Below are 65008 nucleotides of genomic sequence, written 5' to 3' on the forward strand. Positions count from 1 at the left end.
CTCATTTGTAAGTTGCTTTTTGCTAAAAGCGTCTGCTAAATGACTAAATGCAAAGTAAATGTAACAAGGATTTGAACTAATGACTAATTCAAGTTATTTTGCCACACTGACTTGACCTCCAGCTGCAAACAAGTGAATAGTGTCTGTTTTGTTCACAGGTGTAACTTGAGAGACCACAACCTTTCCTTCCTGACCCCGTATTGGATGATTCTCTGGAAAAGAGACAATAGTTATTCTTGGAAACGGATTCACAGTGTATTAACAATGCAGTGGATGTTGAGTGATCACATCTCATACTACACATCTTTGCTTGATCATTTTAAGCATTGCTTATTAGTTTGACACTTAGAGGGTGTCTGTATTTTTTTCTCCTGTCATGAAGAATTATGTTCCTGAAGTGAAGAGTCACAAAGCAAATGAACAGGACACTACAAAACACTGTAAAAGGTCAGTTTATTCCAGTATTTTGACATGTTTTGGCTGGTTTCCTTTTTAAGGAAACATTCTAATGTGTTGAAACATAGACTATACATGATCCAGACATGCATTCCAGTTGTCATACAAAACATTTATACATACAGTACGCAATGCGTAGGATTACTTTTTAATCAAAACATCTTTTTACAAACTGAACAGTTTCTCATCAACATGAACAAGAATCAGAGCTGACGAGTGATTATTTCAAAGCTTTGCCAAGATTGAGCTTGATGGGGAAAGAAAAAAAACAAACACATGAGAATGGCTTTCATTAAAATAGAATACTCCTTTCAATGAAGAGTGCGAATGTGCATACTTGGTATGAGACATTTGCTTGTTTCCTACTTTGCAATAAGTGTCATTAAAAAGTTGAGGCCTAATGGTTAGAGAGTTTGACTCCTTACCCTTAGGTTGTGGGTTCGAGTCTTGGACTGGCAATACCATGACTGAATAGTGCCTTGAGTAAGGCACCGAACCCCCAACTGCTCCCTGGGTGCCACAGAATAAATGGCTGCCAACTGCTCTGGGGGTGTGTGTGTGCGCACTTTGGATGGGTTAAATGCAGAGCACGAATTCTGAGTATGGGTCACCATACTTGGCTGTATGTCACGTCACTGAAATCGGTTTCAGCATTTCATTGGTCAATTTGAGTCGTACGACAATAATTATCTTTACTACAGTTAGATCATTATATTTACATACTGAGTATTATATATTCCAGTATGCGGTCTATATCTTGTAGCAGGCAACCTACTTCAGGAGCACTGCAAGTGATGACAGTTGTAGTGTATGAGTGACAGATGGCTAATTGGGAAATGTTGTCATAAAAATTTAAGCTAAATAGATAGACACAGCTAAACTAGAGGGTGTGACTGAATGAAACTAAAACAATCATTTTGTTAACAGGACCTGTAATCTGTAAACCTTTTTCATTCTTGGCTGAGATGGTGCGTTAAGGAGGCAATAAGCCTGAGGAACTCCTGTCATCAAGCCATCCATCACAAAGCTCTGGCACTGAACCAGATGTAGCCTATCTTGCTATACTGTGTGAAGCATGATAGGGGAAACAGACGTTACTCATAATGCACTGAAACATTCATTCTTGTTTTATGGTGTTTGTCTACTAAAAGTTTTATAGTCTGAAAGACGTAGCTATCATCAGCTGAACAATCAGTATATTGTTAAATGTCCATCAAAACTTGACACAGAGGAGCTGTTAAATAAAGTCGTTACTTTTGTTTACTTGTGTGTGCACAAAAGTATCATCGTAGCTTGCGGTTAAAGTTATGATTGAACCACTGATGCCACATGGACTATTTTAACAATCTTTCTGGGTCTTGAATGTAGTTAATGTCTATGCAGGGACAGAAAGCTCTCGGATTTCATCAAAAATATCTTAATTTGTGTTCTGAAGATGAACAGGTCCTATGGGGTTAGGGTACATTAGGTTAAATAATTAATTAAGTAATTTTCATTTTTGTGTGAATTATTCTTTCAAACAACAGCACAACCCATTGAATGCACTGAAGTTCTATCCCTCAGAGCCTTGTTTTCATTCCTTTTAAAAATTAAATATGACGCTATCCTGACTAGAGTCTAATAAAGTAAAGTAAATGTGTGGAGAGAGCAGTTGCTGATGCACCACATGTACAGTCTGCACTACAGGACATGTAAATGTGAACACCGATTTAACTTCTGTTCTTCTAAAAACTAGGCTTCCTCTCAATAACCGGCTTTCTGGTGTGCATGTAAACGCAGAGTCATACAGAAAGTGATTGCAAGCGAATTCCAAAGCTAAAAACCTGTTAAGATGTCTGCTCCAATTTTGAAAATTATTATGAATTTCAGAATTTATTATGAAGAATTTCTGAACAGTATTGCTAAAATAATTTGACAATACAATTAATGTTTTTCAGAGGCTGATAAAGAAGTAAATAGAACTCAAAGAAATAAATAAAACATACAAAAGTACACAAGGGTAAATAAATAAATTCCCTGATAAAACAAATTAAAACTATTTGTACATATTGAAAAGTTTCTATAAACCTTCTCAGTTTACTATGGTGAATGAACAGCTTTCGCATCAATCCTTTACTAAACATAATTCAGTACAAATATCAAAGACTCTTCTGATTTGCTTTTCCAAGAAAGAGTCTTTAGCGGATTATGAATTTAATCAAACAATCAAATGCCCATGTTTACTCAATGGACTGTTCTTACTCTTTAGGTTTAGAAATGTTTTATGTGACCTATTTTTGGTGCTGAAACTTTACGTCCATGCCCAGACCTGCACAACAAGCTAAATTTCGCACAATGCAATAACACTGGCACGTGTGAAACTTCATGATGTTGTGATTTCCCGGCACACGCAGGCTTTGAGAAGTAAAGCACAAAAAAAAACAACCTGTGAGAAAAACGGTCAAGAAAAACAAACATTTGGCAACACCGGCATGTAATGTAAAAGAACACAAAACAGCCTTTGTCTTGTACGGGCACGTGAGCAGTATCTTCACTATTAAAACCATCCAGGAATGCAGAAAGATATGATTACTTTCTATACCCTGCCAGTGACTCACCTGACTACAACACATCAACATTTATGGCAACACCTTTGTCTGTCTTTTCCAGATGTCATCGGTGCTGGTCTTGTTGTTATTACATGCACATCAATGCTGTCTCTGCCCCTCTTATTTCTTCAAAGAGACAGGAATGCAACAAGATGTTAGACAGCTCTTAGTGACTTCATACAGGAGAGGGCTGAAGTGACATTGATATAAAATCTACCCTCTGGTCCAGAATCAGCCAGAAAGCTGTGGGCTTTTCTCCTGTCCTCGCCCTCTGAGGGCTCACTGGTCCAAGAGAAGAGTGAACATGAGACCGATGAGAAGGAGATACAAATGATAGGAGACAGAGGTGTCCAGCATTGAGACGGGAGAGTCTGCATTCCCAGTTGTGGAATAGACACAGGTATTTCCCCTCAGAATGAAATGGGTGGATTTAGGAATTACAGTTTCCCTCAAATAGCGCACAACATTGGAGCTTTAAAATGTCTAGACCCCTCCATAGAGGCGTATAAGAGGTAGGGGAACCTGGCCTGTTCACCACAGTTGTAAAGATTTAAGGGTCGTGACCTGCCCAGAGTAGGTCAAAGATCAGCATTGAGAGTGAGGATGAGGTGGTAAGGCAGTGTAAAGGGATGCTAGTGGATGTCCCATGACCCAGAAATGCTACATGGTAGAAAGTTGGTTGGGTTTTGATGATGGAAGTTCCAGCAGTGCCTGTACAGTGACACCAACCTTTACCAGACCTCGCTCCTCCAGGATGTGATGCGGCAAACACAACTTGTCCTGTTCATAAACACAGGTAAATGTAAGGATAAATATAGATCAATTTCAGATACACCATTAAAAATATAGTTAAAAGGTGGTAAATGAACATAAATTTGCCATTAGAGCATTATTATACACTACTGTTCAATTGCTTGTGGTCGGTAATATTAATTCATATTTTTGAAAAATGTCTTGTGCTCACCAAGGCTGTATTTATTTCATCAAAAATACAGGGAAAACCGTAATATCAGCAGCAATTATGCCACCACTGATGTCTCATGAACCATTTCACTTATTTTTCTATTTCAATTTTCAGTTGTATTCCTATCTATGCAGGGTCAGAGAGCTCTCGAATTTCATCAAAAATATGTTAATTTGTGTTCTGAAAATGAATGAAGGTCTTACGGGTATGGAATGACTTTAAGGTGAGTAATTAATGAAATAATTTTTGGGTTAACTAACCCTTTAAGAAAAAGCTAGATAATGTTATTGAAAAATATGAATTGGATACTGATTTATCGTCATGCACTTGTACAAGGAAGAAACACTTGTTCCTACCTGTGGCACTCCAAGCTTTTTACATGCATCCAAGAAATTCTCAACATTCCGACGACACTTGGCCATACTCAGCTTTGGCTGTTAGAGGGATTGTGGACATGAAGTGTAACACCAAACAGAACCAAAAAACAACTGTGCCAGTTTTGAATGCTGAATATTTACTAATGAATTTCAATGAAACTGCAGAAAATATGACTATATTTAAAAGGATATCCAAAGGCCTCTGTATGAAACATTAAATGAAACTTACCACAGCAGGGGATGGTACATGAATGCTAGCTACAGAACGAGGACGAATGTGATTAGCCAGATGGCATAAAACAACACCATCCATCAAAGCAGCACCCACATCATCTGGCAACAACACCTTTAGCCTCGACTCGAGGTTCTGCGAACAAACACAAAGACTCGGTTTACTTCATTTGATACCAAATAAAAGAGAGTTATGTCACATGAACCAATAATCATCCATTTGCTAAATGTTGAGAGACAATCACCCGGCTGTCACATGGGTGGCCCTTCAGCACCAAGGACAGCACAGAGCTGAGGTGGAGGTTATGAAATTGGACATGATCCAGTAATTAGCAATGCTAAGCAAGTACTCTAAAACTTCAGCATCAGTAAATCTCACACTCACTTCCTACTTGGAAAGCTAGTCTATAGACATCCTATAGAAGGAACCCTATACAGTAAGTAACCAAACTGAAAGCAGCAGCAACAACTCAGACGGTGTGCCATATAAGTAGCATTCCTCATGTGACATGTGTGAAGTGGTTTCAATCTATATTATAGTGACTTCAACCCATAATTATCATTCCTTTCCTCAAAACTGAGCAGTAAACTTTTGTTCTAATAACACAGTACAATTTTTTTTCTGAAATATATGTTCCCTTTCTGACATCATGACTCAACAGTTAGAAATAACACTGTTGGTATAAGCTCTTAGTGACAAGTAGAAACATAGAGATACTAATATAGAAAGAAAGCAAGAATGCACTGTTATGACATGTGGACTCTGACAACATTAACAATAAATTTAAAAAGAACTTTTACCACTATAAACCTCTGGGATAAAATGATCAGGGTCTGACATACTGAGAAACAGAACTTGTTTATCTAGGTGTTTAATTAGCTTTACTTGGCTTAGCCTAGAGATATAAATCAGGCATTTTCCTTATACTTTGTCAAACATGCCAGATGGGTTACAGATGGGTTACATGGAATTCTGACCTGCCGCAAGAGTCTGATCTGCTCCATCTCCTCCCTGATGTGCTCCATCTTTCTCCTCATGGTGAAGCTTGGGTCTGTGGAGCTTAAGTCTTTTTGATTTCCACGGGAGAAGGCTGAGTAGTAGATACACAGTCAACATTATTACCATGTTCCTCTTCATTGCAAGCTTCCACTAATAAACTAACCTACCTGATGTTAGAGACTGTTAAATTGTTAAATATTTACATTCTTTAAATGTGGTCACTAAGGGCCAGAATTACTAAAGCCCCAGATACTGTACATGATTCTAGCAATCCAATCATATAAGGTCATTGCATGTCACACTGTGTGACATGGATCTAATAAACTTGGTAACTATATGTGTAGAATGTATGATGATCACACAAATTGACTCGTAGTCTCGTACACTGCGGTGCACATTACTATAGAAGAATGAGATAGTGGTAAAAAAAAAAAAAAAAAAAGGGGGCCATGATAAAACACTTTAGCAGTTGTAGGTTTTATGTGTGGTGAAAAAAGTGGAAGTGGCGAAAGAGGAAGGATAAGAGCCTGATGTAAGCAGGTTTACGTTTTAGCGCCACGTCATGTTGATGTCATGTCACATTTTATTGGTTGATCAGTAAATGTGGATCGGACCAGCAAACACACTCTGCAATGATCATGCTGTATCGTAGGCTATCTGGTCGCATTGAACCTTTGAACCTCTCTCACTGTACTGTGATTTACGCTGCTCTTGGTAGATTGCGCTGGTCATTCTAAAAATTATCTGTGTTCTTTGATGTGCGCATTGTCAGTAAATCATCTGCAGGATTTTTCCCTCCCATTGGCGCTTTTATGGCATATCACTCTAACGGTGCGTTTAAACTGGCACGTAACAAGTGCAACAGAGCTTGTGAAGGTAGAAGTTGAGTTTAAATGCTCGCACTGTGTATTATGGGATTGACAGTGGCTGAGAGCATCAAAAAGATTGGGGCATTCCTTGACTTTGCAAATTTGGTGTGCAAAAACCCTGGGCAACAACCAATCTCTGTGAAAGGAAGAAGATGAGACTTAAACAGGGAGTTTTTCAGAGGCGTGCTCTGCCCTAAATTTGGTACGCCCCAAAGCAGTGGCTTTGTAGCGTTTGCCAGTGGCACTGAGCTCAGATTTGATGCTGTAGTGGAAATGTACTCTAAAAAGGCTTACACACTGGATGCGGAAAGTGCAGCACTGGTCTATGAAATGCACATCGCTTTGTATCTCGAGGGCTGCGTTGCACCCATCAGCTAGCACAGCGCATGCAACAAGCGCGTGTGAAAGGGCCATAATGCTGATCTGCCCTGTTTAGTAAATCTGGCCCTAAGTTTTGAGGTCTAACATAATGGCTCTTCAAATATAAACAATAATTCTGAATGATTTATAATAAAATTTACTTTAGAATAGCTCCATAATCAATATTTTTTATTATGTTGTTGTTGCCACACTAGTTAAAGGGGTGCAATTCAACGGCAATTGAAACAGCCATTTTCAATGGCCTACTTATATGGCCATTGAAAAGGCCAAAACAATGACTCTTCTCATTTCCCTTCCTTTTTCAGAGTACTTAATACACTTATTGGTACATGTATGTCTTATTGCTATGAGGCCCTTACATGAACAACAAACACACAGAAGCATGTTTTGTCTTGTTGACACCCTTCTTCTGATAATTATACATTTTAAAAATATGACTGGATTAAGTGATAAAACAGGGCGCATTTGTGAGACTGATAACATTGCAAAACATGTGGATTTATTATTGTGTGCAGCAAAATTCTTATTGTATTTCTGTGAGAGAGGAAGTACTGGCCTTCCTTGTGCTTTCCACTGAACTGCAATGTCATGAGAAAAGTTCAAGACAATATGTGACCCTAGACCTTAAGTCGCTGGGCTATATTTGTAGCAATAGCCAAAGAAAAGCACTGTGTGGGTCAAAATTATTGATTTTTCTTTAATCCCAAAAATCATTAGGATATTGAGTATAGATCATGTTCAATGAAGAGCTTATGTAAATTTCCTACCATATGTATATCTAAACTTTATTTTTGATTAGTAATATACATTGCTAAGAACTTCATTTAGACAGGTGATTTTCTCAGTATTTAGATTTCATTTTGCACCTAATCCTAATAAACCATACATTGATCGAAAGCTTATTTATTCAGCTTTCAGATGATGCAAAAATCTCAATTTTGAAGAAATTGACACTTAAGACTGGTTTTGTGAAATTCCTGTTAAACGAAAGTGATAATGAGTATTTCTGAGTATTTCTGAAATGACGAAGAACATGAGATTTGAATGTAGTCAATATATGATGTCTGTTGAAACAATACTGTTTATGTAGCTGAGAGCTTCAAAGCTGACTTCAGACATGAAGCATGATTGCTAGGGTTTTGTCACATCAATACTACTATCGTCACTCATATACACTGAAAAAAAAAATGCTCTGCCAAGCCTTGGCAATACCATCACAAAGATTAAAGAAAAATGTCAACTAGTGATGAGAGAAAAGGAAGGGATAATACTTTACCTGATCTGGGTTTCAGGCCAAAGACAGTCAGAGTTGAAGTAAAATCATTAGATCGCATTACCTCCTGTAACAACACAAATATGGAAACACTGCAAACAAATCTGAAACATGCTGTATTTGGTAATGGATTCAGTTTCTTCTGACTGAGATGGTCTCTTATATACAGATGTTTCTCTTTCTCATGAATTTAGTGTTATACTTCTCCAAAATACAACAGGGCTATAAAACTTCCCGCAAAGTCTGACCAATAAATTACCAAGATTTTCCAAACCATTTTACAGATTGCATTAACAAAGAGCTGATTTATAGCTGATAAAATACTTGAAGCTAAGCATAGAATTAAAAAAACCCATACAGACCATGTTAAACTTATTGAGATACTAGGAGTATCATTGTTTAAGCACTGCTAATAAAATCAGTACATACCTGCATACATGCAGTGCCATTTAAAACTATATACCAAAAATTAAGCAAATAAGCATGCTTTTCACAGAAAGGGAAAATGAGGATGGAAATTATTATTTTTTTTTTACAAATACTGGACCTGCAAAAAACTTTTGTGTTTTAAAAAAATATATATAAACTGACTTTGGTAAATATTATAAAGAACTTGCATTTCATGTCTCCTTTAATTGTGGAGCTGCTCTAATGTGGTGACGTGACTCTCAGTTGGCCCGTAATAAATATTCATGCAAGAAGAATCTTGCCATTTAGACATTACAAAGCACAAAGTCTCACCTCACAATCATTGTCGTTGCCACAGGAGTTTCTTCGAGCACTTTGGCACTTATACTGTAATGAGAGACACAGGGAGGCAGAGAATTACATTCCTGATATCCATCACATCATCAGATTTTAACATCAGAAATGCATTAAGTAGTCTAGAGCAGTGGTTCTCAACCACATCCCCACTCAACACTTCATATATTATATTGAGAACCTCTCGTGTAGAGATAAAAGGATAAAGTTTGTTCAGATAAAGTCTGACGCACGTGCTGACTCTATCGCCAAGTTAAATCTGTCTGAAACCAGTCTAGTCTTAATCTGGTACATTTAGCAAGATAACCACACATTCATGAGCAGAAGCGCATAATTTGCTTCACTTCTGTTTGTCAGTTTTTCAATTTTCTGATCACAAAATGAATATACCTTTCAACCACTTCTTCAGTGTTTGTGCCATAACAAATATTGCAGTGTAAGTAAAGTAGTCAACATCTGAAGTGGATCAAAACCTTTCATCAAAGTTGTACTAAAATCTAAAACCAAAATGCGTTCTTGTCTTAGGACAATTCTGAATGTGTAAATCATTTATAACATACAGGCTTTATTTAAGAAAGAATATACAAAAAAATTATGAGAAGAGAGTAAGACATATAATAGACAAAACAAGGGAAAAAGCAACATAAATCTAAAATTATCAGTCTGGCATCTCCCTGCTTTTGTCGATATGAAGGAAGGGAAAGAATGTTCTACAGAAAAATAAGGACTAACTTCGTACACAAAATCTCAAGCATCGGACATATGACTAATAATACTGTACATAAACCTGTATCTTCAGGCAAGAGAGTTATTGTGAAGTCTTCTGGGCACAGACTGGGCTTGTCCTCGATTTTGTTCTTTAACAGTTCCATGGAAGAGCAAAACAAATGCACATTTGAAAGCGACAGACAGTTAAGGGAAATTCCCTTAGAAGGAGGTACTTTATATGGATATGTCTGTTTCTGTGTGTCCTGCCAAAATCCTATGGACCATCAATTTTAAACGCATTTTCTTTCCTTGACATTCTTGTGTTCACACAAGACATCCTCCACCAATGTTTCCTGTGACTGTGGACCAGATAAGATCTCATGGTCATGAGTTTTGAACAATTGCTTTTCACTAAATTATCAGATGTCTTTCTGCTGTGAATGGCTCTCTTGAGGTAGGACCGAAGCATCTCAGTCAAACTGAGGTCAGAATGTGCCGTTCCAGATTGCGTAATTTCCTGTCATTCTACTTCTGTGCTTTAAGCTATTGTCTTTTTTCAACACTGCTGCAGCCTATCCCAATAAACTTCTGTTTATCTGTCATGGCAGAAAGCTGTCCAGGCCCTGAGGCAGAACAGCAGCCCAAAACTAACTTCTCAGCTGGATGTGGCTTTGATGTTGATGTACCGTTTTTTCACTCCACGTGTGCTGTCGTATGTTTTAAGAGCTTCGGTTTCATCTGTTTACATAGTGTTTAATCACAGACATGTCAACAAAGATGTAAACTTTCTTGTTGGTGTGTTATCTGCATAAGCAGAATGTTTATCCATATATTGTGCTGTAATAGTTACAATTTAAGGCCAATTTAAACAAATCCTGTCATTCTATAAACTACTAATACACAGCGAATACCAGCAAGGCACCTGGAATAAGATACATATAATTTTTTTCACATGCAAAACTCCCCTCTACAATATAAAACAATTACAGCCAACTTTAAGAAAGATCACAATATATTATTTTAACATTATATGGACAGGATTAGAAACCAATGCTAATCATGCAGAGTCTTTTAAAAGCACCTCAAAAAGAATAAACTCCTCACATCTTGAATTTCCATGATTTACAAAGATAAGGACAGAAGTACATTAAGGAATCAGTCCGGGGCTGCGGTATCTGAGGCTGTTGACAAAATATCATGGGCTGAGACTAGAGGTTTCAAAGTACTGATTTACAAGTCTCATGTTGCATGAAGTAGTTACATATTTGTTTGTGTGTGTGTGTGTGTGTATGTATGTGTGTGTCTTCAACAAAACTAAAGAGGAAGGCATAAAAGTTGTATAAACGAGCAAACAAAATATGTGCGTGAGAAAAACCAAGAACATGTGGGTAATTGGGTGTATACCTTCAGGTAATCTTTTCTCAGGTACTTGTTTCTTCTCCGATCCTCATTCTGGTTGAGCACAGGTGGGACCTCCGGCCATCTTGGCTCTGAGTCACTGCTCTCTGATTTTAAACTTCCATCAAACGAGCAAGATGAAGAAGGCTGAGGGACAAATCACAAAATTATAGTGAATGCCAAGGCTCAAGATGGATTTCATGGGTCCCTAAATTAAATCCTAGCTATTCTGTGGAACTGTAAACAAACAAGTTGTCATGGTCTCATGTGGAAATCATTTCCCTCCACATAAATGGTAAATTAACATTGTGATAAATATTGATATGATTTGAAAATAATATTGTGATAATACTTTTGGCCATACTACCCAGCCCTAAGATGAGTTGTTGAAAGAGGGAGAAAAACACACACAAAAACACACACATACACACACACACACACACACGCACGCGCGCGCGAATGTACAAATGCATGGAAGCATCAGTAAAAAATTTACTGAAAACTACAAACCGATTAGCAATGAGTCCAGCACAAGTATGCTTATGAATTAATGGAGTTACATTTTAGTTGCATAATCTTTAGCTTGCAATGAATAAAATGTTGTGGGGAAAAAAAAACACGTAATGAAAACAATACACTACCATTCAAATGTGTGAAGTTGATAAGATTTTTTCAAAATGCTTTTAAAAGAAGTCTTATTCAATGAAATAACAGTTAAAACAGCAAATATATTCCTGTAAATTTTCAGCAGCCATTACTTCAGTCTTGAGTGTCACATGATCCTTCAGACATCATTCTGATATGCTGATTTGGTGTGGAATATAAATCACTATTACATACTATTATTAAAGTTGAAAACAGTTGTTTAATTTTGTTTAAAGCTATGATGATTCTGGGCCCTATTTTAATGATCTAAACGCAAAGTGTAAAGCGCACGGCGCAGGTGCACTCAGGGCGTGTCCAAATCCACTTTTGCTATTTTAACGACGAAAAAAACCCCCAAAAAACAGTCCGTGCACCGGGCACATTTCTGGAATGGGTTGTCCCTATTCTCTTAATGAGTAACGGGCGCAACGTTCAATAAACCAACCAGAGTGTCATCTTCCATTCCCACATTAAGAGCGAGATGCGTTTGCGCCATGGCGGATCGCTATTTACATGGCGGAATTTGTTGGCGGAAAAGCTGAGTGCTTCTCAAGCGAAAAAAAAAAACTAAATAATCTGCTCGTGCACAAAGTTAAAGCACGCGAGCAGATCATCTACGGGATAAGCAGGAATCCACCAAAGCTCTGCGCGATGAGTCAGTTAATATATATGTGTGTGTATTGGCACGATTGTTCGATTAATTAGCCAGTTTAATTTATCATTATAAGTAGTAATAGGCTGAATTGCAAACAGGTAGCCTTATTCTAATACATGCAATGATGGGTAGTCTAAAAAAAAGAAAAGCTAGATATTTTTATATCTATGTAGCCTACACAATAATATTATTTTACAATGTAATCCTTTTGTTTTTAATATTTGCCATGTTTGTGTGATGTGCATCCCTGTGTGTAATAAGCAAAGTCAACGAGCACTGTGGACCCTGCCAGAGGCGCATTTTCTACCAACTTGCTCTTTAAATAACAAAACAATATTGCCTTTATTGAAATCAATTAAAATATAGACTTTAGACCAGGTTTGAGTTGGTCTATGGCACGGTCTATTTTCAGCTCCTTAAAATAGAAATGCGCCAGCAATGCGCCTGAACACACCTCTTTTTTAGACCAGCACGCCCATGGGCGCACAAATGGGCGCAAATGCTTTTTTCTAATTAAACGACGTTACGCTGGACAGGAAAATGCGAACGGCACCGGACTGAAGCTGCACTGGTGCTGCACCTTGATGATAGGGTCCTCTATCTTTATTGTCACTTAAAACAATTGAATCCATCTTTGTTAAAATGAAAATATTAATTTCTTTCAAAAAAATCTTATCGACCCAAACTTTTGAAGAGTGACTTGAGAAGCTTTACTGTAAGGATAGAAATGAAGGAGGACTGTGATGGACTGAGTGACCTCAGAGAAAGCTGCATCTTCACCAGTGAGATCAGTTTCCTTAAAAAATACACACACACACACACACACACACAAAGAAAACAAAAACTTAGAATGAGGGAGAATCGAATGGAATTCATAAACACAATGATAAAGCAGAACCAGATGAAATCTATAACACATCTCCACCCACCCACATGTTTCTACATATCTTCTTTAACGTTCAGCTGAAGAAATCAATTTATACAGTTTTTGGAACAACTTGAGGGTGATTAAATGATCACTCAAATGATCATTTTTCGTTTCTGGGTGAACTAAAGTAGTGTTTGTTTCACACATAAACTAAAGTTTCTTCCCCGTTGTGATGTATATATTGTACAAGGGAAGAGGTTATTTTCCCGCCCCCACATTAGTGAACCTCATCAAAGACATGTTATTGCAAGGGTGAGGGCTCATGAGTTTAAAAAAATATGATGTATGATGCAAGTTCAACTTCTGGGTGTAGACTTAAACAACAGTCAACACACTGAGAAATGGATGAAAGAACAGTTTAAAGTATAAAAGAATAGAAAAGTTTTACACCGACTGTTAAAAGTCTGCAATCGGTTATTCATTTCACAGTACATTTCCAATGTAAGTTAGCCTGCATTTCTTACTAGGTGTGGCAAAATGAGGTGAGACATGCATTACTGCATATGATGCAGGCATGCTTATGACTTTTTGTGCAACTCTGCATGACACATACTGGTACCTGTCCACTGAAGGCGGAGGCTGAGCTGCTTCCTTCATCTAATGAAGCACTGTAAAGAAAAACAGAAATGCGCAGACATGAACCTTCTAAGCATACAATTGGTTAAATTCAATAACACGTGCTTATGTGTACAGATATGGGCATGTGTGTGCACGCTCAAGTGTATAAGGCCTGATTTGTTGTCAGGTTGTTAATCTCACTGTGCAGGATGAAAGGGATGCAAGGCTCTATGCTATTTCTTTCACTGTGCACAGTTAATGTGATCAAGTGGCCATGCATGAAGACCTACAGTTGACTGATCGAAATTCCAGTGACTAATGGTTTACATTAACCTTGACAAATTTGATGTCTGTAGCTGTAGCACTAAGAGTGAGATTGCTTTCTGCAGACAATGGCAGGCATGTCACAAATACAATTTGTATCGGTCAATTTCAACACTTCAAAGATTGATCAAATCAAAACTGTGTACAGAAAGTTCAGTATCAAATAGCATTCCCAAAATCAAACTCACAGACTATTCTAGACCTCAGTGTCACATGAATCCTTCACAAATCCGTATATTCTGATTTGCTGCTCAAGACACATTTCTTATTATTATCAATGTTAAAAACAATTGTGCTGCTTAATATTTTAGTGGAAACTGTGATACATTTTAAGAACTTCAAAAGAACATATTTACTTTACATAATCATCTAATGTCTTCCTTTTTCTGATCTTGTTTAATTTCTTGGCATTTCAGTTAGCAATTTTGTGAATTTTCTGTATTTGAGAAAATTGATCAAATTATTCTGGCTTGCACTGGTGAGCGGCATTTTTCTCGATTAGCTTACTGAGCCAGCGGTCAAATTCTAGACTGAAGCTGGCATGAGTTCACAATGAGAATGTGCTAGAAAATGATCAGTTGTACCAGAACTGCAAAATAAGCTTTGTAGAAACATTTTGGCACATTAGCATGAGCAACTAATGGCCTGGTGCACTGGTTAAGTCATATCGTTGAGCATTTGTCAGCTCAGTTTTTGCAGTGTATTCAACACAGTCAGAAATATCCGGACACTTTCTGTGGTTTCTTGACCCATTGAGCAGTTGGTGTGAAAATATCTGAGACTTTAACAAAGTTATTCCAAGGATCACATCTGAATTTAATATGGTTACAAGATGACAAAAGAAGACGTACACAATAACGCCATAAGTTTGGAGGGGGGAAAAAATATTTCCAGGTCTATATAGCCTATACCTGTCTTTGCCTGTTCACCTGTCAAATTATAAAGATTCTCCACCCTCTCATCTCCTCCTAGTCTTTTTATTGAATAAAAAAAGGGTGTTTCCAAAATCAACAAAGATATCTTCGAGATTTAATTCCTGAGCATTTTCCACCCTACAAATGCTCATTGTTTTATTTTATTTAATTAGTTGACAGGGACATTTTATATTAATAAAACATTCCTGTAAATGTAGAAGAATTAGCCAAAGGCTATTTTTCATCAGTAGTCCCTGAACAAGATGTTACAAGCCACCCTAAAGGACAATTTAATTAAAAATAATACAAAATGTAATAATTACAAAATACAAATCATACAGTAGTCAATAGGATCAAATAAAGACAACGATGCCAAAAACAAAGTGCAGCTACTTTAATGCAGTTTGTCTTTATAAATACTGAATGGTCTACTATCACTTTAAAATGAATAGCATTCATTAGCAATATATATATATATATATATATATATATATATATATATATATATATATATATATATATATATATAATGCTGTAAAAAGTACATTTTAGCTTAAGTAACTTAATGTATTACCTAATGTTAACAAATTCCATGTTATTTTAAAGTGTTTCAACTGTTAAAATTAGCAAAATTATTATTTATTTTTTTTACATCGTTTATCTTTATCTATTCGATTCTCATTTCTACCTTAGCTTCTATGCATACATTTTTCAAACATTAAAGATTAGGTAATGCATTATAAACTAACATTAAGCAGCAGTGAATATAGTATTTATAAATATCTATGAATGTTGTTTACTGTTAGTTTATGTTATCCAGGGGTGCTGCTAGGGTTTCTGTGGCTCGGTGCTCTTGTGCATTACACAACTTTTCAATAGGAGGAACTGAGACAAGTCTGCCTTGTCTATAAACTATGTTTCAGAACCAAACATGCACACGAACTGATGTGGGGAATAAAGTAAGGCCATGTCAGAGAGACATAAGAGAATGGATTTATTCCGGTCAAAAACGGTAGCCCGTTAAAAGCCTGCTATCCAAGTTGTATGCACACTGATTTGCAGTGAAAAATTAAAAAACAAGAATATGAAGGAGCTGGTTTCTTGCTGTTGTTCTGTTTCAAGTCTTTTATGGCTCTTCTACCTGAACCTTTCCTTGCCGTGTCGATTTCCAGTGAAACATTTCACACGGTAAGACTGTGAATTGTCGATAAATATCTCACGGGCATCAGCAAAACATCGGTACTTCTGTCAGATCGTGGCTCTGATAACACACACTACACGATTGTCATACACTTGAACAAGCAAGAGACTCAGATTTCAGGAATTTGTTACCGATTTCAACAAACTGTTGGCGAGCGAAAATCAGGGCTAAAATCATGCACTGTGTGCCCACCACTTGTTGAAATCATGTTTCTTGTGGTTGGTCCCTGGCCCCTTCTAATGTCTAACATCAGTAAAAACTTACTGTAATGTTTAACATTTAACATGCATTAACCTATTATCTGTTAGGAAATACATAATGTTGCAGGTTATTATTAATTAAAGTAGACTATTATAAGAAATAAGAATGTGCGTGGAGGTGTTTGTGCGTGCATCATAATACCTTCTAACAGTCTGAGATGGAGTTCTTTGTTTGGTGCTGCTTCCTGAGTGGCTGAGGAACCTGAAAGATCGGAAAATCCATTACTGCATGTTTTTGAATTCAGTCTCTGTTCGACATGCATCAGCGGGAAAAAAATCTTAAATCGTTGCATGGGAAAAAACAGAAACCATATACACAGGTGACAAAAACAGATTTTTTGGAACGTCAGATTGAATTTTTAAAATGGAATTATTAACTGTCAGTGCTAAACATGGGATTTGAAAAACAAACAGAATTTGTGTGAAGCGATTTGCTAGGTTAGAGAAGCTTCTGTGTGTCATAATATGTATCCAGTGACCTGTAAAGCAACCTATGCTTAGGATTCAAAACAATCTTTCAAAATGCATATAGTTTTTTTTTACATGGGAACTGAACCAAAACAGAAAATTCAAAAGAAAGGTGTCCATTTGTACATCTACAATTTTGGCCAAAAGGAAGTGTCAAAGTTTCAACTTCGTTTCCCACATGCAACACACTGTTATCAGCATATCATCTCGAAAACTGATATAAAATTGCAACATGCTTAAACACTTGACTGCTTGACATCATTAAACCTGGACATGCACATACTTGCTAATACACAACACCCACATAAACGCACATGACCAGATGAAATGGATGTGTGCTATACACCATCTTCTAATAACACACATCCATCATTTGAGACAAACAAACATAAAAAAAACACGCATCTCTCCTTCTACCTGTGAGCTCTCCCCGTGACTCTTCTACGGTGTATTAGACTCTCTGCCCTACAAATTAGGGATCGCCTCCTGAGAGTCAAATGTCATGTGTGCACCAATCAGATCCCAGGATTAGGTGGAGATGCAGAAAGTGATGGAGAAAGAGTTGAAAGGAGAAAGAGGAGGAATATGGTGATTCACTTGTTAGTAAGCAGAGAGGGTCCGATCCCATCGCTTCAAAACAACTGACAGCCATCCTCTCATTCAGAAGCAGCAGACTGCAAGCATGTGCATATCGAAAAAGGAACGGACAAAGTCTGCATTCATTCGTGAATCTCTCATAAATGTAAATTTAAATAAAAGAGAGCAGAGAAGGCTGAGGTATCAGAATAAGGCCCATGTGAAAGAAAGACTTAGAAAAAGTGAGTGCAGTGGAGAGGAGGATATATTATATAGGGCCGTCAATTTCCTGTGCTAATACAACTGAAATAATTTTGATGATAAAACTTAAAGCAAACAAACTCACAATACTATACTAGTTACCAGGCCTCGAAGGAAAATGGGGCTTAAAATTAAAATGCGGTCATGATTTACTCAACCTCATGTCATTTTAAACCCATAAGACTATGGTTAAAGGGACAATAAGTAACTTTTTAGGTATTTTATTATCTAAAATCAATATTTTTATTCATGAATATGCCCTCAATGGTGTGCAAATACCTATGCCAATGTTTAAACTAATCCTCGTAAATGAAGAATTTATTATCTTTTTATACATGGGACGGGTAGGTCGACGAAGGCTTCCATGTAGTTCCGCCATCTTGCAAAACTATAATAGCAGAGAGGGACAAAAAGTACTAAGCTAACGCATTTCCACAACGCGTTTTCGGTCAGAGCTAGAAACGCAGGTGCAGAGCAGTGAGAGGCGCTTGAAACTGCACCGGCACAGGAGAAGAAAACATCGTCGCCAAAACAGTCAAAAATAGAACGTAAAAGGAAATGTGACCGTAGATTACAGAAAACAAGAGTTAATGTCGGGGAAGCTTTTTCTAGGTGGAAAGAGCTAATGCTTGATAAAGATTTCAAAAGAGACGCTGAAGTGGCCTGTTTTCTTCTCGACAGGTAAGTCAGTGTTTGATGATGATATCTAACAATGCACATAATTCAGAAAATATAACGAATAAAGAAGACATAACTACTAATTACAATATTTTATGTTTTCCACAGTCCGTAATTGATACTGTAACATTCGTTTGTTAGTTGTCATGTTGCAGTTTGTTTGAAATAACACACCTGTTCACCTGAAGGAAAACTCGACGAAGTGCTATTAGAAGACATCCCGTCAAAGCTTTTTGGTACATATCGCCTACCGTAGATGCAACGCGCATTTGAAAAAGCGAGGCGCTGGAGAGCAAAATTAGTTTGAATGCAAAATACAATTTCACCACTAGATGGGAGTAATTCCTACTTACAGTCCCTTTAATTAATCTTCAAGCTTAGGTTTCCTGGACTTTCAGTAGAGGGACAGAAACTTTCATTAGCATGGCCATAACTCCCACCGAGGTTGCTTGAACTAACGGAGCTTTGATGCTCATACAAAATGCTCATATTTGCTTATGTTTATGTACTGTTTGAGACATTTCTGAAATTTAAGGGTGAAATATAATTTTACTACATTTCTCATTAATGTCTTGGTTAAAAACCTGTTCCTGCAGATTTTTATGTTTCTTATGAATCTGCTTGACAAATAATTTATGCAACTTAACCAGTTGAAGTGGCTTTAAAGCTACTGTTACTGTATGCAAGTTTTGGGACTTCAGACATCCTTAAATGCTCATTTGTAGATTATGGAAATCAAGCTTAATTTTGGTCCTGCTGTATTTCAGTATTTATTAAACTCTGCATACAAGGCCGAGTCAATCCTAATTTGTGTTGTGTTGGAAAGACATGAGAGTGAGTAAATGATATGAGAATTTTCACTTTCGCGTTCCCAAATTTCACTCCAAGCTCCAGATGGTTTTTGTAAAGCCCTGAATGTTTTTTTTTTGTTACTTTCTCTCTCTTAAGTTTTTATGCCAGGTAATGTTTTGTCATGAGTAAAACCATTCAGAGCTACAATTGCATTACACAAAATCTTACGTAAATTGGTGTATTATATAAAGCATATTACATTCCATGTAATTAATGTGCAGTGACTCAAATATCCAATCCAGAACAGCCACATTACATAAACAAATTTTTCTTACACAGTCAGTTCATTCACATTAATAACTTTTTTTTTTTTTTTCGATTGACAGCCCTAATATTACAAAGTAGGCGGGGATTCTGATGGAGATACTGTGTGCATGTTTGATGGGCTCTGAATGTTGCATGACCATGCACGATTTCTCATGAAAGATCACCTGTTCTGTTGCTCTTGTTGAAGCAGCTGTACTGCGATCTTCCTCAGATCCAACACTTCCTTTAAGTCATCCTCGTCTTCTTCGGCTAACTGCTCTTTCTCTGAGCTGAAGTTGACAAGAGAGGGACAAAGGGACATTGTTGCTGAATTCTGAAATACAACTAAGTCACACAGTTAAATTCTTGTATTGCGTTATTTGCAATGTGATTGCAAAGTCATCAGTAAAGCAAGTAAATAAGTAATGTTTATTTCTATAGCACCTTTTAAGAGCAAATGTCACAAAGTGCTTTACATCAAGATAAAAAATAAAGACTTGACAATTAAAAGAACAGATTGGACAAAAGCAAGTTTAAACATGACAATTAAAAGAACAGATTAGACAAAAGCTAGTTTAAATTAGTGAGATTTCAGCTTGTTTTTTTTAAAAATGTCCACAGAGTCCACAGATCTCAGTTTCAGAGGAAGAGCATTCCACAGCTTGTGATCAACTACTTCAAAGGCACAGTCTACTTTTGTCCTCAATCTTGGAACAACTACTGTAGCAGGAGGATCTCAGGAGGACTTGAGGATATCAGATTCCTATTGGAGTCATAGGGTTCCAACATCTCTTTCATATACACAGGGGCTTGACCATGCAATGCTCTAAACATCATCACAAGAATTTTAAATGAATTATAAATTTGACAGGGAGCCATTGTACAGAAATGAAAATAGCGGTTATGTGAGATCTCTTTGATGACTTGGTTAAAAGCCTAGCAGCAGCATTTTGAACCACTTGTAAACGTTTCAGGGATGACATTTCATGAGGCTTAAAATAAATATATAGTTGAATATCATCTGCATAGCAATGATAGCGAATGCCTTCATAATTACTTATCAGTTTCCCCAGAGGCAGAAAATACAAAGCAAAAAGCAATGGAGCCAAAATGGAACCCTGGGGAACACCAAAGCACACAGGTGCTGTTGATGAGGTATACTTTTGAACTCTTACTGAGATAGACCTGTCTAATAAGAATGATGAAAACCAATTCAAGGCTCTTCCAGAGATAAAAACCTGCGGTCTAAGCCTCTCAACTAATATACAGTGATCAACTGTATCAAAAGCAGCAGTAAGATCTAGTATGGAGCATTCTCTTGCATCACCTTGTATTAACAAATCATTTAAAACTCTAAGAAGAGCAGTTTTTAGTTGAGTGCATACAACGAAAGCTAGACTGAAATTTATCAAACACATTATAACCATCTAAAACAGCTTTGAGTTGATTTACAACAACTTTTTCCAGGACCTTAGCCATAAAAGGTAACTTAGAAGTAGGTCTATAATTTTTGGGTTACGATGGATCAAGATTTGTTTTCTTAAGAATAGTCTGAACAACAGCTTGTTACAAACTAAATTGAATGAAATGCAATTATGATCTGAAATAAAAATATCCTCAGACAAAACAGAACCGATATTTAAACCACAGCTGAAAACAAGATTTAGAGTATGGCCTCTCATATGAGTAGGACCGGTAACATATTGATGAGATTAAAAAGACTATAAAAATCTGTAAAATCAGTAGCAAATTTATCAGAAACATCATCAATATGAATGCTGAAGTCACCAACAAACACAATTCTAGTGAGCTTAAGAGATGATTAAAAAAAAATGTCACTAAAATAATCTAAGAAGCAGCTGTTTGGGCCAGGAGGACATTAAATTCAAATACAATAAAATGGATCTGCAATAAAATTTCAATAAAACTTTGCTGGATATTTTGCAGGAAAGAGTGCAGAGTTGACAGGGAAGCGAAAACTCTGTTCACCATTGGGAAAACGGTCTCCACAGACATTGTCTGACATTGTCAGCCTTAGCCACGGGAAACTCCAAATATACCGGGACAGAATATACCGGGGCTGAAGAGATCGATGCTATTTTCTGATGACTCCTCACTTCCAGGACAACCTCAGCTTCGCCCGAAGCCTGGCCATTCTTCATGGCTTCCTACGATGTCTTCGGTAAAGAACGATATATATATATATATATATATATATATATATATATATATATATATATATATATATATATATATATATATATATATATATATATATATCAATATTCCATTTTGGGAATCGATACAGTATTGCCAAACATCAATATTTTCTTACACCCATAATAGTAATGGTCATGACCTCTGATTAGATATAGTTTTATTTAAATTAAGTGTATCCTGATCTATGGGGACCTATAAATATATTCTGGAATGAGAAAAGTAAGGCACGGGCCGTATAGAATTATTAGTCAATCATTTAAACAATGTCTTTTTCCTATAGCAATATAGAAAATGTTTATCAAGAGCACAGTGTACAATAAAAACAATGACTCAAATGCCACAAACCAAAACTTTGAACTGCAAAGCAGTAATAAAAGAGCCCCATCCACCTCTATGGCAACTGCTCTTAACATAATTTCAAGTGGTATTTAGATGTAAAGTCAGCAGAGATGTAAATGTTTTCAGAATTTTATAAAAAAGTCTTACAAAATGTTATATACTACTACTACAAATGATAATAATAATAATAAAGATTTGGGGGGAAGAAAAGTAAATTTATTGACTGGGAATCTGTCCCAAAATACACTAAACAAAACAAAAAAATAGTTTGACTCCACCCCTTTCCTTTTACCATACAAGGAATTCTTCTCATTCAGGGACTGGATGTACTCGTACACCCACTCAAGCGGATACACTATTGTAACAGCGAAAAATTTGAATTTATGGCTACTAACTCGGAATTTACCTAATGACTCAAGCATTTGTTTGTTACTTTTGCATACTTGGATACTACAGAACCTGGTAATTCTCCGGAAAAAATATGACTTGGCAACCTTAAAAGGCACAAGACGACAATGATATAAATTTCATACGAACCTACTGTACAATCTGCGAACAAACGGTTTTGTTTTTTATATATATTTAGTGTGACTCATCAAATTCACTGCAAAAAAGGGCTCCACCCATTAAATTGGAAATCTGGGATCTTTCCATAATACTGGATGTAAATGAGATTTTCCGGCTCATCCGACGATCTGGGACAGTGTTTTACATACAGGGGTGTGTACATAAATCTACATTTGAATTAACACCAGAGTGGAGACAAAAATATTTTTTTTCTGTTTGGTGCTTAAATCAATGCCAGGAAACTTTCTGTTAATATGATCCTACTCATGTTAACACTTATGGAACACCAAGGTAAAGTAAATCAAACATGTGACTTCTGGCAATGAAAGGACATTAGTGTATCATTTGGGGTAAAATATCAAAACAATAATCAATAGACAAAAAACTCCGTTAACACTGGCAGAGCCCTGCTATTTCAATTCTTCTTCATTGTACTGGTGCCAAAACAAATTTTTAGAGAGGGAAGTGTACATTGTGCGTCATGACAGAGTCACATACTGTATTTATCTGTGTATTGTTGTGCATCCCATTCTTTTGCAAACTTTTTCCCCTAGTTTTTTTTATATTGACACTTACACAAAACAAAGTGTATATGCTTACTGTTTTCCTCTGATCAAATTAATAAATGTATAGAAAATATATTAGACACTTGATCTAAACCAGAGTTCGACTGCTCCCACTGCCCCCGCTGGTTTGCCTTCATAATGTGTTTCTTTGGTTCTGGATCATGGTACGTTTGCATTATCAAAATGGTAGCTGTTTCCCCCATTATTAGGTAATGACTGTACAGAAGACGACAGAATGAAAGGATGTTTGCTAGCTTTGTTCTTGAATTTCAGATTTAGAACATTTTGACTCTCCCCCAAAGCACCAACACAGAACGGCACATGCATCTCTGCAAGCAGGATGCTGCAACACATCAGTCACAGTGATCAGAAAAGTGACTAAGTAAATGCATAAATACACACTTTGATCAGTTCATACGTCATCAGTACTGGTTCACTTCTGCGATTTTGTACGACTGCCTTCACATCAGAAGCAAACTATACAGGAGTTTGCATGGACCATACCCCAGTCCACTCTGTTTAGTCGGACTTGGGAAAGCCCCATAAATAAATCAATCAATGAATAAATAAGCAAGCAAACAAACCTTCACTTCCTGATTCTATGTTTAACATTGCTAGTCTAGATCTAAATGAGATCTAATCGTTGTGGGTGGATGGTCTTTAGGTGAGGCATGCCGAAAGATGTTGGTTTCGTTTTTCTGTAGTTTTTAAGTAAATTCACCAGAACGCAAGGGAATTTTTTGGTACACAATATTGCATCACTTCTTTGGAATATCAAGATAAAAACAGCCCAGGGCTGCGTTTCCTGAAACCTACTTAATGTTACGTTGTTCTTAAAGGGGTCATCGGATACTCATGCACTTTTAATTTTTTTTTACTGAAATGGGTGCTGGCAGTGTGTGTACACAACTACCCTATCATTATAAAAATATTTTTTTTAAGCTGGTTAAATAATTTCCCTTCTCAAATCGAGCCGATCTCAGATGCCTGTTTGTGTGATGTGTTTGGGGTGCTTTGTTGTTGGATGTTATAAGGAACATTAAGCAGAGCTCATTTGCATTTGAAGAAAAATGCTACAAAACGGCTTTCTCTTAAAATAGTTGTTTTTGACAGTAGCACCTCACTGCAGAACACAAGATCTTGGGGGTGTGGTTGCACCACATCTAGGGGGTGGAGATTGATAGGTTTAAGAGTGGAGACAGGTAGGTTTAGGTATATCTAAGGTGGAAGGAGTTGGATCTGGATCCGACCATGCCCCCTGGATCTTGTGTTTTGCAGTGATAACCATTTTGTTTTTGGCAGGGTAAAAATTGAGTTGTTTTACACTACCATTGAGAAATTTTAACCAAACTATGTTACAGAATTTTTTATTAAGACTCTAAAGAATCATATCAACTTGTGGAAAATGGGCATCTGATGACCCCTTTAAGCTGTACCTTAACCATGCGTGTAGCCCCAGCTATGAGGTCACCGAGGTCCGGACCTCTTCAATTTTCAGAGATGTACTTCTTTGAAATAATTGCCTAATATAGTTTTAACTCTTCCTTCATGCTGCAAAGATTTTGCACAGCACTGAGATTAAATTTAAGCCTCCACATCTGAGCTGCATCAGCCCTCTGTCACAGTGACAATCACCGCTCATCAAATATTTGACATGACCAAACAAATCAAAGTAGGGGGGGCATTATGTTCACAGAAGCTAGGCAAATTTCAAGGCTACGCTTCAGTTAGTGGCTATATAGTGCAGGGACTATATAAGTGCGGGATATAAGTAGCCAAACATTTCATATCTGACAACTGTTTTATGATATAAATGTTAAACGACTGACATAAATAATCAGGAATGCAAACTAATAAACTTGTCTAATTTCACCATTTTTATCTGATGTGATTTATGTAATGTGATTTGTAATGGTCAATGTGAGGAGACAAGAAACAAATTGACTAATAATATACCGCCCAGTGACAGTTTTAAATTGTTATCCAAATGTCTGGCCTTCAATTACTGTATTTCTTCTTAAAATTAGAATTTTATTCTATTATTAATATTATTTTGCTATTATTATTAGTAGCATTTTATATTAAAAGCATTCGAGTTAGTTTCAGATTTAAAAGTAAATTTCAGTTGGGAGAAAAAGCTTTTGTCTCTTGTAGCTACAAGAGCGTGCAATGAATTTGAATACAGTTTTTGCATTTTAATGTGGGTTTTTATTTTAATTTAGATGAATATTCAGAATTTTTAATTTAATTGGTTCACATGCAGCTCAGTGAATTTTTTCGTTTTATCAATCATCAATCAGTGTCATCTCCCATTCCCTTTAAGAGCGAAATATGCTTGCGCCAAAGAGGATTGCTATTTACATGGCTGAATTTGTTGGCAGAAAAGCTGAATGCTTCTCAAGCGAAGAAACTGATCATCTACGGGACAAGCAGGAATCCACCAATGCTCCATGCCATGAGTCAGTTAATATATATGTGTGTGTATTGGCACGATTGTTCAATTAATTCTGCAATTTCATTCATCATTATGAGTAGTAATAGGCAAATAGGTAGCCTTATTCTAATACATGCAATGACTAACCACATTAAATTTTTATATTTATGTAGCCTACACAATAATATTATTTTACACTGTAATCCTAAAATTTGGCATATTTGTGTGATGCGCATCCCTGTGTGTAATAAGCAAAGTCAGCTCACACTGTGGACTGTGGAGGCGCATTTTCTACGAACGCACTCTTTAAATGACAAAAAAGACTTTAGACCAGGTTTGAGTTTGTCTATGGCACAGTCTATTTTCAGCACCTTAAAATAGCAATGTGCCAGCAATGCACCAGAACACACCTCTTTTTTAGACCAGCATGCCCATGGATGCACAACTGGGCGCAAATGCATTTGCCAATTAAACAACGTGGCACTGGATGGGAAAATGCGAACAGTTCCGGACTGAAACTAGCAAACACACTTGCGCTGCGCCTTGCGTCGCATTGCGCCGGGTGTATGATAGGGCCCACAGTGTCTTAACGACATGGCGGCAGCGCCAACAACAATACTACAATGAGAATGAGGCCGGTGACACACTGGCTGCGTGGCAGAAGCGTGGTGGCTGCTTCGCGTTTTCTGTGTCTCACGCAGGCAGTCTGCATGCTCTAACCTGTTAACATGGGAGCCGAATTAAAAACAGACACGCCACGCAGCTGAGATGCTTGCGCCACACATCCAGTGTGTCGCTGGCCTGAAAGTTACACCTTCTTTCTGTGTGTGAACATCTGGGCAGCGTTATGCAAATCTTACCACATTGTGACGTAGACATGTGGGGGGCGTGTTGGAACGAGCAATATTATGAGTGTGTGGACGAGTCTTAACTTTTATAAAAAAATATTTCTTTGGATTTGTGACTATAGTCTTTGCAACTCTACAGATCTTCTTCATGCACCAAGAGCTCCAAACACTCCAAAGAGAAAGGAAAATTTTAATCGCAACATATGACTCCTTTAAGTAAACATTCTGTAAGTCATACTTTCATAAGGTTGGCCTGGACCAACCTTAGCTAACCCTTATCACTTTTGACAGTTCACTGTTTTTTTTTTGTACATCTATATGAATCTAAGATGGTTCTGTCCGTGGAGCCATAAAGTCAGAGTTACAGATAAGATTTTTTCATATGAGAAGCGGGAGAATTGGTATGGTCCTCACACGGTACATGGTGTGACCCATCAAATATAACTATAAAAATAAATTAAAAACAGTGATAATATTATTGCACTTTATTTTTTATATAAAATGATAAACTAAATAATAAAGTGTGATAATACTATTTTATTTTAAAATATAAGGGAACATTAAATACAAATACAATAATTTTATAGTAAACTTAAAAATAAAATGCTAATATTTTATTATTATTATTATTTTAATTTGAAACTTAATTATTATTTTACATTTTAATTATTACATTTTTTCATTTTCAAACTTAAAAGTCAGTGTAGAGCATCAGTGAATGCAATGTCACAGTTTTTCATTGTGCTTTGAAATGTTAGCAGGTAGCATAGATTTATAATCTTTAAAGATCATAAAGATTTATGTTTTCAGTTTGAATAAAAAATCTTATACAGTATAGTCAATTTCTAAAATGGTAATTGTGCATTAACAGCTGTCAACCTTGCCGCTACGCAAACACATGCTCCGAACTAATTTACACAGTGCATTTCTTATTTTGGTCATGCATGCGGACCTGTGGACCACTTATGAGCACCCCTGCATATAGTGTACTAAAACTATGGAAAAAATTCATAAATATAATATAATATACAGATATACAGATAGACAGATAGATAGATAGATAGATAGATAGATAGATAGATAGATAGATAGATAGATAGATAGATAGATAGATAGATAGATAGATAGATAGATAGATAGATAGATTTAAAAAAAACATTTGCCGGTATGGCAGCAAATTAGCATGATATTAAAGTAACATATTAACTTTTTTGTTGTTAGACTATGTTGAACCCTAACTATCCTAACTTATACTTCACATAGAATTTACTCTATACCAACAGACATTGTTTAAGTAATATACCAGGAATGTACATTTACAAGTCAACACAAGTACATAAGTTCGGTTGTTGCAGTCACCTCATTTCTGGTGCCCCGATTCAGAGTTATCAGATTCCCATAGTCAGTACTTTTACAGGACAGTTTCAATAATTATGCAATATCTATGCAAAGCACATAAAATAGTTAGGGAAAACAGCTGAGTAGTGAGACAAATATCACAAATTTAAAAACACACATTACACAAGCAGACATGTTGACCCTCTTATCCATAAGGCCCTTCCTTAAAGAAACCAGACTGATCACAAAGCATCAAAACTGCTATTTTAATGAAAAATGAACTTCTACTGATGTTAGTACTGAATAATGACATTTGAGACTAAACAAAAACCCTGATTACAATAGAATGCCTTGTCAAAGAACATTGCATAATAAGAGACAGTAGTGGTTTGTTGGCCATGAAAGACATGGTGATGCAAGCATAAAGAAATGTGACACACCTATTCCAAGTAATTGAAAAAAAAAAAACAACAACAATGAGAACAAATGAGTCACCTGCTTTGACAAAACATGGGTGTTTGTCACAGTGTTTTACAGGTCAGAAATGTAAGCCAAATACAACAAACAAAATGGAAAACCACAATGACATTTAGACATTTGTGTCTGTCAATGCGGCCATTCACAAAGAACACATTTCTGCATTCCATTGCACTGCTTTTCCACTGCTAAAGAGACATGTTTTGTGTCTTTTGACGTGTCATTTTATAAACACAGTGCTCAAATTTGAAGTGTAACTTTTAAAAATTGGAACTTTAGATGTCCCGCTTTATATTTCATTCCACTGTCCAGCATCTCACATTTTTTAAACACAAATATGCATTCTGTGTGAATGCCCCCCAAATGTTTAAGAGCAATACACTACGGCTGCTACTTCTTACAGACTTTTTTTGGAACACAGTGCCAATATAAAATCCATAAGCAGTTTGAAAGTTTAAATAGTTTCCATATTTTCCTAATCCATTCATTTTACTTATTTGTCTTTTTGCTCCTAAAGAGGCTTCATCTGCTATGACATGTTCATGTGTCACCCCAAACATTTTCCCTTTTTGTCAGCAGCTTAGATCTTTAATTATTAGCGTGCAACAACAGCGTGTATAGCAATAACGTGTTAGAATTTGATGTGCCTGTATTCAGTAACGCGATATATCATGATAATGAATAGCCTATACATGATATAGTTATTGTGGGCACTTAAAAATACAGAGAATAATTATTTACAGTCTGGAAAATATTTATTCGATACTCGGCTGAAGTTTGCCCACTTACAAAAAAAAAATAAAGGGTCTGTAATTTGTATAGTAAGTTTATTTTAACCTATACCAAAGAAATCCAGGAAAACACATTATATATAAAGGTTACAAATTTACTTAGAAATGTACTTGCATTTTCAGGGAGTGAAATAAGTATTTGATCCCTAAGCAGAACATGATTTAGTACTTGGTGCAGAAACCCTTGTTGGCAAGTAAAGAGGTAAGATGTTTTTTTGTAGTTGGTCACCAGGTTTGTACACACATCAGGAGGGATTTTGATTCCCTACTCTTTACAGATACCAGTACTTGGCTGTCATCTGACTACTTCCAAGTTTCAGCTCCCTCCCCGTCCATTTGCCCCTCAAAGTCATCCTGTACCCTTAGCAGAAAAACAGCCCCAAAGGATAATGTTTCCAAATCCGTACTTGACTGTAGGGATGGTGTTCTTGGGGTCATAATCAGCATTTCTCAAGTTAATGCCAAAGAGCTCAATGTTGATCTCATCTGACCACAGCACTTTCTCCCAAGCCTTCTCTGAATCATTATATGTTCTTTGGCAAACTTCAAACTTTAAACAATCTTAGTCAATCTTGTCTCTGACCAACTTTGACAGCTGTTTGGTCTTGCCCATAGGGGTGGGAGAGGTTGGAATGGTAGAGTACAGATTGTCTGGACAGGTTTCTTATACACGAGACGAGCTGACATTAGGATTCATTTCTTAAAGTGTGTTCAACAAGGGCACATAACCAATCTGAGGGAGCCAGAATTCTTGCTGGTTGGTAGGGGATCAAATACTTATTTCACTCCCTGAAATACAAATAAATTTCTAACCTTTATATAATGTGCTTTTTATATAATATGTGCTTTATATAATGGATTTTTGGTTGATATTCTATCAATTAAAATAAACCTACCATAAAAATTACAGATTCTTCATTACTTTGCAAGTGGGCAAACTTACAAAATCAGCAGGGGATCAAATAAATATTTTCTCCACTTTATTACTGATCCAGATTTTGAATGCAGTTACCCTGGAAACCCTGGACACAAAGCTGCACTGCTTTCTGTTTCAGAAAACATGTTTAAATGATTTAAATAACCATTCAGATTTCTTTACTCACAATGGTGTTCATCACAACACCAAATACTTCAATATTTAGACTTAATAGGCTATTTATAAAAAAAAAAATACATAAAAATACATCTTACATTTGGACTACAACATGCCCTATTGTTTGAAATTATTTTGATTCTTAATTGTACGGTCACACGGACATTAGTTAATTCATTAGTTAACATAAATTGCCAGTTGTATTTTTTAACAAAGATTTTACTTCTTTAGCAAAAATGCAGCTATTGCTCATTGTGAACGATAATGCAGTAACTAAGTTTAACTTATGAGATCTTATTGTTACCTGTTATACTGTATTATGAAAACAACTACATTTCAACATCGTGATAATACCGTACGTGTATACCATGATAAAAACATTAGCAATTAATCTCAGCATGACAATTTGATACCAGCATGACCCTATGCTTACAAGCTACATTTCAAATGCTTGGGGCGTTAGAAAGAAATAACAGTTTTATTAAATAATGAGGAATAGTAAAGACTTTTATATAGATACATATGATTTCTGTTTGTAATGATGCTCTTATGAGCTTTGTTTATTTAAGAATCCTGAAAAAATTAATTATGGTTTTCACAAAAAAATATTACGCAGCACAACTGTATTTGACATGGATAATGGTAAGAAATATTGCTTGAGTACCAAATAAGAATACTGCAAAAATTTCTGAAGGATCATGTGACGCTGAAGACTAGAATAATGGCTTCTGGAAATCGCATTAATAAATTACATTTAAAAATATCCTAAAATAACTGTTTTCTATTTACATAATATTTCACAACATTACTGTCTTGCTGTATTTTTATAGAATAAATGAAGCCTTGGTGACTATAAGAGATTTTTTCCCAACCCCAAACTTTTGAGTGGTAGTGTACGTATGAATAAATGCATAACAATAATGAATAAATTAAATTACTTAAAGGGTTAGTTCACCCAAATATTAAAATTATGTCATTAATGACTCACCCTCATGTTGTTCCAAACCAGTAAGACCTCCTTTTATCTTCAGAACACAGTTTAAGATATTTTAGATTTAGTCCGAGAGCTCTCAGTCCCTCCATTGAAGCTGTGTGTACGGTATACTGTCCATGTCCAGAAAGGTAAGAAAAACATCATCAAAGTAGTCCATGTGACATCAGAGGGTCAGTTAGAATTTGTTGAAGCATCAAAAATATATTTTGAAAATACAATCTTTCGTTATCATTATCTGGCTCGGCTCGGTGTTCATCTTCAGTTCTCTCTTCACAGCAGTTTAGTCAGTCTACTGTTTGAGTAAATGAATTACTGTACTCCGGGATATTGGTTTGTTTTAACTCAGAGGGAGTGTCAGCCACATTAAAAAAAGTTAACAGCTTAAGTCATTTGTGGATTAATGTGTCACAGTTTACGCTGCCTGAAGGAATACGGAGTCGAGGATAAACGGAATAAGGCTTTTAATATATACCATTCATGGAGCACAGCGATAGACACACGTAAGTGAGTGATTTAGTCACAAGTGAGGATACCCGACAAAACAGAACTGAAAGGACAAGGCTTATGTACAAAAGGATAATTGGGGAAACACAGGTGGATGGCATAACTAAATTAACAGGGACATGGAACACATGAGGAAGATAATAGACACACCTGGGAACTAATCAAACTAAACACCGAAGACACAAACTGGGTCACGGGCAAAAACACACTAAATGAGTCCAGGTGTGACAGTACTCCCCCCTCCCGGCAGGTGCGTCCTCGCACCGTAGAAACAACCGAGGGAGGCGTGGGTGGGAACTTGGGAGGAGGTTCCGGTGGAGGACGGACTCCCAGGAGGGGGCCAGCAGACAGGGACCACGGAGGAAGGAGCCAGGGAGGAGACAGGAGCAGGAGGAGCCAGATGGTCCACCAGAGACCAGCCAGGACGGAGATCCAAGGTGGAGTCGACGGCGGGAGGAGCCATGGTGAAGGAGGGGTCGACGACACCAGGGGGCCGACAGACGGAGACTGCACCGGTGGGTGTGGAGCCCAAGATGGAGCAGCACAGCCGCAGAGCCAGGGGGACGTCGAGGCTCCGGAGGGCCTAGGTGGAGCAGAAGGCTCAGGCGACCAAGGCGGAGGCGGGGTCCTGGCAGACCGCTGTGGAGCCGGAGCGACCGAGGATGGAGGTGGAACCGGAGGGAAGGAGGAGCCTGACAGAGCCGGAGGGATGGAGAGACGAGGTGGAACCGGAGGAGTGGAGTCCCGAGGCGGCGGATGGTCGACGACTGACCAAGGTGGAGCCGGAGGGACGAGGGAGCCCGGTGGAGCAGGTGGGATGACAGGCCACGGTGGAGACGAGGGAGCTAAGAGCCAAGGCGGAGCCGCTGGGTCGAAGGACCGAGGAGGAGTCCAGGGCTCGGAGGCTGGAGGCGGAGACAGGGCCTTAACACGCCAAGGCGGAGCTGGAGACTGGCAGTCCAGCGGCGAACCACCGCGCCCCGATGGCGCGGACTGAGGGTGAGCTGGGGACTGACTGGCACCAGCAGGGATGACGAGGAACTGGCTGGTCTAGGAGGAGGAGAGAGGAGAAGGATGGGAGGAAGGACAGGAGGATCAGGGCTGGACGGAACCAGCAAAAGTGGAGCAGAGGGACCAGCAGGTCCTGGAGGAGGTGGGAGAGGGAGGCCGGGAGGGAACACAGGAGATACAGAAGATTCAGAGCTGGGCGGAACCAGCGGACACACAGAAGATTCAGGGCTGGGCAGAACCAGCGGAGACACAGAAGATTCAGAGCTGGGCGGAACCAGCGGAGAGACAGAAGATTCAGGGCTGGGCGGAACCAGCGGAGAGACAGAAGATTCAGGGCTGGGCGGAACCAGCGGAGACACAGAAGATTCAGAGCTGGGCAGAACCAGAGGAGACACAGAAGATTCAGAGCTGGGCGGAACCAGCGGAGACACAGAAAATTCAGAGCTGGGCGGAACCAGCGGAGAAACAGAAGATTCAGGGCTGGGCGGAACCAGCGGAGAAACAGAAGATTCAGGGCTGGGCGGAACCAGCGGAGAGACAGAAGATTCAGGGCTGGGCGGAACCAGCAGAGAGACAGAAGATTCAGGGCTGGGCGGAACCAGCAGAGAGACAGAAGATTCAGGGCTGGGCGGAACCAGCGGAGAGACAGAAGATTCAGGGCTGGGCGGAACCAGCGGAGAAACGGAAAATTCAGGGCTGGGCGGAACCAGCGGAGAAACAGAAAATTCATGGCTGAATGGAACCAGCGGAAATGGAGCAGAGGAAATGACTGGAGGAGGTAGGAGTGGGAGACTGAGAGGGTATACAGGGGAGTCAGGGCTGGACGGAACCAGAGGAGAAACAGGAATATTAGGGATTATTAGGGAATATTACCTCCATAGACCAGTCCATCAGATCCAGAACTTGCTCCATATGACTTTCAGAGACTGCATACAGCTCACCCTCAGTCGCAGGAGTGTGGGCAGGGCTTTCCTCCACGCCCTCGATCTCCACGAGGACTCCCACGATGCACGGTGTTGCCGGCTCACACACCTGGTCAGTCGCGCTCTCGAGTTCCGGCTCCCTGTCGGTGAATGGCTCGGGCTCTGCGGCTGCGGTGGGCTCTGGCTCCGTGTAGCGAGATGGTGGCTGGCTGGTCTCTGGGTCGGGAGTGGGACTGGCGAGATCCTCAATGGGGCAGACGGTGAAAGGTGAGCCATTTCTCGCCAGAGTCCACTCCACGAATGTGGCGAAATCCTCCCGAGGACCATCTTCGGACGACAACGCTCTGCATTTGGAGTTCAGGCTGGTGTTGTAGAAGGTGCAGAGCGCGTCGTCCGGGTAGCTGGTGGCATTAGCTAATAGAAGAAACTGTCTGGTATGGTCCTCGAGAGAACGTCCTTCCTGCTTCAGCAGGAGGATGAGGAATTCGGGACGATAGAGGGGATCCATAGAATCTACGAAAAGAAAAGACTGAAAAAACGAAAGCAAAACGGAGGGAAAAACACGCAGTTTTAAACTTTCTTTTTTTTTGGGTCGGGTCTTCTGTCACAGTTTACGCTGCCTGAAGGAATACGGAGTCGAGGATAAACGGAATAAGGCTTTTAATATATACCATTCATGGAGCACAGCGATAGACACACGTAAGTGAGTGATTTAGTCACAAGTGAGGATACCCGACAAAACAGAACTGAAAGGACAAGGCTTATGTACAAAAGGATAATTGGGGAAACACAGGTGGATGGCATAACTAAATTAACAGGGACATGGAACACATGAGGAAGATAATAGACACACCTGGGAACTAATCAAACTAAACACCGAAGACACAAACTGGGTCACGGGCAAAAACACACTAAATGAGTCCAGGTGTGACATAATGTTTATTGGAGACGCGAACCATTTCAAACGATTCAGTTCGATTTGGTGAACTGGTTCAAAAAGATCCGGTTACTTCGAATGATTCGTTCGTGAACCGGATATCCAGACTGCTTTGATTTGAACTCTCTCTCACAACAGACACGGAAGAGAAGACAATGCTGAATAAAGTCGTAGATTTTGCTATTTTTGGACCAAAATGTATTTTCAATGCTTCAAAATATTCTAACTGACCCTCTAATGTCACATGGACTACTTTGAAGATGTTTTACTTACCTTTCTGGACATGGACAGTATACCGTACACACAGCTTCAATGGAGGGACTGAGAGCTCTTGGACTAAATCTAAAACATCTTAAACTGTGTTCTGAAGATAAAAGGAGGTCTTACTGGTTTGGAACGACATGAGGGTGAGTCATTAATGACATAATTTTAATATTTGGGTGAACTAACCCTTTAATACTAAAAGTGGCCTCTCAATTACAGTTCATTTAGTATTCATTATAATCCAAAATCCAAAAAACAAAGAGACACTACTATGTAAATGTTCATACTTTAGAAATTGCTATAAAATAAAATAAAAATAGTACAGCAAAACAAACAATATATTATGTATAAATTCATGTTGAGTTTTTTATATTCAATTAGTGAATAGTATAGCTTCTGTGGGTGGGAATGACAGCTAGAGACTCTGAGGGTTGTAATTCATGGCAGCTTTACATCAGGAGCAGAACTGAATGGGTAATTGACCATGAAAACACACACTCCTAAGAAGAAAAAGTCCAGGTGAGGGATGTTTTTGAAAGAGATTATTTGCTTTTATAGGCAGGAAGGGTTTCAGGCACTATTTATGATAATGGAAGCTGTGCAGGAAATTTGAATTACAAATACATGAATGTTAGCTGGATAACATCTCCCACAAAACACCAGACAGACTTACCCTGACTCCTCTTTCCAATTGTCTTTGTCTTTGCTTTGATGCGTTTTCAGAACTCGCTCCAGCTCCTGAACACAAAAGAGGGGAAGCTCTTTCACAGTCTGTGGTTTATGTGTACATTTACTGGGGTGTGTGATGTCTTTGTTTGATAGGTAAGGATTAACGAAGAATGTACAAACGGGTCTGTGTGAAGGTTTAAACATACAGTACCTTTATACATGACACATAGGGTGCATTGTGCTGTAGATCTCCCTCAGACAGAGTGGCCTCTTCATCTGGATTTGGGTCAATAAAGTCGTATGGGTCCTGATCTGCACATAATGAGAACATTTACATTACATTTATGCATTTAGCAGACGCTTTTTCCAAAGCAACTTACAGTGTATTAAGGTTAAACATTTTTTTGCAGTGTGTGTGCTCTCTAGGAATTGAACCCACAACCTTTTGCGCTGCTGACACAATGCTCTGCCACTGAGCCACAGGAACTTAGAAAAATAAGGTGTTACACTTTCTTTTGGTGAAATGATGTTATATTCAACAACTAACACTTAACACACACACAGATAAGCCTTATTTGTTATTTTTGTGAGATCACTTGGGCATGAGATTTGTATTTAAGTATGTTTTGATTGTGATCAAGCTGTAGTGGCACAATTACCCAACATAGTTACGGAATAAAAGGCATGCGTCAAATCTCTTTGAAAAAATTCCCAGCTTTCCAGTTTAGGGCAGTCTATTTCTTTGAACTGTTAAATTAATAACTGACAATTACTGTCTTTTATAACACTATTTAGTTACAAAGAGAACAGGAAATTGTCTCCGGGTATAATAGGTGTCTGACAACTATCTGTGGATAGAAGTTCATGGATTAGTAAGGCTTTGTAGAGAGAGATGACAAAATTTTTTTACTGTTTCTAACTTAGTTGCTTGTTTGAAAAATTTACATTTATTTTATTTTATTTTTTACAAAAACCTAACCTGTGGTAAATATGTGGTTTGTAATAAGCTAATTAAAATTAGGTTTCTGAAAATTAGTTTAAAGTAATTTAGGATTTGGTGTGTAGGTTACATCTGAATTCACTTGTTGTTTATGCACTGGTCTTAAAATTATATCTGACACACACATTACTGTGCATGCATTAAGATTTAATAATGGTTTTGAAAGAAGCTACCACTTATTTTGGTAAACATGAACCGTGAGTGAAGGGGCAAGTGGTTGCAGACACAATCTATGCATGAATTTCTAAATAGATTTCTATTTAGAAATCAAAAAGTTTTGTCATGACAATGGATATGCTTATGTATTTGTACTTGGCCTAGGTAAGCAGGGGTACTTTTTTTTTTTTTTTTTACATCCTCAGCTAAACAGTGAGTAGTGCTTACTCAATATTAATATGACTAATAAAACATAGCTATATTATTACTAATGCTGGAAGCACACCTTTGTTTGAGTCCGACTTTGTGAGAAGTATGTTTGCGTCAGCCCGCACCGTCTCAGACACTTGAGAGTGGAGACTCATGGTGTCATCATCAGATGGCTGGGGAACAAGAGAGGGAGATATGTCAGATGATAACAAAAGAAAAAAAATCACTTTTTTTTGTGAGAGACACCCTCCGACAAACTGTCCTTGAGGTTTTCTAACTGCTACTTGTGTTACATAATAGAACTCATCAATTATCCTGCCAGATCATTTTAAACATCCAGGTAAGGCCAGGCTGCACAAGTGGGCCCGACCTGCTCCACCCCAATTTGTTGTTTGGTTGCCTGGTAGAATTGTCAAAACATTTTTTTTCCATTATCTCACGTGGAAAATAGCCTTTCTGAGCGTGTATGACTATTGTTCATATATATGTGTCTTCACCTCTGTAGCCGACAGTCTTTTGTCACCGTTGTCACTGCCAATACCTGAGTCAGGGCCATGGTTTTTACTGGGATAGAAATCTTCCATACTAAACAAACAAACAAAGACACAAAGACACACAACTGACAAGATGAAGTAATATCACACTTGGAAGTTTTAACACTTAACAGGCAAATATGTAAATAAGTTAGGGGGAAAAAATCAAGGAGTTTTCTGAAGACACTATTCTGAGTGAAATGACTTTCTTTCTGCACACGGAGACAGAAAATGTCTCTTTAAAGTAATGTAAAATTGGGGTTTCATTCAGACTTTAAAAATCGCTCTTCTCAAGATTGAGGGCAAACAGTAGGCCAAAAATAAATAAAAATGCTATGAATTGGCAAAGAGGACAACTTTCAATTAAATATTATACATTTTCTAGCCAATTATGTACAATGTAAGTGCTATATTATCTATCTCTAAAATGCCAGTTATAACATTTTCTTGGAAAACCCTAAATAAAGACGATAAAGGATTGGGGTCAATTGCTGTGTTAAAAACGACAAAGAAGCAGCAGTGTTGTGCATTTATACAACAACTCATGTTACAGCTGTCTTGCCATGCATCTTCAAGCAACACACAGCAGAGGGTTTCATTCCTGAATGAACTGATGTTTCTTAACAAATGCTTTTGATTTATAATTCAATGATTCACTCGTGAGGACAGTGTGTGAGTCACTGAATGAATAAGTGCTTTTGAACAAATCATTTGAATGAATAATTCTCTGTGACTCACTCTTATGTTTCTTTTTTGAATCAATCTATGTCTTTTCCCTAAATGTTTGGGTGAACACAAAGACATTCAGCTGTTGCCACCTACTGGCAAACACTGTAAAATCCTCAGCACTAATGCATAGACTGACAGTCAAACACACACAAGAGGAGTGTAAGAAACAGGGCTGATGCTCTGTATTTTAGCACTTTTGTCCAGATAAACTGGATAAATACAAAATACCGACATGCTGTTGTATGTTTTATGTGACTCATCTGTGCAGCTTGAAACACCTGATCACTTACAGATATTGACAATATGATTCATGGGACTCTGAAAGTGCTGTCACTCATAGTTGTTAAAATAAAAGTGTGCTTATTAATGTAGCAGAGACATGAGAAATGAGGATGAAAGGCAAGGCCGCAGGTACCTGTCTGTCAGCTGCTGAGGCAAGCAGCGTTTTCCCAGAGAAGGCAGGTCAAGTGTGTCTGTTTTTTTATCCAAGCGGCATGCCTGCAGGTTTAAATACTTAAAGATGTGGATCTTTCCCTTTAGGCAGATCTGAAAGCAAAGAAGGGAATTCATCTCAAAACAGACAAGATGGGACAAAACAAATCAGCGGAGAAATTAAAGCCTCTATAAAATATATCACTTATACGTATATACAGACACACTATCGTTTAGACTTTTATAAAGAAATTAATACTTTTATTCAGCGAGGACGCATTAAATTGATTAAAAGTGACAGTAAAGACAGTTGATATAAGAGTTTTATTTTAATATAAATGCTGCTCTTTTATTTCCATAATAGTTTTCAACATTGATAAGAAGAAAAAAAAAGTTTCTTAAGTATCAAATCAACACATAAGATTTCTCAAAGGGGTCATGTGAAGTGATTTCAATTTTTCCTTTCTCTTTGGAGCGTTACAAGCTCTTGGTGCATAAAGAAGATCTGTAAAGTTGCAAAGACTAAAGTCTCAAACCCAAAGAGATATTCTTTATAAAAGTTTAGAATCAACCAACGGCTCATTCTAAATTGCTCCCACATGTCTATCTCCCAATTTGGGAAATTTAAAAATGCTGCGCAAATGTTTGTGCAAAGAAAGAAGGCTCAACTTTGATTTTTGCTGTTTCTGCCGGCACCATGCTGTGTAGATACTGTTTCGTTAAAGGCCGAAGCCTTCCAGAGGAGAACACAACTAGAAATCAGTGCTTAAGTTGTATTTACAACACTGTTCCAGAACAGTTCAACCCAAATATTCAGATATGTGCTGCACATTTTATGGATGACAAGAACTGATTCCTGTGATCCTGTGAATTATGTCCTCACTGGATGTAAACTCAAATGCCTTGTTTGTAATGGGTTTTATTGGTTTTGTCTCATTGTGCTGGCATCCTGACATTTTATCCTACCCTTAATATCACGTATCACAGGCATTTCCATGTTAAGGGGCATAACATTTCCGTCACACGGTTGAGGTATTCAGCCAATCAAAATGCTGGATAGCTGGCTTATCAGCATTCACCTCGCTTTTTTGATTACGATGAATTTTTTACAAATTGGCATGTTTCAGAAAGGCTGGGAATAGACAAGAAACAATAATATACAGTATGTGGAAAATGTTTTTAAACTTAAACCACATAAACATGCATTGCATTACACAAAATAATGTTCTTTTTAGCACCATCATATGACCCCTTTAAGGATCATGTGAAACTGAAGACTGGTGCAATGGCTGTGAAATTCAGCTTTACAATTACAGAAATTAAAAAGCATTTTAAAATATATTAACAAAAGAAAACTGTTATTTTAAATTGTAATAATATTCCTGGATTTTTGATCAAATAAATTAGCCTTGGTGAGCATAAGAGACTTCTTTCAAAAGCATAAAAAATAAACATAAAAAACACACAAAACCCAAGATTTTAAACAGTAGTGCATATGTATACAGAAACGTGCATATAAACATACATTATAGCAAGCCAATTTCCATTCACATGTAAATATTTACACTCCTTCCAATGCAACCAATTATGTAAGAAAGGATCCATGACCATTTTGCCAAGGAATCTGTTTAGCTTGTATTTAAAAAATAACCATATAAATAAGATAAAATATATGTTCAAAATTTCTTAATGATACATGATAAAACACCACTGACATAACTGTCTTTCTTTAAAAAAATAAATTCACTTGAGTGGTGTCTACTTGTACATGCACATACTCTCTCTCTCTGGGGGGATTGCTAAGAAATTTCCCAGGAAAACTACACATAGCCAACTGCAGATCATTTCAGTCACAGGAAGGACTGGCTGTCCTCCAAATCTGCCTGTCGCAGCAAGATGAGCCATAGTAAAAGATCTTGTTTTGTTATCAACCGAACGAAAAAACATCTTGATCAGTATCCTACGTCATTGTTTAGCAAAAACATTTCACTAAAATGAAAAGGAGGAAGGAAAAACCCATCTGAGCTGTTGATTCTTTAACCATAAGGACAACATGCTCTGATGAGATTAAATCTGCATGGTCAGACCATTGTGCTTTGATAACACAACACAGTCCGGCACATTTGTTTTACACAGGAACCATGTGCACAGGAACCATGCACCTTTCACACCAGAGCAACACTGGAACAACTTGGACTAAGTGCATTGCTGAAGGGCACAGTGTGATGACTCAGTGATTGAGAACATAGCACCTAGGCAATGTGGTTTGGTGATTAGTTTTCAACAGAAAAATAAACAAAAATAATGGCAAATAGACATGACTACAAGGAGAAAATTAAGTAGTCCTGAGGATATTGTGATATTAAAAATACAGGGACATTCACTTTCAAGTAATCATTCTGGAATGATTGAGGTAGGTAACCTACATTTTGAAATTATATATATATATATATATATATATATATGCAAAATGAGAAATATACACAAATAAAAAGAAATTTAAACAATAAATCATCAAGCTTTTTAGCAGGGTTTTTCTGCCACTTTGAAACCACAGCACATTATTCATTTAATTAAATCACAACCTTTGTGAATGATTAATCAAACTAAGCCATACTGTGATATTGATTTCAATTCATCTTCCAAATAAATTATAAATTACAAAAACAGAAAGGGTAACACTGATATGTAATACTGTTTCCCAGTAAAAGCTTCAAAGACCACAGTTGTGTTTTTTTTTTTTTTAAGGCTATAGGTAGAAGTTAGGCTATACTTGGCTCACATGGCACATTAGGTGAGAGAAAAAAAAACACATTGCTGCATGAACACGCCTGACACTCAGCCACTGGATGGCGCCAACCGAAAAAAAATAAACACCAGACAGTCACAAAGAATAATCTACAGCTTGAGCTCCATACATGTGAAGAGATAGACAGTAACAGATGAGTACAAACACACCTGGGCAGGAGGAGACTGCATGGGGTTGTTGTCAAGAACAATGTGCTGTAACTGCTTAAGTTTGCGATAAGATATGGGAATCTCAGTGATTTTATTACAGGAGAAATCCAACCTAATCAGTGGCAGATCGGACAACTCTGTGAGAAAAACACAGAGAAAGATATAATAAGAATTTATTTTCTAATTCATAATATTATTAGTAATATTATTAGTAGTTTTATGCTTTGTATGTATGTTTCTATACCATCTGGTAACACTTGTAGACAGTTTCTTCGTATGTTGAGTTCACGTAACGAGAGGAGTTTCCCCATTTGAGTAGGAAGCACCTGGATCTCATTACAGCTGATGTCCTGAACAGAGAAAACACACATACTGTACATAAACAACAGAAACACACACATTATATACAACAATCACACATTTATTTCCAAACACTGACCAGTTCCATGAGGTCTTTGGCCTTTCCGATCTCCTCTGGAATAGACAAAAGTTTATTGTTGCTGACCACCAGCACTTTCAGAGGAAGATTGAAGAGAAACTTGGGCAGAACGGACAGCTGATTTCGACTGAAAACACAAGGATTGGTTTTAATAAATAACATTTCAACCTCTATTGCTTTCACTAATTACAGAACCCAAAAGAAAAACTGAAATCAATTTAACCTCTTACCTCCCATTCAAAGGTTTTGGATCTGTAACATTTTGAGAATCTTGTGTGATTTATGCTCACCAAGGCTGCATTTTATATTTATATTTGGTCAAAAATCAAAATAATGATCCTTCAGAAATCTAATTCTAAAGGCCCGTTCACACCAAGAACGATAACTATAAAGATAACTATAAAGATAACGATATTAGCGTCCACACCAGCGAACGATATTGTCTGTGTATTCTAAGCAGACGCGCGTCTGCTGCTTTAAATTCTCGAGCTCATTACAGCAGGATTGATTCTGATTGGTTGGCAATGTTTTTATCGTTCAACAGAAAAAAAAAATTGTTCTGAAAGTGATTCCAAAGATATCGTTTCTCTGTGCCTTTGTCGTTATAGTTGTGGTGTGGACTCCGCTATTCTTTAATACTGAGAACGATTTTTAGAACTATATCTTTATCGTTATCTTTATCGTTATCTTTATAGTTATCGTGCTTGGTGTGAACGGACCTTAATGCTGATTTGCTGTTCAAGAAACATTTCTTTCTGCAATCATTGCTACAAAAACATTTAACATTTTTGTGGAAACTATGATCCATTTCTTTCAGGATTACTTGATTAATAGAAAGTTCCCCCCAAAAATCTGCTTTTATTTTAAATAGAAATCTTTTTTAATGTTATATAATGTATTTGTTGTCACTTTTGATTGATTGAATGCATTCTAGCTGAATAAAAGTTTTTTTGTAAAAAATTGAATTGCATTAATTTCACAATATTATTGTTTTTATTGTAACAATAGTGTATTCCTAACCAAATTCAATCAGGATTTACCGCTACTGCATTAGAAGTCGATTCAAATTAATTTCTGTGGGTCTATGATATATTTATATACAGTTTCATTCAAAAGACACCACCATTTTTACTGATCCCAAGGTAGACTGACAAACAGATCAGTTATAGCGAGTTAACAGACCATGATATCATGGTGTGGGTGTTACCTGATGTTCAGGTAGGTGAGCATCTGTAGGTTGATAATGGCCTCTGGAACAACCTTTATGCAGTTGTGGTAGAGGTTTAATGATTCCAGCGGCGAAAACATACAAACTTCTGGAGGGACTTCACCAAAACGGTTTTTCGACAAGTCTGTACAGAAAAAAGATCATAAGTCAGGTCAACACACCCGATGAGATCAACACGACATTTTCCAATAGAAAGATATACAGAGACAGACTTATATTTATAACTAATAATGCATGCTAGTGTACCCCACATCCAAGCAAAAGGTTTGACACCCCTGTTACTCAGGAGGACTACTGTCTACAAGAGAATTAATAATTGATTTATTGAATAATTAACTGGTTGATTAGTCTGATCAACAGGAAGGGTTTCACCTTATCAGACATTGTCAAAGCAGAGGTGTGTAATACACACTCACACAGAACACAAGAGAGAAAGAGCGAATGAGGGAGAATTATTGATTTGTCAAGCAGTACATATAAATCAAACGCAGCGAGAGGAGCTCTGTCACTAACTTTGCTCATGTGATGTGACACCACAATAAAACAGCTGAGATTGACTACAGTGAAATCACATGAATATACACAGAATGTGACCCCAGCACTTTTAATAAAAACAATTGTCAATTAATAAATGTCAGTAAAATGTGCATATGTTGTGCTTTACATCAAGAAAATGTGTATTTAAATGCTACTACACAACAGTTAGTGAATCTGATACCTACAGCACTAGGAGGTTTATTTCTTTGTGTCACTGTACTTGACTATGTTTGCGGGTTTAAGACTGATTGTCAGTCTGGGGTTTTTCTAGTGGCTCTTTCTGCAGTCCTTATTATGCCAGTAGGTGGCATCAAGTGCCTTGAATTATTCTCAACTGATTAGTTCAAAAACCAATGTGTGTGACTCAGTGGTTGATCTTGCTTTGGCTTCGCTTGGGACCATTGCAACTGTTAGAGAAATAGACTAAAATGTCAGCCCTCATCTTCAACAACCATCACAACAATCTCAAGCTTAAACCAAAATCACTCAGAATTACATCAAATTCAACCAATCAGATCAGAGTTATTACCATAGTGTTGCCATGGGAGCAGACATGTATGCAGATTGCAGAAGAAAAGTCATGTCAGCTTCCTCTATTATTCATATCGTCTTTGAAAAGACAAAGATTGTATGTGAGAGAAATATAAAAGACTGTAACTATATCAAAGAAAAATAGTAAGACAAACAGAAAGAGAATTATATCATTTTTAGACCTCTTGAGCACATTAGAGATCACATCTTTCATGAGCTTGAGGCCAGTTGCCAGCAAACAAGTTTTATCTTACACTTTATTCGAGTCTCAGCGAATAAGATTTGAGCAGAGAAAACACACACACACACACACACACACACACACACAGCTGACGTTGCCAACCAGAAGCTGTGCTGCTTGGCAACTATTACAGACTAAAGCAGTGTTGCCTGGCAACTGTTACCAACCCAAACTGTGCTGACTCCACCTCAGACATTCCCCCTGAACAACCTTCAGCTGGCGGATAAGAGAGCAGAGCACGCTCATGTTAGTTCAGCAGCCAGGCTTCAGTACTGCACATCAACAACAAGGTCATTGACTTTAGGAAAATTCTGTCAATTTGTGTCACAGCCTAAACTTGATCGACTTACTTCCTCTGGAACATTAAAATCATTTTATGGGTTGATGTTTTATGTTCATACAATGGAAGTCAAAGGTCCACAACTGTAAATATCTTATTTTGCGTTTCACAGAAGAAATGACACCATACAGGTTTGAAACAGCATAAGGGTACATTTCCGTTTTTGGATGAACTAGGTCTATCCCTTTTACACAAAGGCACACATTGGTCTGTTTCCGTGTGTGAGGACTTTAAAGTTTACAGCTATCTATAAATGTCTCTCAGATCCTGAGGACACAGACCCAGTCAACTGAACTGGAAAAGAGCTGAGCAAACTCATTACACACACACACAGTGAGAAAGATACTGTATGAGGAAATAAGTGTGTTATTGCCATAGACAGACACACACACACAGTGACTGAGTGAAGAGAAACTTGGAGCGAGACAGCATGACTGTAAGGAACTGTGTGTGTGTGTGTGTGTGTGTGTGTGTGTGTGTGTGTGCGTGCTGTGGACAGAGAGAGGAGGAGTGTGAGAGAGGAAGTGATAGAGGGATGAACTGATGGGAATTCCTTGAGACAGTGACATTTTTAATATCACCTCCGCATCTCCAGCAGGAGCTGTGTGTGTGTGTGTGTGTGTGTGTGTGTGTGTGTGTGTGTGTGTCTTTTGGCACAAAACAAGTGAAAGAGAGCTGACTGAAGGGAAATGATTCTCGTCTTTTTTTGCTGTTATCTCTGTATATAATATCAGATACTGATTTGATAGCTATCTGCTACGATCACTTTATTTGTTCGTCTTTCTCTCACCTTTCTTTTTGAAATCTACCTCCTTTATACTCAAACAATACTTAGACTGAGGCACAGCTGTTTAGCAGAAGGGACCCGCCCCCCACCGCTCATGCGCACACACACACACACACACACACACAAATGAGAAATCAATGTGCTTTTAATGCATGGACTTAAGGCCAGTTGAGAGGATCCTTAATGTCTTCATGAGAGGGTACGGCTCATGTTTCTGTCTCTCTCATCAATGAATACGATAATAGGCTGTATCAGCATGTTTTATCTGTCTGTTTTATTATGCTCTTTAAAACAACAGATTCTTCAAAACATCCAGTGGAAACACATAAATGATAGTGAGGATATACAAACACATAAAAAAAAAACAGATAAATGACATTCAATTCAGCAAGATCATAAATCTGCGATGTTGCTGTATAGAGCTGGTCAGGATGCTTAAACAATCGAGTAATGTTTAAATAGCAACATAGACTCACTTGAAATCCACCTACAAATGGTTTATTAAAAGGAAGTATCTGCATATAAATAAGCTGTGTATCCAGAAAATCAAAGCAACTAACACCAAGATAACACCTGCTTAGAAATCCTCCTCCCACATACAGTAGTCTCAGCACGTTTACAGTGAGGTGTTCGTTTTAATTGACCCATCATCCTTCAATTACCATGGAAACCAGCAGTAGATACTCAGAGTGACAGGTTCATTTACATGAGTGGATCGGTTTGTTAACACATACGCACAACTTTAACACCATCCACATACTCACACTAACAGATGGCAAAATACAGATTCATCAAAATGTTGGTCCCATTCAAATGGTACATAAACAGCTGATTGCCTGATTCTTCTATATGTCCTTCCTTCTCACAAACATCTTATATTACACTACAGTTACTGTAATGTCTAAGAGGAGAACTGATAAATGAGATTTGGTCAAATTGACATCTTTGACTGACCAAAGTCATCTTGCTGGTAAGTGTTGTGATATCAGCACTGTACACCCCATACTTTTGACTAGCATCTAAAACACAATATATACTGGTAACCAGTAGTGCTGCTTGTCAGCAGGGTAGAGAACATTCAAATAAAAGAGGTTACAACAAATCATTCTCTGCATGGATTTCATTTTCCTTCTCTGGACTGGACTTCTTAAATCTCTCTGTCTCTATCTCTCGCTCTCTCTCGCTCTCTGTGTCTCCTTTTAGTTGCTTTGAATGAATGTTATATAATAGTCAATCTATCCAATTATGTTCAAACTGAGGACAGAGAGTGTTTAAGGGAGAGAGAGAGAGAGAGAGAGTGAAAAGATTCTCAAATGAAGGAAATCAACTGAAAGCATCTCACTGTATAAATGTTTTAAACCAAGGACTTTACAGAGATGTCACATGATGCTGTATTTCCCTTAAGACACATACAATATACTTTTGTTTATTCATTTTTTAACCCACAAAAATCATTTACACAGATTTAGTAATTTTACATCCGGTATGAAGGTCATCTTAAAATTCATCACTAGTTACAAATTTACTATATCTTATTAACAAAAAAAAGAGGCATTTTTATTTACCGTTTTGTTGTTTCTGGTCATCAGTGAAACACTGGGGCCCTTTAGAATAAGGACAAGACTGTCTGGGCCTAAATGTGGATATAAACTAATAAACTAACTGACTTAATAGATTTAAACTAATCATAAAATAAGCATAGCTATATGATGTGACTTACACCAGTTTGTCAAGAGAGTTTGCGAATGGTGTGTATCAAAACAACATGAACCTAACTCTGAAATTTGACCACTTGTACAAACAGTGCAGTCGATAGTCAAAGATGAAAACGTCAGTTTGACGAGTGGTGCAGGGCCGAGAGCCGTGACTGGTGGAGTAAATGATAATGAGGGACATCTAGGGGTGGGAAATATGAGCTAAAATTCACGTTTGTTTACACGGTCCAGGCGATATCAATATTATATTGCAATATGAAAAGAAAGAAAATGACAGGCACAATATTTTGACCTTATATATCTAGTAAGGGATTGGACTTAATGTTTTATCGTGTCATTGTTTTTCTCAAAAAGTGCAAACGTGCAACATGAGGTAGGCCTGTATGAATTAAATTAAATTAGGCCAGTGTTTCCTAAAGGTTTTTTTTTTCCAGGCCCCCACTTTTGTAATTAAAAATAGGCAACCCCTCTCTCTCTCTCTCTCTCTCATATGCTCACCAAAGTTAATTTTTTTTTAAACACTGTAATATTATAAAATATTGTCAATTTGAATGATCTATTTGAATGTTTAACATACAGGCTACTGTATTCCTGTGATCAAAGCTGGATTTTCAGTATCACTACTCCAGTCTTCAGTGTCACATGATCCTTCAGAAACTATTCTAATATGCTGATTTGCTGCTCAATAACCATTTCTGATTATTATCAATGTCGAAAACATTTGTGCTGCTTAATACTTTTGAGGAAACTAATTTTTCATGATTCTCTTATGAATATTTGAAATTGTTCACTGTGTCAGAGCGCTGGAGTTCATCAGAAGTAGAACGGGGCATCAGTTTACTGTCATCGATTTGTCGTGTCAGGATGCATTGCGCCCAAGTGGCAACCTCCCGCTCTCTCTCGTGAAGCCAACAAGGAAGTGACTAAAACTGCAATTCATCGACTGGCCGCTTGATGCTGGCTCCAAAAGGGAGTCAATCCCATAGACTCCCCATGTTAAAATGCCCAACTTTACAGCAGAAAGATAATGTTTACAACCTGGTACAAACATTTATTTTGGTCTAAATATATTATCCAAGAGTGACTTAAAACGCTTGGACAGAGCATTTTGATTGGACGAACATTTCTTGGTCCTACACCTTCCACAGTATATATAAATTCAGATAAATACATTTAGATCACTTAACTTAATGACTGCTATTGGGATGTGAAGAGACTTTTAACCAGCATAACAACAAAACAATTCTGAACCTATTGCACCTTTAACATGTTGCGTTAAATTATTTACTTATCAGGCAAGTGGCTGCATGATAAGCTGGAAAATTATTCAGTGTAGTCTATCACCTCTGCAGAGGTTTCTTTTGCTAAATAAACTGCTGACTGTAAACTCAGTCCCTAAACTCATCCCTCAGTTTGGGAACCACTGGAGTAGGTTATTTGCGCACTATAAATTTGATCTATTACGATGCTCTGTGTGTTTGATTACTAATGCCTGTGTAGTATGGCACTGCACACAGAGGACAAAAACGTTCAGCCTCGACCCTTTATCATCATTTGTGTTAAAATGTGCTTTTATTTAACTACAAACTTTGTCATCAATATCCCAGGAGACTTTCTCATAAACCAAAATGAAAGTAGTGTGGGGAAAAGGACGAAAAAAATGGGAAGGCTCGTCTCGGTTCACGTTTATATCATGACATATTACCAAAATGGTAAACATAAAGAGGAGCTTGAGAGGTACACGCAATATTTTATATATTCATGTATATTCTGTCATTTACACCCAAAACTGCTGACTCAGTCACTCATTCACTATATACTACTAGATGAATTTCACACAGAAGAAAAAGTGAGTGAAAATGAATGTATTGAGCACTGCTCCACTTTGTCTGATACTATGAATGTACTGAAAATGGAAAATCGGATCTGACTATTCACATCTGAATCTGAATTGCTATAAAATAAATATAGATTTTTTATAAGTGGTCGTGAGTCATGACAAAAAACGAGGTGTACGCTGATTGGCCAGCTATCCAGTGCATTGTGATTGTCTGAATGCCTCAAGCATGTGATAGAAATGTTACGTCCCTTGCCATTCTGTGATGCATACTGAGAAAAGCTCAGAAAACTCATGACTTAGATGTGTACTCTCCAGTCATAGCAGCAAATCACCACTCCAGATTAATGCATATAGCCTACTTCACTTTTCTTGACATTGGTTCAACTTTGCTTTTAAAACCGAAAGAACAAAATTGCTCCAAAAATAAATAGAAAATAGCCACTTTCCCCAAGATAATAGGCATAATGAGTGCTATTGATGTTTTCACTGATGTGAAACCTGTTCATACATGTTAACATCTCAAAAAATGACTGATTTCATAATGCTTTCTTTGGAAATGTCAGTTTTATTTGGATTATGCTTTCAAAACAGTTGATACTGGTTCCAATCCAATGACATCGGCCAATTCCTGAGAAGCCTTAAAGGACACCCACCTTAAAAACAGCCTCTTTCTGATCACATTCAGAACAAGATCAGAATGAGGGTTAAAAATAATCATTTTTCCTAATTATTATTTTGTGTGTGTGTGTGTATGTGTGTAAAAGAAAACTTTATTAACATTATAGAGATATTAGAACATTATATTAACATTATATTAAAACATATTTAAAAGAAAATGTCATGTCATGTCCTGTCATGACCCCTTTAAATAAATTCTTTGTTTATAATGAGGATGACATTTTAAGCAATGAAACTTTCAGGATGTTTTCAAGGTACAAAGAGCTCTTAAGGCAAATTTGATTTCTCATGTCATGACCCCTTTAACATTATAAAAAGCTCAGGCCTCAAGCTCAGAATGATTGTTTAATTAATCTAGCAGACTTCAGAAAATGAGAAGAGCTGACTCATACTTCATCAGTTTCACTTCAGTTTAAACCCTGAATTAGCCTAATGTTAGTTTCTAAATCAGTTATGTTTATAAATGTATTTCTCATGTCAAATGTTTGACTGCACCATCACTCTTTATTGATCTTGTCTGTTAGTTTATCAACATTTGAATCCATATGTAAAGCTTTTTTCTCTCAGTGCTGCAAAACAGTGATGCTCTAAACAAACTACAAAGACCATGATGCTCAGCACCAGGGTTTGAAGTTGATACCCTACAGATGGGACCAGCATGTCAGATCATGTGTAATTACCTCAGTCTCTGGAGTGTGCTCGGTCTGTGTGTGTGTGTGTGTGTGTGTGTGCTCATCTGTGAAGGGCAGAGAGGTCTCCTGCCTACAGCTGAGGCCTGCATGCCTGTCACAAAATCTCAAGACTAGAGCGTGCATCACAGGAAGACACACGAGGAGCTCAAACAACACCAGCAAAATGAAGTCAAGTAGTTCATCTCAAAATAATGCTTATAGAAGTGCCTATAGAGCCAGTACTATCACTTGCCTATGAACACTGTTTTCAGTAATTCTTCTGATTTAAATGTCACAATGTTGACATTATCTACTTGGATAATCTGAACTACTGAGAGGGGGGAAAAAGTTAATTAGATTTGCAGATTAGATTTATTTAGATTTCTTTCAGTGTACACAGCCATCAAATGTAATAAAATCTTTTTTTTTTTTTTACAAAAACAATTCATCAACAAAAGTAATTCATTCAGGCACAATGACAAGTGATTTAAAAATATTATGAATGTAGTTCCTGGAAACACTTTCCGTCTGTTTCACATCAAATAAACCACACTGACCTGTGTTTGCAAAACTTAACCTGTTGTGGACATTATCTAAGTAATCTCAAAATACTCACTGTGCAACGAAATTTCATGAGTCATAGTCATCATCGTCCTGAACTTTCGGACCTTTACGTGTTTCTGGCCATTCAACAGCTGAGATGGTTTCTTGAAAATAAACCACTCTTTTTCTTGTTGCTTTTAAGAGATACTGATCTAAAAAGGACGTACAGTGTTCCTACTTACCCTAAAGAGAGCAATTAATGAAACATTCGGTTACACTGCCACAAGTATAAAAAGCCCTGGAACTTCCTGTTACTTTGTACACAAATATATAGCCTTTGTGACATAACGTATTTGATTTAGCAGTCAACACTTCTGTGAGGTTTACAGCATCGCTAAATCTTCTTTCCTATTTGAAACACATAAATACAGTAGACCTTAGGAAGGGTAGTGCTATGATTAATCTTTGACAGCAATGAAAATGAGGATGTGGAATAGAAACAGTGTTTAATGGACTGTACTGATGAAACATCTTTCCAAAAATAAAAAGACTGTAAGCCTATCACAGCAGTTTTCATCTGTGTTAAATTCAATATGGCGTCTAAACTGACTAAAGTCTATTCTTGGATTCAATCACAACAACATTTTTAACTTTTTAAATTTTTCCAACCCTACATTATACTGATATTTAATTTGATATTGCTATGTATCAAAAACCTGCTGTTTTGTTATTTTTGCTATTTTACCTTTATATGTCAGCTGCACAGTTTAACTTAGCATCCCTTATTTCTACATTCTAAATCCAGAAATGTGAAAATGATTCAACTTTAATCTTATGACCACTTTTTCAAAAGCACTATGATGTCATGAGCCCAAGGGTTCTGTCTAGAGACAGAGAGGATTCTGTGTCTGTCAATAGAGCAACAAGACATTAAATGTACTTGACATATGACAGCATCTAAAGTAATGCAACACCAAAATTAAAATTCAGTCATCAATAAATTCCTTCTGTGGAACTCAAAAGAAGAAATTTGGAGAAATGCCTCTGTGTTTTATGTCTATGGAATGGAACTCGAACCTTCTTCAAAAAATCTAAATCTGAAATGCATACTGGTGTGGGACAACATGAGGGCTGGAACAGTTAAGGACAACTTTCTCTCACTGGTATATAGTTATATAGTTAACTTCGTAAATTAGCCTACTAAAACTAAAATAAATGAAAGCAATAGGAATATTAAAGGAAATTACAAAAGCACATAAAGTTTACTAAAACAACTATATAAAAAATGAATTAAAAATATTTATAAATACTATAATAGGATATAAATAGGCTAATACTACAATTACTAACTCTTACACAGAATAAGATAGTCAAATATCAATATATTGCTAATCTTTTTTTTTTTTACAAGATTGGATTAGTACTTAGTTCATATTTTAATTCATAAAATGTCCTAAATAGGTTTAACTAATGAAGAAGCAAGTAATACAAATAAGTCTAAACACTGAAACTTTATATATAGCACAATACACACACTATTGGTCAATATTGTAAACTGCATAAGAGGAACTACAACAGATCCAAATACAATGTACTGAATTGGGACACATGTATCATTTGGGGAGGTAGCAGCTGATATCCAGTCCTGAAATGAATAAATAAATAAATATATTAGGGCTGTCAAAATTGCTCAAAAATGACGTTCGAATATTCCCTCTAAAAAATACACTAATATTCGAACTATTCGAACATCTGGTTGCGCATGTTGTCAATGACTTGCATTACGTCAATAACAGGCCAAAATAATACAAAGAGACATAACTACTTGTACAGATAGACTATTTAAGTTTAAACATATCTGACAACGTTTTACCTACACAAAAACAAGGAAATCAACTAATGTCCAAGACTGCAGACCTCACGCTCTCTCACCCTCACGTTCTCTGCGCATAACGGTTTTAATTAACAAACAAATTTTTGTGCAAGCAATTTAAGGTTGCAACTGTTGTCCCAAATATAGCAGGCTTCATTCAGTGATTGAAAAAAAATATTATTCATATTAATTGAAGTTTTACAGCATATAGAACTGACATTGAATGCTCCGAGCGAGCTGTGCTGTGGAAAACATGGAACTTTTCCTTGACATGAAACGATAAATAATCAAATCTCGGATCCATTGCTTGACAGAACTCCCCGAAGCGTGCCCCATCCGCGATACTGATCGGTCTCATGTCCTTACAAATGAACAAAATTATTTTATCCGTTATGGCCTCTTGTTGTGTTGCAGACAAAGAGCTTGCAGCGGGCGATGCAAAGTAACGTTAAGTGTTAAGACGTGACACGTCCACACATTATGCAAGTTTTTGAGATTTGACCTCATGTTGCTAGACTTGCTGACATCTTCCATGAAGACGTGTCAATTTTCAGCAGTGATGCTGTGCCAGACAGTGCGACTAATATATATATATATATATATATATATATATATACACACACATACATAGACCGTTTACAGAAATGGAGACCAGTTTATCAAAGAAGACCCATTATGATGACAATGCTAGTATACACAACAAACCACGCTGACTCTTGTTATTAACACGCATAATAAACGATAAAAACATAGAAAAATGGTGGGGGAAAAGAAAGCAAGAAAGACAAGACAAAGAGAGGAAGTTGTTAAACTTTGTCACAGTTTTAGATTTGGGGGTGTCTTTATACCCCAGTGTTGAGTTTGTGGCCAAACACAGCCAATAATAGCAAGGACTGCCAAGTGGGTCACTTGAGCCATGGGAACATACCCACACCACACACATGCTATCTATACTCAAGCCTAGTCAGACTGTCAAACACACACAAAATCTAACACGCACACAAGAAATCTCATTCTCACAAATGTGCACACAGATTGCAAGTTGAGGGATCTTTTCTCTTAATGGAGAAACACAGTCATGCATCTCCAGTTGAATCAGCAACAAAGTCACTTCCTCTTAACGGCGACAGTCTGGTGAACAGTCAACTAGTTCCTCTTTCATATACATACACATGCACACAAACAAAAGAGAAAATACAAGCAGCCTTATACTATCAACAAATGCCATCTGTATGCCAACGACCCTGACAGAAACTGCGATACCAGTGAACGTCCAGCATTATCTACAACAACCACAGGCTTCTTTCAGCGAACAAGCCGTCTGAGAGAATCTTGATATAAACAATGAAGCCTTCATACAGCTAAAATAGTTGTAAGACATAGCTAAAATATTCACAAAAAAGCCTATTCACTAGTGTAACTCAATACAGTTGAATGGGAGTGTAGGTAAGGTGTGCATGAATGAATGGATTAGTGTCCCTCCTCCCACTGTCTGCTTCACATCTGAATGGCAAGACTACCATAACGGACCACAGATACTTCCGAAAGAGATGCAGCCATTTCATTTCTAACCACAGCACCGAAAAGCATCCACTTTATGCTACAGTATTCATAATAGTGCGGCTCACTTGTGCAAACTGTGATTTGCCCGGCCAAATATTATTTAGACAAACACTAGCTTTTAATACCATTACACATATCTAAATTGCGATACTAAATATTAGTAAAATGCGTGTTTGTATTAAATCCAGGGCTGCTTGCAAATTGACATCTACTGAGAGGATGAAGAAAAGGCGCGTGACAGACCAAAGGCAGCATCTTTTGTCTGGCACTACAGCCTCTATCTGCATTCATCGTCCGTTTAAAACTGCTTGCACCATCGTTTAACACCCTATCCACTAAATAAACTGTTCCCGTGATGATAAATTAAACGGCTATGTCAAATATACAAAGGGAGCGTTCTAGTTCGTCGCGCGCTCGTAGTATAGACACGGTGCAATGTGGTTTCTACGGGTTTGCATGTTAAAACCTGCTGAATTACTGGAGCAAAGGTTATGAAGATTGTCTCCTGTCGTTTCAGCTGGAGTGCTCTCTTCAGTTTTGTTCATATAAGAAATATGATTTGGGAAAGTGAGATGTGAAACCAAAACAACCAGGGATGCCAGTTCCTTTTAGACTGTATTTCTAATGGCAACTATATTTGGGTTTGTCACACCAGCTGGACACGATAAACACAAGAGATAAAGCGCGATACTAACGGTTTTCCTCATACATGCACCATGTGCACTGTCCATTGTAACCAACACACAAACACCGATTGACACACCAAGCAAATGCACCAAAAGGGCACCCACTCCCTTCGCTTTATGGGTCTTTTTGTTGTCCTCACAAACCAGGAAACGCGAGAAGCGGGTCAGTGGAGCACGCAGAGAGATTAGCCCACATCTGTGGGACCCACCTGCTTGTGTAGTATCGGTCAGATCGTAGTTGAGCCCCGGATAGTCGCGCAGTTTTCTTCCGCTGATATTGAGCATCCCGGAGCAGACGGCATCTTCCAGCGCTCGTTCCAGACTGCGGGCGGTGTGCAGCGGGTGTAGCTGCTGCTGCTGCATCACGCCTGGGTTCCAGTGCGCGACATTAAGATAATGCTGGCCCTGGAGAGCCGTCGCAGGTCCAACAGCTCCCTGACTCGCCGCCATTTTCATAAGTGAAATTATTACAAATAATAATAGGGGGCTGCCTGGCGTGCCGCGCATGCGCAGACGACGCAGACGGAGGCAGGGAGGGGAAGGGCTACTATTGGAAAGGGGCGGGGATTGGCTCAACGCTAAGTACGGCAGGTATCTTGTAAAGTTAAACCAACAGAATTCCTTTATGTTTTGCCTTTTATTTTAATATAGGTAAACCACTATATTTTTATTTGTCATAGGGAATTTTTATGTGAAGAGCGAAGAATGGATAGCGATTTTAAACACTTTAAAAATCTATTGAAAGTCATACTTGAGGCGTTTTTTATTTTTTATTTTTATTTTAAGATGGTTGTTGAGTGATACAGGTTAGAAAGAAGGTTTCATGACTTTCCTTTTAGGGCGTGTCTTTTCTTCTTTCATGTGGCGCCCGACCGGGTTTTCAGTAGTGGTTGGTGTGGCACAGAAAAACGGGCCATGTGCCCTGAACTCAGTGGCGAACCCTGGGGGATGAATGGGGAAAAATTAACATTTACATTTTATCCAAAGCAGCTTACAAATTAGGACAATGGAAGCAATCAACATCAGCAAAAGAGCAATGATATACAAGTGCTATTACAAGTCTCAGTTAGCTTAACGCAGTACTCATAGCAAGTTTATATTTTTATTTTTTATTATATTATAAAAAAAACAGAATAGAAAACGAATACAGCAAGCTAGTGTTGAGGCCTTTTTTGCTTTTGTTAATTGCATAATAAAAAATAAAAAAATAAAACTAAATACTTTTTTTTAAGAAAATAATCAGTAAATTAATAAAGTGTAATCTGAAATTGACTTTTTTTAAAGAATAGAATTAGATTAGAGAGTGCTAGAGTTAGAGGGTCAAAAAAGATGGAAGAGATGTGTTTTTAGCCGATTCTTGAAGATGGTTGAGGATTTAGCTGCTCGGATTGAGTTGGGCGGGTCATTCCATCAGGAGGGAACATTTAATTTAAAGTCTGTGAAAGTGATTTTGTGCCTCTTTTGGGATGGCACAATAAAGTGACATTCACTTGCAGAATGCAAGCTTCTAAGAGGGCACATAAGTATGAAGTAATGCATTTAGGTAAAGGAGTGCAGAGCCAGTGCTGGTTTTGTAGGCAAACATTAATTAATGGAATGAGAGGTAGAGTTGAGTGTCATCAGCACAGCAGGGATATGAAAAGCCATGTTTCTGAATGACAGAATCTAGTGATGCCATGTAGACAGAGAAGAGAAGTGGTCCAAGAACTGAGCCCTGAGGCACCCCAGTAGTTAGATTTTGCGACTTGGACACCTTATATATCTCCAAGATTCCTTGAAAGACCTGTCTGAGAGGTAAGACTCAAACCACTGGAGTGTGGTTCCTGAGATGCCCTTTGCCAATAGGGTTGACAGGAGGATCTAGTGGTTAACCATGTCAAAAGCAGCATACAGGTCCAGCAAGATAAGTATTGAAGATTTGGAATGGTCTAAGTGCTTCAACAACTTCAACAACAGCAAGGCAGTCTTGGTTGAATTTCCACTTCTGAAAACAGACTGATTGCTGTCGAGGAGGTTGTTCTGTGTGAGAAAGGCAGAGATTTGGTTGAAAACAGCTCGTTCAAGTGTTTTTGCAATGAATGGCAAAACCGGTCTGTAGTTCTCTAAAAGAGATGGGTTAAGGGTAGGTTTCTTAAGTAATGGGGTTATATAATGGGGTCACCAGTGTGAAGGGATGAGTTTATGATGTGAGTGCAGGTACAACTGCAGGAGAAATGGCTTGAAGGAGATGAGATGGAATAGGATCAAGCAGACAAGTAGTAGGATGATTTTGAATGGATGAGTTTGGAGACTTCTGCCTTAGAGAGTGAAGAGAAGGATAAGAACCGGTGTATTGTACTTGTTCAAATAATATAGAAATACTCGCTACTAATAATAATAATCCTCGTCAAGGGTCAGTGGAGAGTTGATACCCTTCCTAATTGAAGCTTAAAACCCATCGCTGGATGCCAAAATAAAATGTTGGGTGTCTTAAAAAGTATGCACACTAGGAAGCTATAAATAATAGGTATTTTATATATATATCAGTTGGTTAACAATAAATACTGAGCTACTGTTCAAACTGAGTATTTCTAGTTGTGTTTATGTTTTAGAGTATTGTATGAATGGAAAAACTCTAATGAACTTTTTAATAAAACATAAAACTGAAGAAAAGCCATTGTTTTTTTTAACCCTCAGGCCTCAAGCATCCTTCGCAGCTCTTTGTTTCTCATTCGAGGTCAAATTTGTGCGTGATGGTCTCAGTTTTGATCCTTTGTTTTGTTTTGTTTTTGTTTTGTTTTTAATAAATGTCATATCAGTCTTCGATAAAGTAAAAACTATTTCACTATTTTAATAATTTATGTAGTTTTTTTGTGATTTTTGGTGTTTTTTATTTATTTATTTGCCTCTACAAGTACCATATTTTATGTAAAATATGCTTATTTTATGTTGCATTTAATAATTAAAATATAAATATCAATTATATAACAATTCCTGTAAGCCAAAATAAAAAACAATTGGTTACTTTGGTGACATCTGGTGGCTCACTATGGTTTAAAAATATACAAATATCAATAGTAGTTTTCAATGGCTTTGTGTGCATAAGAGAGAGAGAGAGAGTTTTATGTGTGTTTGATCTGCATTGTGCTGGATTTATTGGACAAATAAAAATTTTTAAAAAGCTTTGTATGTTAGTATTTCCCATTTATTTCCTATGGGAGAAATTAAGGAGTTAAAAAAAGATCAACCACTTAACTTTGTTTGTCCTCTGTTTTATACATTTTAAATATAGTGTGTTCAGGTGGCAAACTTAAGGAAAAATTAAGGAAACAATAAAAAAAGAAAGAGTTTGTCCAAATTTGTCCAGAAGGATTTTTATGTAGCCTAAAATATGCTTTGTTTTATGTTATATTTAAAATTCATTTTACTTCAGTAAAAATATCATTGCAATAAGTTCAGACAGCCAAAACCTAAAAATATGGTGACTTTGGTGCCATCTGGTGCCATCTGATGGAATAAAAATATAAAAATGTCAAACATTTTAATGTCTTAGTAGTACTCAATGGCTTTTTTGTGGGTTTGTGTGGGGGGTTGTTTTACACATTCAGAATGTTGTATAGGCTCAAACCTTTATTTATGTGTGTTTGATCTGCATTGGACAAACAATAATAATAATAATTCTTTCAAGTATTCACCATTCATTTTTTATGACAAATTAAGGAGGTTTTTTTTTTTCAACCACTTAACTTTGTTGAATCGAGTCCTCTTTTTGTGTGTGTACAGGTTGCAAACTTACAAAACTTACGTAAAGAACCGCTCAGGAAACCATTAAAAAAAAAAAAAAAAGATTTTGTCCAAATTTGTCCCGAATGATGATTGAGGCTTAAATTGGAACATTTGTGGTGATAAATGAAATTTTTAATAACTGTAGTAACTGAAGAATAAAACATGTTTTGTGATTATGATAAACAGAATAAATGAGGGAGGAACAGTGAAGAATTGAATTCCTGCCGCTGGCTATGTTTGTAATGACCAGCCTACCGGATCAGACACACACACAGCGCTATTTTGGGGCTCTTGTCACATTGGTTTGGTCTTCAGATTCCTAGCGCTGCTGGGCTCGGTCACGCTGCTAGGACTCACCACTCACTTTATCGACACAAATGAACACCAAGAAGGAGCCTTGAAACCGAGTCAATTAAAAAAAAGTTTCATAGTTCGTCTCGTCATTAGCGTTTCTGCTTTGACATACCTTTGGAAGTTATCGAGTGTAAATACTTGGGTGTTTTCGAGACACACGACGCTTCTGAAACTCTGCGTGCGTAGGAGACGTTGGAAGACGAAATGGGGGAGAATGATATTCAAATGGAGAGTACAGAGCAAATGCAGGAGCCTCACGCTTCAAGCTCGGACAAAATCGACTTGTCATTAGGTTAGTAATTGCGAGGGGAGACATCAACTTAAAGTCATTGAGATTTGGATGAGTTGGCAGGAACTGTCGGTTTCGCTTCTGTGTTGAAGTGTAGAGAAACAGCGGTCAGCTGTCACATACATCCAACAGCTGTCGACCAACGTGCTCGTGCACACACACAATTTATCTTGAGTTTAGCATTATAATAAATGACTGAAGTTAAGCACATTATGAATAGCATCAGTCAGCCAGCCATATTAATAACACAGACCTTCATTGTTAAGTCAACAAATGGAAAAAAATGAGTTTGTCATGCATATCTGGTAGCCTATATTGAGAGGGTTTTGAACAGAAAACCCATCCACCCATCAGATAAGCAAAATACATCTAGGGCATAAGGAGCCTTTATATGCTGCAAATAATTATTGAAACCTTTCCCTATTAAGCTTGAACTAGTATATCCAAATATTATCTAATATATCATTCATATCATTAATCTTTCAAATGAATGAATGCTCTTTCATTGACCATTTTAAAATAAACCAGAGGTATAAAACTTTGTTCCTTATGTTTTCACAGACGACATTATAAAGCTGAATAAGAAGGAACAGAAGGCAAACAGAGCTGCCAACAGAGCTAAAACTAAACGTGCTGTTAACAGGAACAACGTCTTGAAGAAACTCGACCAGGTTCCACCGCAGCAGAGAGGACTCCGACGAGGAGCGCAGCAGTACCAAGGCAAGCATTTGATACTTAACCCTCTCTTATCTCCTGCATTTATACAGCTGATACATTTGGACTGTTTGGCTTATGACTTCTTCCTGATCTGTTTTAAAAGGTAAAAATGCTTCATAAAGACTTGAGTTCCTCATAGAGGTTTGTCTCACAGGGCCTGGCAGGGTGAGAGGTTTAAGGAGACAAAGAGGATCCGAAAGGGGCATGATGTCGAGAAGGGATTCACTAAATGCTGCTTCCACGGTATCAATCATTGTTTTGTTTCTGGTTCTGAAATAAGGTTAAGTAATTGAAGCACAGATTACTTTTTAATTTCATTCTTAATTTAACACTTTGCATAATGACATTTTTATTTTTCAACAATGTTTCTACTGTTCATCATAGACTAGTGAACAGTCTGATCAGACCACATTCACATCGAGGGGCACATTCAGAGGACGTGGAAGAGGTAGAGGAAGAGGAGGCGGACTGAGCAGGTTCTACCGTCTTTTTTAAAATATGCTATAATACTAGTAATAATCAACAGAAGTAGTGAAGTTGGACACAGGGACTCATGAGAACTGGTTTTCAAGGGAAATAGTCTTCCAATTTATAGCCCAGTCTCTTTGTAGAGATTCTATTTGTAGCCATAATATCTACATAAATATAAAACTGAAAGTCACAGATGCAGAAGATAGAAGTAATAGAAAACATTTCCATGCAGCTGCAGCTATATTAAAATAGAAAACTGATATTTTCAATAGTAATTGCAGTAATATTATTATTTTAGATAATAATATTTGACAATATTAAATTTTTTCTGTATTTTTGATCAATTGAATACAGCCTTGGTGAGGATAAGAGACTGGATGGTTTCAAAATCATAAAAAAATGAATATATAAAATACAACAGAATGATAAATGGGGAAAAAAGATGTGTTGGGTGACGTCTCTGTTGCTCATTTTTGTCAGACTACAGAAAATAGGTTCCTGTTGACCCATTACATTATGGGTTGTGAAATAAAATAAAAAAATCTTCTTATAAATAACATTAAACCTTTAGAAATAGAGCCATAATCCCTTCATAGCACAGTCTGCAGTTCAAAATAATAGTTTGTTTGCTGTTGTTGTAGGGGTGCATTTTCAGCTAGAGGACAAAGGGGTGGAAGACCATTTGTATCAGACAGAGGGGTAAGAAGGACAATCTTTATTAATAAATATAAAACACATTCACATTATACAAAACATATACACAGATTGGCCTTCCTGTTAATATATTTCAGACCTTCACTTCTGTGTCCTTTGTTTGTTACTATAGTTTTCCGCTACAAAAAGGGCTGAGAAACTACAAAAGTATCAGACAATAAGAAAGTGAGTTTTAGTTACATAAGAAGATGTCTCTTAATTCCAAAACATAATCTCGAGGTGTGTAAAATAATAGTCTTTGCTCGTGTTCTCTCTCTGTGTTTGACACAAATACACACACACACACACACACTGAAGTCGAAGAACAGCACCATCTGGCTCTACGCTCACAGTTTCCCTGCCAAATGCAAAATCTGCACCTGTCGCTGTGTGAGTAAATGAACCTTCTCACTTCCCTCTCATTCACTGGTTATACATTTCTCTTCGTTTATCTTTTCTTTGTCTCTCTCTCGCTCTTTTCAATCCATCAGGAAGACATCTAATCAGACTAGGAGGGGTGGGGCAGTGTTAAGAGGCAGATCATCTAGAGCCAGTGCTTCTTCACTTCAGGGGATTCCTCTGCAATTTAACTACAAAGCAACTACTAACCAGGTGAGGTGGGGGAATCAATTATGGGGGGGGGGGGGTTATTGCATTTTATTAGCCTTCAGTGTGACATCAAAATTGTATTCTTTTTTTGTAATCTTGGATGATTAAACATAACTCTACAGCTTTTAGAGGCTCTGTTTTTATTTTGTTCTGTAGACTGCCGTATACCTTAATGACCGTTTCACTGACCTGAGGTTAAGAGGGCAAGGACGAGGCCGGGGAAGAGGTGGTGGAAGAGGAAGAGGAGCTGTTGGAGGAGGTGGAAGAGGTGGAGGAAGAGGAAACATTGTTGGGGGTGGACGAGGTAGAGGACAAGGAAACATAGGAGGTGAAAGAGGAAGAGGAAGAGGAAACTTTATGGAGGGTGGCAGAGGAAGAGGAAACATGGGGGGTGGCAGAGGAAGAGGAAGAGGAAACATTATGGGGGGTGGCAGAGGAAGAGGAAGAGGAAACATTATGGGGGGTGGCAGAGGAAGAGGAAACATTATGGAGGGTGGCAGAGGAAGAGAAAACATTATGGGGGGTGGCAGAGGCAGAGGAAGAGGTGGGGTTGGTGTGGCAAGAGGAGGAAGAGGCTTGAGAAGAGGGAGGGGAGGATCAAGAGGAGCCGATCGAACAGTAACTCTTCAGTGATTAGAATTACAACCATACAGTTTTATGAAGTAATAGTGTTTACTGGAAAATGCATAATTTTTGGCACAATTTTTCCATTTTGTTTCATCACTGTTAACTGTAATGTTGTCATTCAACTAAATATTTGTAACATTTCTGGCTGTGGGATAAGGGGGTTTTATTGCAGTGTATGCACACAAAAAAAATTCCTTTTTAAAAGAAAATGTAAATTATTGATTGTTATATGATTTTAATAATTTTTAGGGAAAAAATTTAAAAGTACCTCATACAGTGTAAATACTGTACTGACATTAGAAGGTAAACTCAGTGATAACAACGGAATCCTATACTTTAAACAAAAAGTAAAAAAAAATATATATATATATATATATATATATATATATATATATATATATATATATATATATATATATATATATATATATATATATATATTTATCAGAAGTTGTTTACATTTGATATCATCATATCAATAAACACCAAAGATTTAATTTTTTTGAAGAATTATCTTGTGATGTCTGTCTGGTCTGTTTATTTGGACATGCTGCTTAAAGAGATAGTTTACTCTAAAATTCATAAAATCTATGCTTTTATACAAAAATTGGAGTCTTTGGCTACTTTAGTGGATATTGAGACATTGTTATGCCATGTCTAAGTGCTATTCACCGATTTCCAATATAAAAACTGGCTATTTATTAACACATTTACATGTATGCATTTAGCAGATGCTTCTATCCAAAGTGACTTACAGTGCATTCAGGCTATACTGTTTTCTTTTTTTAATCAGTATCTAATTTAACACATAAAGTGTATTCCAGATGTTTCATTATTCCTGATGTTTCTTTTTAAGAGGTTTCCTTTTTATCTAATTAAAAAAGATCAACAAATTTTTAATGAAAAATGATAACTGTTCTCATGTTGTTAGTCACTTTGATCAATTTAGTGAGAAAATAAGAGCACAAACATGATCAAGTGTTAACAATGGATGTATTCTATGATGTTATGTCATAGCAGTTGTTTTTTCCTATGATGTTATCAAAATTAACATCAGGTTGAAGGCCTCATATAAGCTAACAGTAAATTCTTCACTTTGCTATGACTAACCTTGAAGACTATTCATTTTGTTGCCATAGTTACTATAGTTAAACAATGGTAACCACACATTAACCATGGTTTTGCTACACTAACCATAGTTTAACCATGGTATTTGTAGTAAAACTTGTAATCAGTATGCAAAAAAAAAAAAACCTTTTGCTTCAATAACACCATGGTTTATTTTCGTAAGGGTCATTAAACGGTTGCTCCACCCCAAAATGAAAATTTTGTCATTAATCAGCTTACAAAAAGTGTTCCCGTTGCTTCATATAACCCAGATTGCACATCTGATGGCAGATGGAGTATTCTGACCGACTTTTCTTACCTTTTATGGACCTTGATAATGTTATTTAATTGGCAGTCTATGGGACAGTCTCAGCTTCCAGGTTTTCAAAGACGAACAGAGCTTTTACGTGTTTGGAACGACATGGGGGTAAGTGATTAATGACAAAATTTTCATTTAAGGGTGGAGTATCCCTTTAATACAAGCTCCAGTTAAATCATCCCAACACTCCTCCAGACCAAACTAACCCATCTCTCTGTTCCCAGCTCTATCTGCTCTCTGACAGATAGACAATCAGCAATGGCGCTCCTCAGGGGTGTGTGCTCTCCCCACTGCTCTTCTCCCTGTACACCAACAACTGCACCTTTAAAGACCCCTAAGTCAAACTGCTGAACTTTGCAGACGACACAACAGTCAAGTCAAGTCACCTTTATTTATATAGCGCTTTAAACAAAAAAGATTGCGTCAAAGCAACTGAACAACATTAATTAGGAAAACAGTGTGTCAATAATGCAAAATGACAGTTAAAGGCAGTTGATCAATGAATTCAGTGATGTCATCATCTCAGTTCAGTTTAAATAGTATCTGTGCAATCATTTGCAATCAAGACAACGATATCGCTGTAAATTAAGTGTCCCCAACTAAACAAGCCCAAGGCGACAGCGGCATGGAACCAAAACTCCATCGGTGACAGAATGGAGAAAAAACTGGATCCTGGTGACTGCAGTGACCCTCTGATCTGGACACAGACTGGATCTGGTGGCCACGGTGACCTCGGAACAAGAGAGAAACAGACTAATATTAGCGTAGATGCCATTCCTTCTAATGATGTAGCAAGTACATCAAGTGTTATGGGAAGTG

At 37.4% G+C, this 65008-nt stretch overlaps 2 protein-coding genes across 10 annotated transcripts; one reads left to right on the forward strand and one right to left on the reverse strand.

Moving 5' to 3' along the window:
* Positions 1-437: 437 nt before the first annotated feature.
* On the reverse strand, positions 438-55752 carry LOC113049583 (leucine-rich repeat and calponin homology domain-containing protein 2-like). Of its 8 annotated transcripts, none has more exons than XM_026212028.1 (22): positions 55448-55752; positions 43213-43357; positions 42006-42132; positions 41811-41916; positions 41567-41703; positions 38592-38722; positions 37412-37499; positions 36991-37087; positions 35760-35860; positions 35553-35617; positions 19759-19863; positions 17378-17446; positions 16635-16694; positions 13795-13843; positions 13065-13103; positions 11014-11154; positions 8881-8934; positions 8143-8206; positions 5595-5707; positions 4615-4752; positions 4365-4442; positions 438-3824 (listed from the first exon to the last, which is right to left on the reverse strand). In XM_026212028.1, exons 1-22 carry the CDS (start codon positions 55743-55745, stop codon positions 3705-3707), a joined length of 2325 nt encoding a protein of 774 aa, XP_026067813.1. In that variant the 5' UTR covers positions 55746-55752; the 3' UTR covers positions 438-3704. The 8 variants fall into 8 exon arrangements, with proteins under 8 accessions (XP_026067813.1, XP_026067812.1, XP_026067818.1 ...); XM_026212027.1 differs by having other exon boundaries at positions 13789-13843; XM_026212033.1 differs by lacking the exon at positions 17378-17446 and having other exon boundaries at positions 13789-13843; positions 55448-55751.
* Positions 55753-59270: 3518 nt separating this feature from the next.
* LOC113049584 (spidroin-1-like) lies at positions 59271-63121 on the forward strand. 2 transcript variants are annotated; one of them, XM_026212038.1, is made up of 9 exons: positions 59271-59649; positions 60208-60366; positions 60518-60606; positions 60769-60839; positions 61476-61533; positions 61661-61713; positions 61846-61917; positions 62019-62139; positions 62293-63121. In XM_026212038.1, the coding sequence occupies exons 1-9, from the start codon at positions 59562-59564 to the stop codon at positions 62767-62769; spliced, it is 1188 nt and encodes a 395-aa protein (XP_026067823.1). In that variant the 5' UTR covers positions 59271-59561; the 3' UTR covers positions 62770-63121. The 2 variants fall into 2 exon arrangements, with proteins under 2 accessions (XP_026067823.1, XP_026067822.1); XM_026212037.1 differs by having other exon boundaries at positions 59272-59649; positions 60748-60839.
* Positions 63122-65008: the final 1887 nt, after the last annotated feature.

Source organism: Carassius auratus, chromosome 30 (assembly GCF_003368295.1).
Source record: "Carassius auratus strain Wakin chromosome 30, ASM336829v1, whole genome shotgun sequence".
NCBI classification, from domain to species: domain Eukaryota; kingdom Metazoa; phylum Chordata; class Actinopteri; order Cypriniformes; family Cyprinidae; genus Carassius; species Carassius auratus.

Coding starts and splice junctions, on each gene's coding strand:
- LOC113049583 (XM_026212027.1), bottom strand. CDS start 55,745: ATGCGCGGCACGCCAGGCAGCCCCCTATTATTATTTGTAATAATTTCA. Junction 35,618..35,759: donor CCTATGTGTCATGTATAAAG/GTACTGTATGTT, acceptor TTTTGTGTTCAG/GAGCTGGAGCGAGTTCTGAA. Junction 8,207..8,880: donor GCAACGACAATGATTGTGAG/GTGAGACTTTGT, acceptor GTGTTGTTACAG/GAGGTAATGCGATCTAATGA.
- LOC113049584 (XM_026212037.1), top strand. CDS start 59,562: ATGGGGGAGAATGATATTCAAATGGAGAGTACAGAGCAAATGCAGGAG. Junction 60,607..60,747: donor CACTAAATGCTGCTTCCACG/GTATCAATCATT, acceptor TGTTCATCATAG/ACTAGTGAACAGTCTGATCA. Junction 61,714..61,845: donor AAGTATCAGACAATAAGAAA/GTGAGTTTTAGT, acceptor CACACACTGAAG/TCGAAGAACAGCACCATCTG.